The sequence below is a fragment of the Leiobunum rupestre genome, chromosome 1 (genome assembly GCF_980474605.1).
Source record: "Leiobunum rupestre chromosome 1, qqLeiRupe1.1.hap1, whole genome shotgun sequence".
Lineage (NCBI taxonomy): Eukaryota > Metazoa > Arthropoda > Arachnida > Opiliones > Sclerosomatidae > Leiobunum > Leiobunum rupestre.
The window spans coordinates 90,934,234-91,006,322 of NC_143384.1; the positions used below are offsets into that span (position 1 = coordinate 90,934,234).

General features: G+C 35.0%; 3 protein-coding genes and 1 long non-coding RNA gene across 8 annotated transcripts in view; 1 reads left to right on the forward strand and 3 right to left on the reverse strand.

Annotated features, from left to right (window-relative positions):
- Positions 1-24,226: 24,226 nt before the first annotated feature.
- On the reverse strand, positions 24,227-24,862 carry LOC149968887 (uncharacterized). The gene is made up of 2 exons (XR_016480677.1): positions 24,570-24,862; positions 24,227-24,474 (listed from the first exon to the last, which is right to left on the reverse strand). It is a non-coding gene; the product is annotated as an uncharacterized LOC149968887 (long non-coding RNA).
- Positions 24,863-38,739: 13,877 nt separating this feature from the next.
- LOC149968888 (uncharacterized) lies at positions 38,740-52,680 on the forward strand. The gene is made up of 10 exons (XM_090169268.1): positions 38,740-38,789; positions 38,836-38,944; positions 39,639-39,743; positions 40,986-41,315; positions 43,270-43,396; positions 43,463-43,613; positions 44,002-44,248; positions 44,304-44,422; positions 51,259-51,385; positions 51,781-52,680. Exons 1-10 carry the CDS (start codon positions 38,740-38,742, stop codon positions 51,970-51,972), a joined length of 1,557 nt encoding a protein of 518 aa, XP_090025394.1. The 3' UTR covers positions 51,973-52,680.
- Positions 52,681-57,182: 4,502 nt separating this feature from the next.
- LOC149968889 (uncharacterized) lies at positions 57,183-58,647 on the reverse strand. Of its 5 annotated transcripts, none has more exons than XM_090173731.1 (2): positions 58,503-58,647; positions 57,183-57,827 (listed from the first exon to the last, which is right to left on the reverse strand). In XM_090173731.1, the coding sequence occupies exon 2, from the start codon at positions 57,820-57,822 to the stop codon at positions 57,226-57,228; it is 597 nt and encodes a 198-aa protein (XP_090029857.1). In that variant the 5' UTR covers positions 57,823-57,827; positions 58,503-58,647; the 3' UTR covers positions 57,183-57,225. The 5 variants fall into 5 exon arrangements, with proteins under 5 accessions (XP_090029857.1, XP_090029866.1, XP_090029830.1 ...); XM_090173740.1 differs by having other exon boundaries at positions 58,470-58,647; XM_090173704.1 differs by having other exon boundaries at positions 58,447-58,647.
- Positions 58,648-67,377: 8,730 nt separating this feature from the next.
- The window catches only part of LOC149968890 (uncharacterized), a 7,882-nt gene continuing 3,170 nt past the window's right edge, over positions 67,378-72,089 (reverse strand). The window contains exons 2-3 of the mRNA XM_090173753.1: positions 68,009-68,341; positions 67,378-67,453 (exon numbers count right to left, since the gene is read on the reverse strand). Of these exons, the coding sequence (XP_090029879.1) occupies positions 68,024-68,341 (318 nt within the window). The 3' untranslated portion in view covers positions 67,378-67,453; positions 68,009-68,023. The remainder of the gene's footprint in view (positions 67,454-68,008; positions 68,342-72,089) is intronic.

The window sequence follows — 72,089 nt, forward strand, 5'->3', positions numbered from 1 at the left end:
ACTTCATATTGACATTCGGTAAAATAAAAACATACAAACTGGTACTATAAATACTTTTGAATTCGATCAAATAGTATTCGATCATTTGAAGGTTCGATCTTATGAAACAAATGACAAATGGGATTCGATCAAATGGAATTTCGATCAATTGCAACGTATAATGATCGACTGTCGATCACATATTTTTCGATCAAATGAACCAACACCGATTATTTACGCGAGGGCGAGTATATATACAACTGTTAAAAAATTAGATATTTATATCTCCACAACCATTAATTTGTATATATAATAGCAGAAGTTTATAACAAACCCCTTCGGAGGAAGTAATCCACTTCTCATGAAGACCATGTTATTTTATGATATATCATTCTGCGACAAATCAAAAACCATGTTTGCTTCTCATTGGCTTTTACTATTATGAAGTGTTTAAAAAAATTAGTCTTTATAAGTAAAATAGCTTAATGCCACATTAATGACTTGAATAACTGTTTTTATTTATAAATACAATCTTTAAATGGACTTTATAATTTTTCGCTAACAATTGTTTAACTAATTCGTGTTAAACCATAAAAACCATTCAGCCAGAAAAGGAATAATTCAAGTGTGTCTGTTGCCAAGAAAGTATGTAGCTTTTAAAGTTTAAACTTGCTAAAGAATTTGAATTGGTTTCCATTTAAATATGTACTAGGAATTATATGATAAGGCTGAAGAGTGTCTCGAATAATTACCATCTGAATCGACAATTTGAAGAAAAGAAATTGACCATATTTTGCTACCTCATCTGAAGTCTTAAAGTCCTATTTGAGATAACTCAGATTTCTGTTTGATATCCACAATAAATACAGTAATAATCTAGTAATAGATATAGATTTAAAATAAAATATTATAAAGATAAACTATTGACTTGAAACTCGAGTCTTCTTGCTGTTAGATGGCAAGTACACTCTTAAAAACGTGCGGTTAAATGATTTTGGTTATTTCAATTTTAACTACTTTTTGAGTCAAAAATAACCCAAATGTAGTTGAAAACCTTGAAACGCAAAATTTGGGTTAAACAAAATTAGGTTGTTTTTAAGGTAATATAATAGCAACCCAAATTTGGGTCATACTATCGAACTTAAAGTTCCCACGCGCCAAAGACGATATGAGCATCGAAAATGTGTCCTTCGAACTTGTAGTCTTGGGAAGACTGGAAATTAAAAATTAGTGCTTGAAAGGATTCTTAATTTTTGATTCTAAAGCTATAGAATATTTTTAATTTAATTTACTATTTATAATTTAAATTCTTCCAATATTTAATTTTTTTATGTTGTGTTGATATTTCAGCGGAAGAACGTAATGAGCTCCCTTGTTTAAATTTATTGCAAATTGCCAAGGTCCTACGATTGAACTGTCTTTGATGATGTCGATGTTCCGACTAAGGTAAGTACAGGCTGCCGCAGAGACGTTTTCAAACTCTTTGGTGAATTGCGTAGAAAGTCATCAACGTCATCGGCAGTAGTTCCAGCTAGAAGTCCATCGTCGACGTAGAGTTGAAGAGCAAGTTACACATTCCCCTCGAGTAAGCCATTTCCGTAGTGCTGACCGTCGACTCGTTTGAAACCATACTATCGTTGTGCTTGGTCAATTCGTTCATTTCATTAGTGCCGTGACTTCATCGAACCCTACAAGGTTTTCCCATATTTGGGTAACTTGTAAATTAAACCCAAAATATCGTTATTAAAATAACCCATTTTGGGTGAAAACGAAAACCACCCAATATTTTGTTTGGTTAAATACTGACCCAACAATGGGTAAAAAAACCACCCATTTAATTGTTAAATTATAACCCAAAATTTAGTCATATATTAACCATATTTTGGGCTAATGTTCAACCCATATTTGGGTAACTTATAAATTTAACCCAAAATAGCGTTAGGAAAATAACCCTTTTCGTGTGAAAACTAACACAACCCAATATTTTGTTTGGTTAAATACTGACCCAACAAAGGGTAAAAAAACAACCCAATTTGGGTCCAAACAACTCAATATTTTTAAGAGTGTAGGGGACACGTTGGAAAAAATGAAACGGTATAAGACAGTTCCAAATTTCATAATATACAGTTTTTCTATTCATTTTTAACTTAACTCATGATTTGGAAGCTTTGAAACTTTTAGTCAAAAAGGACATTTATTATTTTATTTTATGAGCATGCTCAGGTTTGAGCCAAAAAAATTGTATTTCATATGTAATGGAATTCTGTTAGTTTAGTTTTAATACAATTATTATTTTTAAAATGTATTATTTTGTCTCAATTTAAAAAAAAATATTAAAAAAAGTCAAATCTAATTACACAATAACGTAAACACATTTATAAACGAAAAAATAGGAAAGCCTGCATTTACAGCATACTGGTCCTAGTTACGACACCGCAAAAATAACACGGAATAGTACAAACCTGCCACGAAATAAAAGCCGATTAAAGCAAGTTATACAATTTAAGCTCTTCATTTTATGTAACCGTTTACTGTATATTTGGTTTGTTCTCGCTTATCTGGGTACTAATGAGTCCAGCATCTTTGACTAGATCATAAAAAAGAGAAGAACAATCTTGAAGGAGAACCTCAGGTTTGTCAAATTCAGAAACTGATCCTTGGTCCAACACTAGAACTCTAAACAATGAAAAAAAATATTGTTAAACAGGAGGTGGAAGATATAAAGAACGATATAAATATTTCATATTTTGGTCTTCAATTATCTGTGAGGTTAAATGCAAAATAAAATTTTATTGAAGTGTCCAAGTTTGTCGAGTGGATAGTAGCTTCAAACCACAAGTCATTAAATGAATCAAATCAGTTTTCATGCATGGTTTTCACGCAACGTTTTTAACGGTAAAGAAAAAGATTCCCGCCTTTGAAGAAGTTGGTTGAAATTCCTACTGAACTTGTTTGACACGTCTAAGCAATTAATTTATATGAATGGCTAATGCTCAAATAACAATTATGTACAAATACAAAGAGTTCGTGGCTTAGATCAGAAATTTAGTTCGCATGTGTTTTAAATCCGTAACCGACAATTATCTCAATAAAAAGCTTATTGTTTTCATATATAATCAAATTATTGCCGCGAAGAATATCAATAAATAAACAGTTAACCGAAATTTTTATAAATAATCTAAATTTTGGCGGTCAATTTGTCTGTTCCCCCGAGTAAAATAAAATTTCATTTTAATAATAAATAATAAGAGTAATGTAACATTAATGTATAAAGTACCGCTCTTTCCCCAATATTTGAGAAATATCAACCAAACGTGAACTGTTTCTAAATACAAAAAAGCCTAGAATAAGTTAAACAACATTTAGTTTTTTTTTGTAAACACGTCCTCTATTAACGAAATATTTTATCTTCAAAATACCATAAATGATCTAACCATTTTTATGAACTTAAATATATACCTATCTTTTATTTGCCTTAAAATTTATTTACTATTGTTAGCATAGATTTAATTCTATTAAAATCCCCACCCCAACAAAAAAAAGAAAGACATCTAATATTGGAAGTAAGATTTTAACCCTAACGAAACTTTAATTATGTAAGAGCCCTTTTACCGGTCATAATCCATAATGGTATTAATGCGGTGGGCAATTGTCAGGATGGTACAAGAAGCGAATTCTCTCCTGATCGTGGTTTGAATGAGTTCATCTGTTTCTAGATCCACAGACGCTGTAGCCTCGTCCAGAACTAAGATTTTCGTTTTCCTCAGAAGAGCTCTGGCCAAGCAAACCAATTGTCGCTGACCAACACTATAAAGATTTTTTAAATAACGTTATATGTTGTTAGTATTGTTAAGTCAACAGAGAAAAGGCCAGATCAAAACCATTGTTGATATAAAATTAAGGAAATGTGGATAAAAATCGATTACATTTTTTCATAATATTTGTCACAAAGAAGGCATATTAGCAAAATTAAAACCAGAGTAAAATTAACGGGAATGATTATTTTAAAACTGGAATCATTAAAAAGGTTGATCGCAACTATATATTTATTAAAACTTAAAATCTATTAAATGGCTTTTTTGAGGGCAGCTACAACTGCTGAAAGTACAAGGTTTACTACTTTAAGGTAGATACAATTAGGCGCTAACAGAGAAATTATCACAAAATGTCACTTCAGCTTCTGAAATATGATTGAAACCTGATGCAAAAAGGTATAGTTGAATAACCGAATTGTAAATTGATTTTCACAGCTAATTGATCTTAAAACGAGCAGGGAAATCGCCACTGCGTCTTTAAATGATATAGCTTAAACGTTTTCCATAGACTTAACAGAAATGGTGTAACAGATTTTAGGTATATCATAAAATTCGAAATTCAGCTTCATTTAGTTGACCTCTGATAGAAATATTAGGTTTTTAGAAAATTTAAAGCATTTTTTGTCAAATCCCTTTTTGCTTGCGGTTTAAACTTTTTATCTTTTGTTAACGGATATGGATCCTATTGTTTGAAATTCTTTACTGTCTTTTTGAAATCGGAATACTTTTTAATTTTTGAATTTAGGCTTTTCTTACCATTTTATTATTTGCTTCACTTTCAAATATCTACAAAGCTAATTGCCATATGTTAAAAATTGAATCATAGAATCTTTTAAACACAATTGTCTTATGAACTGGGAAAATGAAAATTTCTTTATACAAACCTCATATTTTTTCCACCTTCCTCGCAAGCGTTGACAAAATTCTTCAAGTGGGATTGTTCTAGGGCTTTCCAAACTTCTTCGTCGCTGTGTTTCTCGAAAGGGTCCAAGTTCAGTCGCAGAGTGCCGCAGAAGAGAACTGGGTCCTGAGGGATGATGCTGATCCTGGAGCGAAGGTCGTGAAGACCCAGCTTCAGGACATTCCTTCCGTCGATGAGTATTTCTCCACTCGAGGGTTCAATAATCCGAAACAGGGCTAAGGTTAGAGAAGATTTTCCGGCTCCAGTACGACCAACAACTCCAACCTAAAAGTGCGTCAAGATTTAACCTTAATTACCTTTTCCGTCACTGTTTTTAGAAGTCAAACAATTTATCATAGAATTTAATTTCGGATTTTAAACATGGAAAAGGTTTATATTAGATACTAATTTAATTCGATGTTCCGCTTCTGTTCTCTTTCAAAATAATATTGAGAAAACATGTGAATATTTAGCGAAAACCGTTAAGTTTATTTTCATAACTACACTGACAGTTGCTCCGTTTGATATTGAATTATATTAAATCGATTTGTGTCGAGTTTAAATTTTCAACGCCATTAGTAAAAAGTTAGTTTAGGAAACAGTCATACTGTCAGACCAAAGTAAGAGGCGGAACAGGCATTGACGTTACAAACAAAAACAACGTAATGCCACAACAAAAATATGTGTGTATCACCTTCTCCCTGGGATAAACAACGAACGAAACGTTGTTTAACACAACATCCAGCTCATCTCGGTAGCGAGTAGAATAGTTCCAAAAGACGATTTTTCCTTGTTGTGGCCAAGATTCTGGTAAACATGTTTCCTGTTTATTCCACTCTGCCTATTTTTACCAAAAATAATAAAAACGAATGACAATGTTTTCACAGTGACGCGAAATTATTTCGAAATAGCACCATCTCATAGCGCCTACGTGAACTCTTGACCAGTGGTCTGTTAGCTTACAGACAAATAACCAATTAGCTAAGGATGAAATCGCTGTATACATATTGGCTATTTTAAATTAGTTTTCAGTGTATTTTTTATTAAAAACCCTTTGAAAGTTGAAATCGCTATGTGATAAACAACGATCAATTAAGCATCCCGGATTTAAAGATTAGATTAAAAAGCTTTAATTTTTCCTAGAAAATAAATACATCCCAGTTTTACTACAAAAAATTTAACTAACAGTATTTTAAGCTTTGCTGTATGTAAAAAAGAGTATAATTCCGGCGTATATGAATTAAAATGCTTTCAAAATGAGAAATAACAAAATTTAAATAGGAATTATTGATCCGTTATATAATTTAGCTATTAATCCGGTTATGAAGGTTGCTTCAGACAAACCTTATATGTTTTCCGATTAATTAAATACCTGTTTAAGGATTTAATAATTTTTCTCCCTTAGCAACGTAATGGGTTAAATTTCCGTCAAAAACTTTTTGGTTCAAAATTGGGTGTATTAAAATTCATATGTGTATTAATTTTTTAAACCACTATTAAAATCCTACCAGAATAACTTAGAACTGGTTTTTATTTGCACGTTACTCTATGAAATGTATTATTAAATCAGATTCAGAAGCCGCCATCTATTGAGCAAAATCGAAGGTATTATTGATGGCTAGAGGTCGGCGTTTGAATAAGAAATTATACGATTGTTTATATTTATCCATAACCGAGAATTATTCAGAAATATTCGAACAAAATTATTAATTTTGCATGTTAAATCGTTGTTTAATCGTATAATTTATTCGTATAAAACAAATAATACTAATTTTAATGATTATTTGAAATTTTTGCGGTTAATTTATTTGTTCCGCCGACCTCTATTGATGGCTCTCCTGACAAATACTTATTTTTCTAAATTTCTAACTTATTCTGAATATTCTGGGAAATACTGTAACGAGAATTTTTCATATGAAATTAGTTTTTTTAATTAAATTATATATTTTTTATCACTAAATTTACATTATATATAAAAAAATACCAAATAATATGAATTAAACGTAACTGATATGTAAAAACCAATATTATGAAATATAATGTATTTAAAAAAATTATAAATTGATTGTAATTCATTATCCTTATAATAACTATTCATAATGTTTCGTATTCCGTTAAAAAAATGGCGCTCCCGATCTAAAACCAACATGTAGGATAAAAGGACTGAAGTGTCAGTAAAACAGCAAAACGCTTCAGTCCCAGATTCTCCCTTACATAATTATATACTTGTTTTTTATATAGGTTTAGATTTGTTAGGCCACTCTAATTCGCAAAAAGCCCGCAGTGGCCATGTTCTTAGTGCCTTTCTCGAAATCAAAATAAAAGAAATATGAAAACTAGTTTACTTCTGATTTCAACTTGGAATACTCAAATATTCTTTCCAGTGAAACAAATGAAGAATCCAATACAGGCAGAATTAATACCACAAGAGGAATATTGAAAACTAGCTGAAATAAAAAACAAAGAATGAATTACTGAAAAACACATAATAATAATTTGTGGGCTTTGTGACGAGAAGGCTTGTTTTAACAATTCACTTTACGCGTTATAAAATAACATGTTTCTTCTTTTTAATCTCAAATTAAAACCTCAGAAGCACACCACTTGCTATGGTTTGATATTGCACAAACTACAGGGTTCCCCAATTTGCTCTGACCAGGCACTTTTCTCAACAACTATTTGAAAATTGAAATATAATCTTGAATGTTTCAGGGTATGAGAATTGCGTTGGGAAAGTTTCAAATTGTAAATTTGAAGACAATCGAATAACTTTTCCCTTTTTTTCAAAATTTATTTTTTGACCGATAGGTGGTAGGAAAAACATTTCAATGAGAAAGTTGAAGAGCCTACCTGAAAACCTACAAAAGCGTTGGTTTGATCGAAATCGATCTAGATAATGAGGTCAGAAAAAAAAGCAGGCGGCCATAGCAGGCCAAAGGGTTGTTTAACAAATGAGAGAACGATAAACTGGTCTAATTCGACCTAGTAAATCAACAAAACATGTTTTTTCAAAGTTGATTTTTACAAAGTTTTATTTAGTATTTAAACCAAAATAACCCGCAATAACTATGAGTCTGAGCGTTGCGTGTTCGAGATGTCTGTGTATTCTGCTGAACAGTGCGCTTTCATGGTCGAATTATTTTATGGAGAAGCCCTCTGATGTCCCCTGATATGTCAACTTTTCAGAATGTGGTTTCCAGACAGATTTCCCAGTCACAACACTATTCAGGGGGTTGTTCGGGATTTCCGGAACCAGGGTGATGTCTATCCAAGTTACCGAGGAGCTGGTCGTCAAAACATCGACGACGAAGAGCTAGTTTTAGCGTTCTTCTCGGCATATCCTCATACAAGCATTCAAGGTGCAAACGTAGAGTTTGGTGTGCCCAGAGCCCGCATTTGGAGAATCCTTCACGAGCACAATTTCCATCCTTATCGGGCAACACTTAATCGAGGTTTGAATTTTGTAACTGGTTGTGCAATATGGAGCGCGAATTGCCGGAATTTTTAAACTTACTTTTGGTGTCCGATGAATGTTAGTTCGGGAGAGAACACATCACGTGGAGTGATGTGAATCCACGATGGGGATTTCCTAACCACCACCAGCAACAATTTCGGTTAAACGGATGGGTGGGTCTGGTCGGAGATCGAGTCATCGGTCCTTATTTTTTGCCACACCGTTTAAATGGGCAGAGCTACTTAGCTTTGTTACAGAATGACGTCGCGGGCGCATTAGAAGACATTCCTTTAGCCAACTACAGACGACGCTGGTTCCAGCATGACGGTGCGCCTCCACATCAACCTAGAGCAGTGCTGACTTCGAACATCGATGGATAGGCCGCAACGGACCCGTCCAATGGCCTCCGAGGTCACCTGACCTCACACCGATGAACTTCTTCCTGTGGGGTTTCATTAAAGCTCATGTCTATATATGTTACGAGCGTTGTCGAACTACGTCAGCGTATCCTCGATGCCTTTCAGTTGATCACTCCCGACCTGATCCATCGTGCATTCCGAAGTATGCTTCATCACACTGAAACATGTATCGCGGCAGACGGAGGAACCATTTTTGTAATGTCCCAACCTTTTCTTCGTTAGAAGTGATCAAAATGCTTTTGTTTGATTGGATATAACTTATTTATCGCTTGAAAAAAAGGGAAAAGTTATTCGATTGTTTTCAAATTTACAATTAGAAACGTTCCCAACGCAATACTCATACCATGAAAGTTTCAAGATTATATCTCAAATAGTTCTTGAGAAAAATACCTGGTCAGAGCAAATTGGGCCACCCTGTATTTATAGGTGTGAATAATAAATCCAGACCTTTTTCTGAAAGGTGATAAATAATGATACCTCAGACGGCGGCTATTTGCCACTGAAATTAGGAACCAAGAAATTTGGTGGTAAATTCCATAGGTTCCAAATTTATGGTAAGCCGAAGTAAAATACTTAATAGAACGACGATGCATATCGTAAATTTTTCAAATCTTAGTTTTTTTGAATAACGAATAAAAGGTTCCAATATAAATAGATTATTTAAAATTACAAACTATACAAATTATACGGGATGTTTGAAATTAATCGATACAAGCGTTATTCGCCAAAACTATGTATTGTAGAAGAACGAAATTTTCAAGAGGAGTTCGATAACTAGAAATCTTTTAATTTTTTTTTTAAATATCGGGGTATTTTTCATGGTTTTGAAAAAAATAATTTAACCGGTAGGTTGCAGAATAAAATTCTTCAATGAGAAAGTGAAAGTGCAGACCCTAAAACTACACTGTTAAAAATTGCTGTTAAAATTTACAGGAATTTATTCCTGTAACCGTAGCAAGTAAAAACCTGTTCTAGACACGAGAAATATTAAGTACCATTAACAGTAAATTTTAAATTGCTGTTGTTCCAACATGAAATTTCCCATTACGTTTACGGTAATTTAACAATAGAACTTTATTATCCTGTTGTCGCAAAAATTATGCTGGGGCTATAGGCCTACCCAAAATTAATTCCAAATATTAATTACTACATAATAATTGTACATGAATGGCAATTTTAAATTTAAATAGATAAAACTAAATTATTGATGAACTTTTTTATTTGAAAAACATGATACAGCAATTGAATCAAATCAGGTTATGTGAACAAAATTTTTAAAACATCAAAAAGTGCATAAACCTCACCAAGATTGTTTTTACTAAAAATACTTATCCAATTTATAAAATTTAAAGTTCAAATTTTCAAATAAATTAATAAAATAAAATCTGTCAACGTTCGTTAACACTTGTATTTCGGTGAAATTAAATTATAAACGTGAATTTTCTGCTATTTAATACTCTAAGGGTTAGGTTTTCTTCTTCCTGTCACCCTTTAAATTTACTTTCCTGCCACACAAATATACTGGTGGTAGGCCAACTGCAGAAAACGTTGGCCTACCACCAGGGTATTTGTGCGGCAGGTAAGTAAATTTAAAGGGTAACAGGCAAAAAAAAAGACCTTTAATTAATTTAACAATTGATGTTTTTTGAAATTATCAGCTTCAGCTTTCTTGTTTGATTGCCATTGATGGAGATACTCGAAATGAAACTTTAGTCAAATCCTGGAATCCAGCTGTTTCCATTTCTCAATCTTGATTTTAATAAATTCAGCCAAAATATTTTTCCATTTGAATTTAACTCTTCATCAGTGTTCAATGTCTTCTATGAGTGTACTGCATACAAAATCACAATTATTGAACCAAAAACATATGCACATTAAGCATAGTCATTAAGATTTTAGGCAGGTTCTTTCAGCGGTAGTGATTATAATACAATTACAATTATTTTTAGTAAAAAAGTTTTAATAGATGACCAAATTTCAAACTCAATTTTAAAAAGGGAGCTAAATGTATTTTTTTTTTCACCTAGCTTACTCAATGGGTGACCACAGACTAAGATAGATAATTTTTGAAGATATTTAAAGGCAACTTCTCTTACATTTCACCCAGAATAACATTTATTGAATAAAGAAAATGTAATCCCCTACTTCAAGACTTGGGCAAGGTGGTTTTTTAGAGGTGTTAAAACAATAACTTAAATTTTAAAATAAGTGAAATTTTGGTGGTATACACGCTAGAGCTTTTTTTTTCAATTTGATACCATCACTTTAAAACAACTTTGCCAAAGTCTGAATAACTATGTAAAGTAATAAAAGGGTGGTTAAATATTTTTGGATTCAATAATTGTGATTTAGGGCAAAACAAATTGAATATATTAAAGTTATCGTAGTGAAATAAAATAGTTTCCTTTAAATGCAGCTGAAAAGAAACATCATTAGTTTGTGTTCACCCATTGAATACGGTAGCAGGTGTAAAATTTTCACTTCGCCAACTTTTTAAAATAAAAAAGTGGTTAAATATCTTTTGGTCCAATAATTGTGGTTCTGGGTTAAAAAAAATCTTAGATAACAGTATTAAGTTGGTTAAATAAAATTTGTCATCTGCTACCATACCCAATGGTCACACATAGACTAATAAAGATAATTTTTAAATATATTTACATTTCACTGTAAAAACATTGAAACTTCCTTCACTGCCATAACTTTATTATATGCAGTTTTATTTTCCAGAATCACAATTATTGAAGAGAAAAAAATACGTAACCACCTTAAAATTACACAACACAGGTAATCAGACTTTGGCAAGGTTGTTTTTAAGTGATGGTGTTCAATTTAAAAAAAATTACTTCAGCTTTTAAATAAGATTTTATTTTGTATCCACCCTATATCATTTACATATCATTTTCTTTATTCTAATTTAACCATCACTTTAAAAACTGTGCAAGTCTGAATAGCTGTGTAGAGTACTATTAACAGAGATAACTATTTCTTGGTTCAGTTAATGTGATGATTCGAGTGAAAAATGTGCATATGTTAAAGTTATTGGATTGAAGGAAACTTCAATGTTTCCAGGGTGATAATTAAGGGAAGTTGCCTTTCAATATAGTTGAAAATTATCTTTTTCAGTCTGTGGTCACCCATTGAATATGTTAGGAAGTGAAAAACTTTCATTTAGCAAGCTTTTCTTAAATTTTGGTATCCACCCTGTATCATTTAAAAGCTCGAGCATTTTTTTTTTCAAATTAATTTTAACCATATATTAAAACAAGCTTCCCTAAGTCTGACTATCTTTGTAAGGTAATAATAAAATAGCGAAATATTTTTTGGGTTTAATAATTGTGATTCTTATTGAAAATTTTGCATATATTACAGAATTAGGCTGGCTAATTTTATTTTCACCTGCTACCATTCTCAATGGGTGAACATAGAATAACAAAGGTAATTTTCCACTATATGTAAAGCCAACTTTCCTTACATTTCACTATGAAAACACTGAAGCTTCTTTCAATGAGATAACTATATTACAAGCATTTTTTTTCCCCAGAATTACAATTATTGAATCGAAAAAAATATGTAACCACCTTTGAATTACCCAACACAGGTATTCAGACTTGGGCATGGTTGTTTTTTAAGTGATGGTGTTCAATTTAAAAAAATAACTTCAGCTTTATATAAGATTTTTTTTGGATCCACCCTATATCATTTATATAAAACCTGAAATAATTTTTTTTTATTCTAATTTAACCATCACTTTAAAAACCTTGTGCAAGTCAGCGTAGTTGTGTAGAGTACTAATAACGTAGATAAATATTTCTTGGTTCAGTTATGTGTAGGGAAGCTTGTTTTAAGATTTGGTTAATATGAATTTGGAAAAAAAAATGCTTGAGCATATGATAAAGGGTGGATACCAAAATTTCAAAATAAAATTTAATAAAAGCTTGCTATATGAAATTTTTTCACTTCCTAACATATTAATTGGGTGAACACAGACTTAAAAAGATAATTTTCAACTATATTTAACGGCAACTTCCCTTAAATTTCACCCTGAAAACACTAGTTTCCTGCAATCCAATAACTATGACTTATGCAAATTTTTCACTCAGAATCATCACATTAAATGTGATCCAATCTGTATCGTAAATTTAAAAGCTCAAGCAATTTTTTTTCCAAATTCATTTTTAACTTATCTTAAAACAAGCTTCCCTAAGTCTGACTAGCTCTGTAGGGTAATAATAAAATAGCTAATATTTTTTGGATTCATGAGTGAAAACTTTGCATATATTACAGTATTAGTTTGGCTAATTAATTTTGTTTCATCTGCTACCATACTCAATGGGTGAACATAGAATAACAAAGGTAATTTTCCACTATATTTAAAGCCAACTTCCCTTACATTTCACTATGAAAACACTGAAGCTTCTTTCAATGTGATAACTTAATTGCATGCAATTTTTTTCCCAGAATTACAATTATTGAATCGAAAAATTACCCAACGCAGCTTATCAGACTTGGGCAAGGTTGTTTTTAAGTGATGGTGTTAAATAAAAAAATATACTTCAGCTTTTGAATAAGATTTTTTTTCTATCCTACCTATATAATTTATATAAAAGCTGAAGTAATCTATCCATTCAATCCAACAAGCATTAGAAAACCAGGTTCAAGTCAGAATAGCTGTGCAAAGTACTAATAACGTAGAAAATGTTTTTGGTTCAATTGACCTGATGAAATCATAAATGCAAAATTTAACCATGGTTAGTTTAAACTAGTAAATAGTAAGTAATATACTATAGAGACAGATACTTCATGGTTTAAAATAAACCTGATGAAAAATTTTCATATGGTTAAGTTACTGGACTGATGGAAGCTTCAGTGTTTTCAGAGCGAAGTCTTCTGTTCACCCACTGAATATGTTAACGAGTGAAAAAATTTAATTTAGCCAGCTTTTACTAAATTTAAGTTTAAAATTTTGGTGTAAAATATACTTAAAAGCTATAGCAAATTTTTTCCAAATTCATTTGAATCATAACTTAAAACAACCTTCCCTAAGTCTGACTAGGGTAATAATATAATATAATAGCTTTGCTAAATATTTTTAGTTTCAATAATTGAAATTCTGGGTGAAATATTTGTATATATTACAGTATTAAGTTGGCTAAGTGTTTTTTTAACTGCTATTTTGCTTCAAAGTGATAACTATAATATATACAAATTTATCACTCAGAATCATAATTAAAGCTTTAATTATGGGGGAGTGGTTAGCACTTTCGCCTCGCAGCAAGAGGAGCCGGGTTCGATCCCAGCTTGTGGCACTGGATGAAAACTCGGAACAACTCCTTCTGCGTTGAGTTTGCAAGTTCTCTCCCCACTGGTTTAAGGGGTTTTCCCCCGAGTTCTTCGGTTTCCCCTTCCATAAAAACTTGTCTAGGTTAACGGTAATAGTTAGTGTAGGGAGCTGTTGGCTCGATCTCGTGGCATGCAGGGCTTGCCACCACCCTCCTACGCATTGTAACCCGGCCACCTGAATTAAGGGCTTCAAAAGTCGCATGATGACTTAGGCCTAAGGTGGTGCCTTGGGTATTAGCCTAGCTGATTATTATTATTATTATTATTAAATTATAGCGTTAAACGGGATAATTTAAAAATTGACGCGTTTTTGAGTTAAGCCTAGGCGATTTGTTTATACCAATCAAGCATAAATAAATACATTTTTGACCAAATACACAATACAAATATCTACTTAACTAAAATGGCCCCATTATTAACTTAATTATTACTTTAAAATAATGAAATTTAAAATTCTACTCACTATTTTGTATTTGATGATAATTTGTGTTCCGTGATACGATCGTCTTCAATTGCACCACAGCAAAGCCGTTACACTTTGAAACTAGTGAAAACTGCTGCAACCTCCACAAGATGGCGGGCTCAAGCCGTCGGTTACACCATGGAGGAAGCACGTGACTGATACTGCGTTCAGTCAATAGGAGCGGACATCTCCATAGAAGAGGAGGGGTTCAAAAATCAAGTGGCTCTGCCGAACGGCGGAGACACGAACTGAGTCTAAGCGGACGAATTTTCGTGAAAATTGTTTTTTCTCCCTAATGCTTTTCCTACGGGAATTTGTTTTCCTAACTGTGTTGCAATTCGGAGACTTTTTAATAATTTTAGTGTTTGTACTCAACTTTGAATTTTTCATATGATTTTTAGTAAGTTTCCAGGTTTTATTTAAGACTACTTTCATAATTTTCCCTTAATTATTTCGCTCGTAATCTACTTTTAAAATCGACGAAAATTTTAAGGCGAGGAAATGAATTCCCCGCCTTTGGGACCTGTATTTGTGCTAGGCCTCGGTTTTAATGTTAGGAATTGAAAAATCATTGCCCATTCCTTTCCATCCATCGATTTGCGAATTCATTGTTGAGTTACTCCATGACATCACGGTGCTGGTGAGCCGGCGCCCGTCATGCTGAATACAAGGGCACTTATCGGACATTAACAAAAGACACCGAAAATCCCGGTTTTCGTCAGCCATGAAGTTAAACCAGTTGCAGAATTCGTATCGGTGCGGCATGTCTCCATTGGGTAATTCCACGACAGATTTTACAACTTTGGGCACACTATATTTTATGATAACCTTGAATACTTCTCCCTGGGATTATTTTAGTCAAAAAACAAGATTCTTACGTTTTCGAGAAAATCCGTCTGATAGTTTGCTAGTTACGCCATGTTCATTTTTGGTGAAATTACCATGACCCCTAATATTGAAGGAGCGATTTCTTAGCCAAATTTTATTTTAAAGTAGCGTGCGGAGCATCATTTTAAAGATAAACAAGTTGGCAAGCCAAAATATATATACCTCTCCTGGGAAGAGTTGGTCCTGGGTGGTATTAACTTCTGGAAAAGGCCCTGAACGATATAGCTCCGCAATTCAGAGTTTTTACTAAAAACGTAATCTCAGTTCAATACCGCCCGGTTTAAAATTTTTAGTATAATTAAATTAATTGAGACGAAACAACTGAGTTTCATTTATTCAGAATATTATAAATTAAGTAGTTAAAAGTCAGATAGACGTAGTTAAATAATGCGCAATCGAATTTAAATCTATTTACAGCAAACGTTTATCAGTTAAATATAATACGAATCCAATTCATTAAAATAAATATCTACAGAGGGTATTTGGTTTTTTGATTTTTTCTCGCTTACGAAATAATTGCAGCATCTTTATCGTTCATTTTACTTCAACACTCGCCCTTGATGAAGATACCGTAGAATAGCTATATTCGACATCCGGTAGTTGACGACTCGTAGACTTCCTGTTGACATTGTTACACATACCGCATGTAAAAGAACGATCCCGTCCAAATTTCAATATCATATATGACTCGCAAAACTAAATAAATCCATGTCTGCATTAGGAACCATAGATATGGACCATGATACAAGGAACCAAGATACTGATCCAGAAATGCAAGATAATACAATGTTGGTTGATAGTCGACCTCTTTTCCATCCTGCTCGCCTCTTCGATCCAACCACAGGAGAGGAACAGATCCGAGGTGATCGTCCAAGCACAAGAACCGGTCAAAGATCCCTTCCGAGCTCACACAATCAACATTTCTGGCTGTTACCATAAGTGCATTGTTTTAGTACGTCTAACTCACTGTTGTTACTAATTAATTTATAATATTCTGAATAAATTAAACTCTGTTGTTTCGTCTCAATAGGCCTTTCTATAAAGTAACATTGGCCTTCTTGTTTAGATGTATCGGGCGAGTCACCCGTGACGTAGAAGTGACGTTTCACTATGAAAGCCAATAGACGCTAGCATAAACTCTGTCATATTCAACTTGTTAAAAAGTTCCACGCGCGCGTTTTGATAAACGGGCTCGAGCGATTTCGCGCGTGCTCCCTGAAATTAAAAAATTAATACCACAAATGACGATTCTTCCGAGGAGAGGTATATTTTGGCTTGCCAACTTGTTAAGAATAAAATTTAACTAAGAAATCATTCCCTCAATATTAGGGGTCATGTTTATTTCACCAATTGTTACCATGGCGTAACTAGCAAACTACCAAAGGGATCTTCACGAAAATTTAAGAATCGTGTTTTGTGAAAAAAATAACCCTAGGGAGAATTATTCAGGGTTATCTAAAAATATAGGGTGGCAAAATCTGTCGTGGCATTACCCCATTGTGAAGTGCTTAATAGAGAGTCACTCAGTAAGGATGATGATGGTGAATGTTTCGAACGCTCCAGACGAAGCTATTTGCCACACCCAGGTCATTGCTCGCCACTCTGACGTTCGATCGAGGATATGCAACGAAGTAGGTAAGGTTAACGTCTTCCAAGTCAAAGTTGTTTCGAATTGTTGTTGACAAAATTGTATAAGTCCCTTATGTCACGGAGATTAGTTGTGTGACTAGGGCTAGAATTGGGAAAACGATTTATAAATAACTGGCTTACTGTACGGCCGTTCCGATTACCTACACCGAGAAATAGCTCAAGCATTAGGGTGCACTGATCCATATTATATATCGAGGAATGCTTAACTTGAATTGATAATTTCAAATTATGATTTTATTTCGTAAAATTACACCTATAAATTCTAAATGACAATTTTTTTAAGAGTAAAAAAGATGACTTTAGGTCTACGCTAATTCTTCATATAATTTTAAAATGTTAAATATTTTTTTTGGAAATTCCAAGTGGCTAATTCCAACATTAAAACATTTTTGCCAATTTTCGATTAAAATAAATTAAACAAAAGCTATTGGCTCCCACGACCAGCTCGTATTTTTATGACCTCATATTTCGTTGAAAAATAAGGCGAATTTTAACCAAACCAAGTTTATTCAAACCTTTTATAGTCTGTTCTTTCACTTTCTTATCTAATTTTGGTCTGTAACCTACCAATGAAATATACATTTTTCGAAAACCATGAAAAATGGCTTGATTTTAGAGACATGTAAAATATTTAAACGATTATTAGTCATCGAATAACCTTTGAAAATTTCGTAGTTCTTCAATACACAGTTTTGGCGAGAAACGCTTGTATCTGTCAATTTCCAACACCTTCAATTTTATTCTTAGTTTCCAGTTAAAAAATAATATTTTGTGACGTTAACGAATAACAGAAGCAATAAGCTTTGAGAATTTATCGCATTAGTAACTGTCAATTTTCATTAATATTTGTAGTAAGGAAACAATATTATGTTTTCACCCATTAACCTTTAGACTGTGTAGTTAAGTGATATCTAATAAATACGAGTATAAAGCTCTTAAGAGTTAGTTCGAGATCATTGTTTGGCAAGTAAGATCATATACGTCAAATTCCTTTTACATGTATAATTATAATAATAAAAATAATAATTATAATAATAATCATCATGGTTTGAAAGCATTGTGCCTCCTAAAATCTTGTATTATAGATGTACTCTACAGTAACGCCAATTAAACAAACAGTTAGTCCATTTAACTCTTATCCATTCTAAAAACATTATAACGACGAAGCATGGAACATCATCTTAACTAGTCAGTTTACCAGCTATAGCAATATTCTCAAATATTATGAAATATTATTTAAATTTCGGTAAAACTACATATATGGTTTTTTTATCAAATTCGAATACCTAAATAATGATTCAGTTCCTTACTATAGTGGTAGTGTACAAAATGTATCCAACGGTGCCTGGAGAAAGAGAATCCTTGCCGAACACTGTACAAAGCGAAGCGATGAAAACAATGACACTTCCAAGTAATTGAACTCTCATCGACAGCCATCTGGAAATTAGTGTAAAACAAAAATGAAAAATAACTAGATAAATATTTCCATATTTTATGATATGATGTATATGTTTATTTTGGACATACGCTAAGTAGGAACTTAATGCTTTCAATAAATAAAACTTGCACAAAACTACATTCTTACAAATGGGGACGATTCTTCAAAACTTCATATTTGTGTTAAAATACAAACTTTTGAAATCGTCCATGTTGAAGATTTATAAAACGTTTTATTTATAGATTTGCAGCTTAAACTTAAGGTTTATTTAGCTATGGTTTGACAAAATAATTAGTGAACCTTAGTGAAATTCTAAATTATTTTTATTTGGCTATTTTAAAGATTTTTGAGGGTTTGTTATCTTGAAAATCCTTCAAATTCTTCAAAATATTTATTTAAATTTTCCATTTTTAGCACTCAAGAGTTGAAATTTTTATAAAAGCCCTTATAAAAAAGTGATATTTAAAATGAAATATGTGACACGAGGTTTGAGCCCTGTTTGGTACACTGCATTCGTTAAATAAAATTATCAAGTTATATAAAGAAATAAGAGTATAATAATTATATTTAAATCAAAAACATGGTAAAAAAAATGGTTTTTTTACTAGTAGGTTGTGAAGCCTGGAAATTGACGGCTTATGTTTAAACCATGTACGAGAGTCAAACTGTTAATACTCTTTTATTTATAATAAAATATATATATATATATATATATATATATATATATATCGCTCTCCGGAACCAAATAGAGCCCTTTATGTAGTGGGCACCTCGGATGACGCTACCGGTCTCTAAGCTAATAGGCTGGAGAAAATAGCCCGCCAAGAAAGCTAAGCGGACTCACTGCGGTGCAATAGGAAGTGTCACTTTACCCCGCTCTTAACCCATCGGGTCAGAAGCCGCCACTTTCGGAGAATTCCGAAGTTGGACGACCCGAGCCAGGATGAGATATCCCTACCTTCCCCAGCAGCATGAATTTAATCATATTCTTCCATGAATATCGAAAAGCACGTTAAATACCTGGTACCATCATCGTTAAAAAAGGCCAATTTACGTCATAGCGACTATTTAACGAGCCGATCGGATGTGAAAGGAAATGGCGCGAAAAATCCCGCTTGTGCTCTGGAGTTAGTGAGGCAATATTGCGTCATTGTTTGCGTTTCGTTTTTAGACTCCCTTAGTTTTTCATTAATTGCGTTTTTATAAGTGCTTTTAAAATGTCCGTGTCTATCAATATGACTACTTTGTAGTTCAAAAGTGAATCTCTTGAAAGCCATACTTTCCACCTCTTGTGATAGTTTTAAGAATTTATCATATGTTTGTTTAAGTAATTTTTTGGACCTAGGCTTAGCATCATTTGAAGTCGGTTGTATACCATTGAACCGAATCCCGTTCGACCGAATCCCATTGAACCGAAAAGTATTTTCGTTTATAGCCCAACATGGTGGGATTCAGTTGAATGGGAAATTTAAATCTGGTTCGTTTTAACTTCGGGTAGGTTAGTTCAGGTTGGGTTAGTTTAGGTTAGGTTAGTTCAGGTTGGGTTAGGTTGGGTTGGGTTAGGTTAGGTTAGGTTAGGTTGGGTTGGGTTAGGTTAGGTTAGGTGAGGTTAGATATGGTAGGCAACTATTTCACGTTGGGTCTTATCAAGGTTTTTTTCCAAAATTAAACCCGGAAAATATCAAATTTCAAGGGAAGGGAAAAAGGTCCAAAAATACACGTTGGTACGAAATAATAAATATTTAGGACATAGTTTAGTCCAAATTAGATATACTATCGTAACCTACGATATATCAATATGTATCACTAACGGTATATTGAATGAAAATCGCGCAAAACGCGGTTTTCGATAGATTGGAATTCGGTCGAATGGGATTTCGGTCCAATGGTCTACAATCTTTGAAGTCAGGTTCAATATTTTTTTTATATCTTTCACTAAAGCTAGGAATTCTGTTTGAATTATTATTTTCAATTCAGTCAAAATACTTGATTGATAAGAATCGCAGTTATGACTTGCTTTCTCATTCAGTTCTGTTAACTAACGTAAACCAAAATGGTCTGGATGTTTGAGTCTTTCTGGTTTTAAAATTCGTTCCTCCTTATCAAGGGCTAACCTAACAACAACCTTTTGGGTTAATTTTTCACTAGCTTAATTTATTTTAGATAAACTAAAACTAATTTCACGCGCAACTTTCCAGTTTTTCTTACCCCTAATTGCTCTTATAAAACAAACTCAAAATATGTATGGACGCAAAATATTTGGCAGACGACTGTATCCGAAGACGCCACTGTCGGCGGGGCTTAGAAGCTCATTCTTTTTTGAACGTGATGGCGCCACTATCATAGGAGATCTATATTCATGGTTGAAAATGAATAAATGAATGGCAGCAGCGATGGCCAAAAACAACGAGAGAACTCTCGGAAGTCAAGGGAAAGGCTGTTAGAGACAAAGCCTCTTCACGAATCACTTCATGCACAAAAGCTATATACAAGTTGGAAGCAGCTAAATACCAATAGCAATTATTGCATTAGCATTTGTTGTATCCTGTTTTATTTTCTGTCGATAAGTTTTTTGATTGCCGAAAATGGGGAGATTAAAATTTCTTATTAGTGAATAGTTTATGGGCTATGTACATCCCAGATTATAGTAATACACTTTTCAAATGATGGAGATAAAATTTGTTTGTTGGTTATAAAAATAATTAAATATATTAGTACAACTAACCGTGAAGCAATTTGCAAGTGGTAGTTAACAGATTCACTCTTGTCGATCAACGCAAACGCTTGACGCGTAAAAATATCAGTCGCTCCTAAGGAACGAATGACGGTTGATCCACTCAAAGAGTCGGAGAAATGGGTAAACAAAGGAGATATAGTTGTTGCGGCCAGACTTTTCAGTTGACGATTAGTTCGCAAATAAATATTCTGAAACAAATTATTATTTTAAATAAAGCCCAAGACAATTTTAATATAAGAGTGAATTGTTTAAGCTTTGTTAACACGTTATTAGACTTTATCAACTGTATCTGATGAACCTTTTTTGAAATACCTGCCAATAACCATAATCCTAATAAAAAAGATATCAAATTGAATTAACGGCTTTAAAAGTCACTTGATGACTTAGGCCCAAGGTGGTTTCTTGGGTATTAGCTCAGCTGATTATTAGTATTATATTCTATTTTATATTTTATTTAACCGAATTTATGACAATATAAACAATTATTAACCGATTCGTGAAGCAGATTAGTGATTATCTTTACCTGATTATGCACCTGACAGATTTGTTCTGTTAAGATAAGATAACTGGGGGTGAATATGTTTTATCTGCTCTGTTTAATGAAAAAAAAAACAAGAAAGATAAACAAATATATCTTAAGAAATAAAATGGGATGCACTGGCAAAATAATAATTAATTTATTCATTGATTAGTTGTTCTCGAAATTATCACCGGGGTGCTTAATTGTTACTTTTGAACTTCAGCCCCTCCCAAAAAGGCCCAAAAAATTATTTTAGTAAAATCATTTAAACATTGTTCTTAATTTCATAAAATATTCTTTGAAAAATTAAATTGATAAAATAACCGCCATTGCCAAAAGAAATAATGGTACTTCCCAAATTATCGCAATTGTATAGTAGCGATCATTCTTGTGATGGAGTGCAGGAATTTCATAAGGTTAAAAGGAATAATTTGATCCGCTTCTTGCGTGTCTTTTGAGAATCGATTGATAATCCGTCCAACAGGTGTCGTGTCGAAAAATAATAAAGGAGATCGAAGCACGTTGAGCAACATATTCGAGTGAATTTTAATAGAAGCTCTCAAACTAGCACTCCAAACGCAGAGAACATTAGTTCTGATTGCAGAACGGTGAAGCCTCCCAACTCTAAAACTCTCATATTTGTTGACTGGACATTGGTAGTATTGCTCGACGGGTTAGCTGCCTCGTCACTCCAAAGTACCAGCCAATTATTTGAAAGAACAAAAACGACTGGATAGAGAGCGTAGTTGGTTATTATTATAAAACACCAATTATATCCGACCACTTTGGCGCACTTCCGAAAAACTGGAAGAAAAACCTGTAAAATTATCCACAAATTAAATTCTTTATGCTTGCACAATATGTCTTTTCAATTTACATTAAGTGCTGTATTCAGACAAGTATCAAATTAGTGAGGTAAAGTAAACTGATGTTTTATAATTAAAAATAAAATTACAGAGGAAGATGTTTTTCGTTGAAAGGTTGGAAAAAATGAAAATGTGGGTTACTTCTGGTTATTTAAAAGGTTTATTATTTATCTCAAAATTAGGTACGATAATTCCAATTTTCAAGCCGATGTTCGAAAATTTCAGAGAGCTTAATCACAATGTTTAATTATTTCAAAATTAAATCAAAGAAGGAAAGGCATAATATTTTTTAAAAAAACGTGACTTAAAGAGGGAATAATTTTCTAAATAATAAAATAAATATTTATTATTTGCTTAAACATAAGAGATTATTTTTGGTAATTATGCCTATTGGGTTGCTATCTATAGGCGCTTTGGAAAATTTAAATATAACGAGATTGTGCAATCATAAAAGGGAAACAGTTCATCTTTCAAACACAAAATATAATTTTTTAAGTTTAGACTCAAAGATTTTTTCGAAAACGGTTTACCGATTTGTGGGTATTTTTCTCTTTCTGAATTATGGTCTTTCCTTTTACTTTTTTGAGCTCTTTATCTGTGGTTGATTCCAAAACGGCTTCTGTTGCCTCGTTTCGAGGGATTTCCTTCCTGCGTAAAAAGAGCGTACCGTTATTACGCTCAATGAAATATTTTTTCTATATACAATCTTGGTTAAAGGGAATATAACCTCAGGTTTTTTGGTGTAGAATACCAACACTTCGTTCATTTCCCGCTCCCTCCTATGGCTTTAGATATTTTTGTCACTGGTTAGTGATTTCCCGCCAAAATTGTTAACATATAAAACATAAAAAACCTTAAAAAAGACTTGAGGTTATATTCCCTTTAATAAATATATATTGAAAAAATATATTGAATTGGTATATAAGCAAAAGATTTACTTTTCAAACTTCAACTCTAGTGACCAAGAAGCAATGTGATTAAAGAAAACCCTCAAATTCACTTTCAAATATTCCGCCTGGTTAAATTTTATGTTTTCTGACTAAGGGCCCGGTGCAGAGACGATTTAAAAATTATCGTTAACTTTACGAGGATTGTAAAGTTACGAGAGCGGATTTACGATGTCGTAAAGTTACGATTTTGTAAATCGAAATCGCGGTGCAGAGACAATTTTTCGGGCTCTCGTAAATGACGAGTCTGGTATTTGGGAATCGGTTTTTGTTTAGGCTCCGCCCACTTATTGACCAATGAGAAAGCGTTATTTTGACGCAAAAATTTAAACATTTGTTTGAAGGCTCAACTCTATTTTAAAAGTTACTTATTTTTTTGTGATTTTACACATTTTAAGAAAACAAGTTAGCTGAAAGTCTTTTTTTGAGAAAGAATATGGGGAAAATTAAACCAGGTGAAGAGAGACAACCAAACTTTAGTACAAGAGAACTTCAAGCAACTATTAATTGTTTGGAAGCTAGGCCTGATTTATTGAAAACCTACAAAAGTAGTGAAGATGTGGAGAAGGCCTGGGCAGAAATTGCCCACGAAATTGCCTGTATATATGGGTATGTGCCTCATAAGAGCGACAGTAAAAATAAGAGCTAAGTGGACTGATTACAAAAGCACCGTTAAAAAAAGGAGGTGTCCGTTTGCCGTTTAATAAGTGAAGCTGCGTTGCACGGGATTAGAGGAGTTGATAGTTCACAAGTCACGCACCAGGTTGGTTGTTTGTGCAAAGCTAGTGTTTTGAAATGAAACCACAATAGTCTAATTAAATTTTAATGAAAAGCTAGAAAATCCTCCATTGTAACAAGTGAAAATATTTCAGTGTAGCACGACTCATTGGCACTCCTAACTCTGGACTATTTCGGGTTACTCCCCTCAATATGCCAGCAAGTGTGGGTGGTGACGCTATAGATTTTTCACTGAAGAGACATGGTAAAATGGGCTTAGAAGTAGAATCACAGTTTCATTGGTTAAACATAATCTTGTTTAGCTTCCCAAATTGATGAGCTTGCATGAGAAAAGAAGTTTAGAAATATGGAAGAGTTGGTCGCGGATATTGGTACATTTCAATAAGGTCACGTAAAAACTATCAAGTCCTTTACCTTATTTGTACTCTCATAAACAGATGCAAGAGCAATGGGTAGTGAAAACCCATTTCCTCCACCTAGGCCTACAATGAAACCTATAGGGCTCAGTTTCTTGTTTCAAAGGCAGATCTGATACTGATATCGTTGTTCACATTTTGCCAGAACAATCTGAGTACATGATTTTCACAGGTTTAAAGCTTGGTTCACATACGTTAGCAGCTTTTCCATTTTCTCTGTGTTCTTGCGTTCCACAGCACTACAGAAGGCCGAGTGGGAAATGAGAAAATACAGAAAATTTATCCCAGTGAACCCAGTTTAACAATTTGAAAATTTACTACCAGACACCCAGCACCTAAGCCTTCTTTAACAGCTGCTAACACCTTAGAAAAAACAGCTCAGTCAGTTGTGAATTATCAAGAAAGGTTAAATGCAATTTTGGGTTCAATACTTTCCGAAATGGTAGCCAAACGGTCACAAGATGCCTAACTTGGCATTGCATTTTCCAATCATTTAGAAAATGCAAATAGAATTCTTATTGGCATTCACAACACTCAAGTACCTGTTGAAAATCTTTACCTTGGTGTTACATCAATTCCACTTCCTAACCCTAAAACAAAAAATCATTGATATGTCTAATCTTTCAAAATAAAACTGGTGCAAATTATTAATTACTTATCTTTAGCACTAAGATTGATGTTTTCAAATATATTATCATCCTTTCATATGCATTATTTCCATCTATTTATATTTTGTAAACCACTCTATAAACTCATTGTTCATTATGTACCTCTTTCATTTTTCACAGCTGTTATTTTTTTTACTCTGATCAGCTGGTTTTTTTCTAATAAGAAGCCTCCATCTACCCACCAGATTTTTTTCGCAAAATAAAAGGCGCCCTTTTTGAATTTTTAATTATTCAAATAAATTACCATGTTTTCTTTTAATATATTTTTTTATTGGCGAAGAGCAATTAATTTACATTGAAAAAAATATTTGAAAGTAATCGACGAATAACATATTATTGAACCAGTAATAAATAACAAAGAATAATATCACAAGAGAACAAAATCATTGGAGTTATTAGAGAAACTAGAGTTTTTAGTTCCAAAATTAGAATCCTTGACCACGTGATTTCATTATAAGAAAATTTGTTCTACAAGTATGTCCCCAAATTAAATTTAATAATGGGAGAGGGCGGTTTTAATTTTAAAAATCAAATCATATCGTAGAAAACTGAAATTATTCTTGATGTAAATTTCTTTGTCCATTCAAGTTTTCCACCAATTGATTTAAAATTTGATTAGCCCGAGCATGTAATTGAGCATTAGTGAGTTGACATGGGGGATCCTGTTCGCTTGTGCCATCTCGTTCTTCTACCATTGCCTCGGGCATTTCCACACCCTTGTCAAGGTAGAAATTGTACAAGATGACACAAGCGAATACAAATTTTCAAACCTTAAATCTGGGGCATACAGCAAATTGCCTCCTTAATCACTCCATGATCCTTGATACTGTGTATCTCTCGCCCATGTGGCCGTCACCCATTGTATACTTCCAGTCACGTAAAAATTCAAGCAAATAAGTATCTATAGAAAATAACAATGATTAGAAGTGGCAACATATGAGCATTAAAGAGCAACAAAAGGTAGGAAAATGTTAAAAGACCAAATTATTTTACAATGTTTTACACTCGGTTATTTTCCCTATGCAAATTTTTTATCCTCCGATGGTACATCTCCTAAAAACTGACCCTATACCACAAATATTCTCTGGTTTTGTTTTGCACCCCTAGCTCACGAAAGGGGTGAGGTATCTTCCTTCCCAGATATTTTCTTCAAACTTTGCCCAATCGCTTTTCTTACTCATTTACTACTCAAAATCTAAGCCTAGATAAATATCAGTTTTGAGTATGAAAGAGTAGGATTAAAATATGTATTCCAAAAGGTTGTATAAAGAGTTAACAGAAGTGTTTGTCATATAACCGGTGTTAAAGCACATAATAGTAGTAAAAAAAATTACATAGTAATAAAAAATATATTCCTACCTGGGAAGCTGCAGATAGTGGTCTCAATGCTTCATGGTCAAGGTCGGGCCTTGGCTCTTTCAAAAGTTTAATGAATACCCTTTTTGGAAGTCGATAATTTGCTAAAAACTCTGTCTGACCAAAGGGTCTGGTCTCTCGTGATAAATACACTCATTTCCAACTGGTTCAACAATGTTTATTCCTCGATTAATTTCCTCAGCTCTTCGCATCGCGAGCAGAGTGACAAACCCCGCCATTTTTGTTATCAATATTTCGCGTCGTTTACGTCTTTACGACACCTCCAGAGCACTCGTAACTTTACGAGCGAAAGTCACTCGTAAAGTTACGAGCCTATTGTCTCTGCACACCATTTTCGCGAAAAAAATCGTAAGTTCTTTGGCCACGCCCACTTCCTCGTAAATTTACGAGGATTGTAAAGTTACGAGAGTGAAAAAACGTCTCTGCACCGGGCCCTTAATCATCAAATTGTCCGTTTCGTTTTAAAGGCAACGCATGATATAAAAGTATAATAAATAAATAATTATAAATCCCCTAAAACGAGTTAGTGGCGACTGTAAAGACCTTTTAGCTATAAAATTGAAGTAAAGAAAATGATAAAACCTCTTTTTAGCAATAAATGCATTACTTAAGTCTACTTGGGCATAAAAAAACAAATAAAAGTTTAAAAATCAAAGGACTTTATTAATAATAACAAATGTAACATAATTAATCATAAGTATACCACTGTACCTTTATTCCATTCAACAACCTTCACTAACGGTTTGTTTCACCACGAACCAGTAAAAAGATGGACTACGTTAGATTTTAACCTTTTTATTCATCCTAGTAATTTTGGAAGTCACACTATTGGCTACTATTTAAGCCAATGGAAAACCTCTAAATTGAGAAGGCATTTTCGGTGTCGGAATTTTAGTCAGCCCAATGAAGCTTTCTTGAAATTTATAAACTCGCTCGTTTTGTGCGAATGAAGTTAAATAATGAGTAATTTAGAAAAATAAAGGTTGGGGAAAATGACCAATATGTGATCGCTTTCCGAAAATGGAACAAGTCGTCGAAGTGGGATATTCCACCAGCTTTATTAAAACCCATATCAAGCCTAGAAGAGTTAGGCCTAGGCTCAAAAGAATCTGCAAAGACTCCAACCCTGTAGATGCGCCGGAAAAGCTCAACCTGAATTTCAACTATTTTTTCCAATAAACCTGCTTCTTTTATTTGGCAATGCAAATTTATTTTAGAACGTGAGTTTCCGAGAACTTCATTAATTTGCAAATTAATTACATTAAGGGGGAAGAATACAGTAAAAGCCTCTTTTTCGTTCAAGCTGAACGTTTCTGTTTTAACAATTACACAATTGAATTATATTTTTCTTATTAGGCTGAACTTTCCTCTAGTGCTTAAAATAATTTTTATAATTCTAATATTAATAGTTAACGAGATATAAGGTCCTAACTAAAGGTTAGTTTGGGCGCTTGCCTAACTTGTTTAGCTCCGGGGGTCCGAATTAAAACGTAATAACTTAATTACAAGCACTAAACCAGAGGCTGTTCTACACTTAAATATTAATTTTATAAGCTAAAATACAAAATTAAAAGAGTTCATCTTGAAATAGCGCGAAAGTAAACAATGGCCACTGTAGTCTTCCACCTTAACAGATTTTGACACTATATCGTAGTTCATTTTAGCTCCTAAACCTTGGTTGTTCAAATCGGTTTGTTTACTTAAATAATGGCCGTCGGTTTATCAGACGGCATTTGAGATTCGATGACGTCAAATTTGACTTCAAATATGACGTCAAATATTACGTAGGGTACGGATGACGCAATATCTGTGAAACAAACCGTTAGTGAAGAAATAGAGCTAGTAGCAAACTTATGAGTAATTATGTTACATACGATAATAATAATCAGCTAAGCTAATACCCAAGGCACCACCTTAGGCCTAAGTTATCAAGCGACTTTAAAGCCATTAATTCAGGTGGCCGGGTTACAATGTGTCAGTGGCGTAGCCAGAAATTCGTCAAGGGGGGGTCGAGAAGGGGGTGGAAATTTGGTACAGTCAAAGGTAGACACAAGGGGGGGGGTTGGACACGGAAACCCCCCTTGTCTACGACACTGCAATGCGTAGGAGGGTGGTGGCAAGCTCTTCATGCCACGCGAACCAACAGCTCCCTACACTATAGCTATTACCGTTAACTTCTACAAGTTTTTATGGACCCCTTTATTGCTCAATATCAAAAAAAAATCGTACTATAGTTTCGGCTTATTTAGGCCATCCTCATTTTGTTCCTTTGATGATGGCCCAAAATATAAATTAATTAAAGTAAATCTATGACAACAGCTGCATTTTGTGGTTTCATCGTTTTTCGAATTGGTCGGATTTCATTTCAGCTTTCTTTCCAACTATTTTTTCAGTTTACAAACAAATTTTAGCCAATACTGTTAGTACATAACGCTTGCATCAGTGGGGTTTCATTTAGGTCGGTATTTGGCCAAAAAATTTCAAATTAGTCAAACGCCACTGGAAACGTTCTTTTACCCAGAATTCGGACACTCCGCCAGGTGTCGCATGCTTTTTAAAACATCATCGACGTGCGTCTAGAAGGCGTGGATTTAGTAAAACAATGAGAAACGAGACGATTTGATTTTTGGTGTGGGAGGAGCTTAATGATCAAGCGTGAGGGGTTAAGCCACGTATCCGCTACACATCTTGAATTTTCTTTTGGCTTTGAATGTAAATTGTAAGTTTTCTATAATTAAATTAAAACTTAAAATAACTAATTTTCAAAGGGTCAATGATTTCTAACTAAGACTAAAAACAAAACACTAACAGCGCTAGGCCTAATAGTATTTTAGTAGGGAAATATGTTTCATTGAATGCTAAAGATAATTTATTGAAATATTAATAAAGAACTTAAGGATATAAATTTTCAGAAAATGCCTGGTGCCAAATATTCTATATATGGTTGTGAAAACAAAAGGAAAAGTAAACTAAAAAACTAGTCAAATGAATTTTAAATACATTCCTAGGCAAATAAAGTACAACACGTGCCTTATTTTGAAATAAATCAAAATGTCTCTATTTTTTGTTTCGAGAACTTGTTTTTATTGTATTTATTTATATCTGATATCAACAACGAAGACCACGAAACCGCAGCAGGCTCATGTGCAGTCCGAAAATGCTAATTAACAATTTTATAAAAGATAGATAAAAGTGAATATACTCTGAAAAATGTAATATGAATAATAATAACAATTTACTAAAAATTTTGAGGATTAAGGGGAGGGGGTGCGACTATTTCGGAAATAATAGACGAATCTGGATTGGAGAGTCACATTGTGATGGCCATTCGGAAAGCAATTTTGGAAGACGATTGTATAATGTCCGACGGTATCGCATTCCAATCATTTATGACACGGCTTGATAATTGACGATAGCGTGCGGAGCTTTTTACTAAAGGTTTACTTAATTTGGCCTGATGACCCCTTGTACTCGCATTAGTAGATAAAACAAATAGGTCAAGGAAGGTAGCGCTATCCGGAGTCTTAGGTAACGCTGGTACACTGTTAAAAATTGCTGTTAATTTTACAGGAATTTACCTGCAAGAAAATTACCAGGAAAGTTTCTGTAAAATTATAGGTTATTTTTCCTGTAAAACTAAGCAAGTATAAAGCTGTTCTAGGTACGATAAATATAAAGTACAATTAACATTATTTGAAGTTACTGTTTTTCCAACATGAAACGTCTAATTGCTTCCCATAATTTGAAATATAACAGCAGGTAGTTGATTGAATCGTGTAGTTGAGCAAAACGCTCAAGAGAATATGTTTGAAAAATGGGTTTTAATATTAAACATTCAGAGTGCCCTATATGTGAGCAGTCCATTGCAACTTATAGTGAAATTCTTCACCATTTATTGCATGGCGGTCGCAATTCAGCAGACATCTTCTACGCTCGGGCTTCCGTTGAATTCCAACTTTAAGATATTTATATCAAAAGTCAATATTGCAGCTAGAGATTCCAACAGTAACCCGGTTTCGCCCTGTTGAGGCTCATCAGTTCTGTGTAGGAACTCTGACTATCTTCGGAAATCTGCCGATATCAGTAAAACTAATAGACATTTAGAGTGCCCTATATGTGATCAGTCCATTGCAACTTATAGTGAAATTCTTCGCCAATTATTGCATGGCGGTCACTATTCAGCAGACATCTTTTACGCTCGGGGTTCCATTGAATGCCAACGTTGAGATATTCATATCAAAAGTCAAAATTTATGTAGATTTCCGAGGATAGCCAGAGTTCCTACACAGTACTGATGAACCCCAAAAGGGCGAAACCGGTCTACTGTTGGATTCTTTGGCCTAAATTTTGATTTTTGATATAAATATCTGATTTACAGTAAATCAGGGTTCTTGTTTAAGCATTTCTTAGAGTCATACATGAGGCGCGGTTTAGTATTAGTTAAACACATTTTTATTTTCGTCATGTACCGGGGCTTAAGCAAAAATTTCCATTGTGTTAAAATTCTCTTGGGACCGTATTCTTTTACTTTAGCAGCTCAACTGAAAGCACACTTAAACCATTTTAAACAATTTAGTTTCACTGATTTTTGGCCTTTCTTTAAAATTTCTAGAGCTATTCGCTTAATATCTCATCGACCGCCATTTTGAATAGCTGCGCTAATGGAAGGGCCTTCACACGGAAACTAACCACCCATTTCTCTGAAAATTACATTTTATCATTGTCTCTAAAGTTCGCACTTGAATGTGCTATTTTGGACTCCTAACTAACTACCTAATATATATATAACTACTGCTTCGGCATAACTGATAAAACGGATCATTTAGCATCACTTATGTTTTGGTTTTCGTTTTAAAATAAATTATTTAGATTTAAATTTTAGTAAACAAGAAATGAAATTAATTTAACTATACCACTTCGGTGTGTAGAAAGGACGAGCTACTAGCAGATCTTCCTTTTCTGTTTGGTTGGTATTTAAGTTTTCATCGTTGGCAAATTCGGTGAGGAAATCCTTGAAAGCGCTTTCTTTGGACCAAATCTCTCTGTACGTTCCACTTTCAGAGATCATTCCGTCTTTGATGACGTATATCATGTCCACCTCACGGAGAACCGCTACATTGTGCGTCACTAACACTCTGGCTTTGAGAAGTAAACGTGAGGTTCTAGAATATTGTAAAGCGAACAACCTAAAAATAGATCCAGAGTCAATAGACTATTCATCAAAGAACACATATTCAGGAATTTGCAACTTGCAAACAAGTACGGAAACGGAAACGGAACAAAGAGAAGATGATCCCTTCTCCAATCTCGAAGTATGTTTCACAAATATCGATGATCCGAAAACGTACGAAGAAGCAATCCAAACAAAAGATGTTGTAAAATGGAATGAAGCCATGGATGAAGAGATCGCCACATTACGAGATAGAAATGTATACACACAAGTACCCAGACCAGATAAAATAAAAGTACTTGGAAATAGATGGGTATATGTCCGGAAGAGGGACGAAATAGGACATATTGTTCGTTACCGGGCCAGATTGGTTGCACAGGGTTATGCCCAACAACAAGGAAAAGACTACGAGGAGAGCTACTCACCAGTAGTAGACCCTGTATTAGTTCGTTTCTTCCTTTACATGTTTTTTGCCTTTTGAAATGGATGTGTAAACATATAGATATCAAATGCGCCTACCTATATGGCGACCTAGACCAGACCACGTATATGGAAGTACCGAAAGGATATCGAAAGGATCCAAATGTAGTGTGGAAATTAAACAAAAGCCTGTATGGTTTACACCAATCTGGACGTTGCTGGTTCAATAAATTACACGCTGAATTGAAGTTAAGTGGTTTTCAAGAATTTTTATCATGCCACTGCGTCTATCGTTACAAATGGGACTGTATTATCCTTATTTGTGTTTATGACATCCTTGTCTTCACCAAAAACGCTGCAGTAATGAACTACGTGATGACCCTCATGAGAAGCAGATTTGATATTCAAGATCTAGGACAAATTAAAACTTTTCTTGGCATTGATGTGGCAATAACGCCAAATGGAATCGTATTATCACAAAGACGATATATTGAACAATTAAGTCGACAATATGACATGATACCTTGGAAACGAGTTTATGAACCCCTGAAGTTTGGAACGAACATCATAAAACCAAACCAAGATAAGCAAGACCTAAAGGTACCATACAGAAACATGATTGGTGGACTGTTATTTATCGCAAGACATACACGCCCGGACATATTATATACCGTCAATGTCCTTGCTAAATATAACAACGATTTCAACCTAGACATCTGGAACCATTTAGTTCACCTATGGAACTACGTGGTTACCACCAAAAACAAGGTCTTAGTCATGGAATACACAGAACAGCCAGAAATCATCGCATATTGTGACGCATCATGGGCATCAGATCCAGAAACCAGGAAATCCACCTCAGGTTATCCAATCATGTGTGGCGACGCACCTCTCGCTTTTAAATCAAAGAAACAAACATTAACCGCGTTATCAACAATGGAAGCGGAATTAATTGCCGCAGTGGAAGTGACCAAAGACCTTATATATCTCCACCACGTCCTAAAAGAATGTTCACCTATATTACCGTCATCCTTCCCTGATCAAATTCAACTATGGATAGACAATCAAGCAGCCATACAATATATGAAGAACACAGTTGACAACTCGCGAACAAAATACATGGATTTAAGAGTAAAATTCCTGCGGGAAAAAGTAATTGAAAAACTTGTTGTTGGTATGTTTGTGCATTCAAAATTTAATCGGGCTGATGTATTCACAAAAGCATTACCAAAAGAAAAACTCAATGTGTTAACTGATTATGTAAAAGAAATTGATTAGTGATAATAAGTGAAGCAGGGGGAGTATGATAGTCAAAATAACAAGCACCAACGAAAATGCTTCACGTATTATCACGTGTGTAGTCTATTGACCCTTACAAGGGAAGGGTCGTCTGCTAAAACGGCTTCGTTATGTTTTTTATATTTTTGAGACAATAAATTTTATTGTATCACGTTGTTCTACAAAAGATGCCTCATTGTCATTGATTGCATTTTAAACCTAAATGGATACTTAACATATATCATCATTATATTTAAATAGACTTAATTTTTTTAATTTGTTAGGTATCCAAAAGTCAGATATTACTAACGTTATTAAGATTGCAAAGAAATACTTTTTAATAAAATGTTACTGGCTTGGTTGGTGCGTCCACACGCGCATTAAAAATGACGGAAAGCGCGCCGAATACGGTTAAACCTCATGAGGTAGTCTCAGCCCGGGTCGATGCCGCGCCAAATTTTGTCGTGTTAACACGGTTGTGCCAGGCTCGGCCCACTTCTAAACCGCTCCAAAGTGTCCGTGTGGAAAGGGCTTAAGAGTATTGTTGAAACAATTTTGAGTGGCTACATTCCCAATTAGCAGACCTCCACCAACCATTATGTTGGCACCCATATTTACAACCTCCTCTGTATAAAGATGGAGCGGTAGAATATTCCGGAGCAACTCCAGAGAAGTGCCCTGGGCAGTTCTCATAGCTTGATCTGTAATGCTGACACAGGCCAGCCTTTGCACAGTTCATAATTCTGTCTATACGAACTTAAACACCACCCTCGACCACCAAACCACTGCTAAGACCCCAAGATTTGTTGATGGTACCCCTAACTCTCCAGAATAACATTGTTGTCTTACTGATACTAAGATCTAGATGAAGCTTCCATGTTAGTGAAGGAGGGGTAAGTTTGAACACTTAAAGAATGAATGAATACTTCATAGTTAACAGTAAAACAATTTATTAGCAAGCTATTCTATTTAACATTATTTACAACTGAAGTGGTTAGCTGGAGAGGCAGGGAGAGACTGACTAGTATACTGCTTCTCTTAAGATCACCGGGTTGCCATGTGACCATTACGCTGACGTCATGGAGAAATTGGCGGGAATAGGGCAAAGCTCAATGTTTTTTACATGACTATTTACACTCCCCCACTTTGGCGTATACATATATTTTTCTGACATTAAGTTAAATTATTAATTCATTAACTTTATCTTTGTTAAACTTCTAATCTTAACATTGTTATATATTTCATAAAGTTGGTTTTGTTCACAATCTTCGTTAGTACATCTGCGATGTTATCATTCGATTTCACTTAACTTAAATCAAAAGTATTTTTATCCAAATTATCCCAAACAAAATGATACTTCAAGTCAATATGTTTGGTACGTTGATTCTCAACATTGTTTTTAGATAATGCTATGGCAGCTTGGTTATCGCACAAGATCAGGGGCTTTTCTACACAAACACAAAATGATTTTAATTCAGTAATTATTGGTTGTAACCATAGCAGTTCTTTGATGGCTTCAGTTAGCGCAATATATTCTGCTTCAGCCGTTGACAAGGCCACAGACTTTTGTTGTACGGAACGCCATGATATAAGATGTCTGTTGTATTTTCAAACTCCCATCCGGTCGAAAATCAAAGACGACTCCTAAAAGCTTCTGTACGGGACCAAGATGCTTCATTTGGTATTTTGTAGAGAGTATCTTGAACGTGTCTTGTATCGCTTCGTTATTCTTGGCCAATACCACTAGGTCATCGACGTAAACCAGAACAATAACCGTGAAAGGTTTATAATAAACGCAGTTTGTTCCGAATAATTTGGTAAAGCCCAGTTCTGTGAAACTCTTGTCAAGTTCTAGGTACCACTGCCGCCCACTCTGGGGTAAACCGTATAGTGATTTATGTAAGCTCAGGCAGAATTTGTTAGGATCCGCCTTCATAAAACCCGGGACTTGTTTCATCAGTACTTCTTGATCCAATTTTCCATATAGGTAAGCATTGGTGACGTCAAAGTGACCATGCGTCCATCTCAGACACATGACGAAGAAAGAAAGAAATATTCTTATAAGGGTGAAATTGACTACGGGTGAAAAAGACTCTTCATAGTCTATGCCTTCTGTTTGTCCAAAGCCTTGGGCCACGATCCTTGCTTTGTATCGGATAATCTTGCCACTTGAATCTTTCTTTAAGGCGTAGACCCATTTACATCCCATGATCTTTCCGCTTGGTTTTTCAACAACCTTTGCCACTTGTCTCTCTTCTAATACTTCCATTTCGCGGTTCATTGCTTGCTGCCATTCGTCTCTTTGTGGTGAATGTATAGCCTCATCATAATTGATGGGTATTTGTACTTCGGCGCAATGAGCTTCGTGACTTTCTTCGGCGACACAGCTGGCCATTCCAGCCTTCTTTGTGAAATCAAACAAACTCAAGTCCAAATCCAAACTATTCTCTTGTCCGTATCGTTTCACATCAGGTAATGATCTCAATGTAAAGTTGTCAGGACTGCGATAATATATATCTCTTTGACCCGCAGTGGCCCCAGATTGGCGTATCTTCACCTCTCGTGTCCAACCAGGTAGGCCAATTGCCGCTTCTCGTCCCACAGGGTGTACTCTTGCGACCTCCAGGTTTTCGGCGGGTTCTGCTATGTTGACTGGTTCTAGCTCTGGCTCTGGTGATGCGTCGATTGAGTAGAACACTATATCAGATGTTTGTGGTATATTCCCAATGTGTTCCACTCCAATCCTTTCCTCAACAAATGTGACGTGCTTGGACTCAATTACTTTTTTCTGTTCTGGGATCCATACTCGATAACCCATGGTATCAATGGCATATCCTACCAGCACACCAGGCACGGCCCTTCTGTGAAACTTGCTCTGACGTTTTTGAGGAGGAATGTGAACAAAGGCTTGACAACCGATTCTACGTAAGAATCTACCACTCGGTCTCTTCTGTATCCAAAGCTCGAGGGGGACCTTATCACCCAACTTGGAATGCCTTGTACGATTTCGCAATTTCGCTGCTGTTAGAACCAGCTCTGCCCATAGTATGTGAGGTAAATTACCATCTTCAATTAGTGCCCGTACCGTATTCAACAAGGTTCGGTTTGCACGCTCCGCAACCCCATTCATCTGTAGTGAGTATACGTTAGTGCGCTCATGCACTATTCCTGCGTCTTTACAGTAGTTCTTGAATCGATCGGCCAAATACTCAAGCTTTGATTTTCGTATTAGTTTGATTTTCCGCTTCCGCCTTGTAATCTAGGAAGCATCGAAAAGCGTCACTTTTTCGCTTCATTATGTATAGTGACATATATCGACTACGATCATCAATAAACGATATAAAATAATACGCTCCGCCAAGTGATGGAATACGGGCTGGGCCCCAGACATCGGAGTGCATGAGCTGTAGTACTTCTTGACTTCTGATAGTCCTGAGCGGTGGATGGGTGCTGCGTGTACTTTTTGCAAGACGACATGGTGCACAGACCTCAAGATGCCCTCTTGGAAAGTCGAGCCCATCTAGCAATTGATGGTTTGCCATATATCGGAGATCATCTTCATTCAAATGCCCAAGGCGTTTGTGCCACAAATCAATCCCTTTAAGCTTTTCTTGACTCTGGTTTGTCGCTGTTGAGTGGGTTTCAACAATATTCTGAGGATCCTGCTCGTCGAGTGGTCCATCCAACAAAACTTCAGCTTGAATGGCGTAAAAGTTCTCTTCGGACAAATGGGCCTTAAATCTGAAATCCCCATTTGGAAAATATGTTGTAAAACAGGAATGTTCAATTACCGACTTGAAACCGGCTCGGTCCATCAGGCGGCCGGACAGTAAATTCCTATGCATACCTGGCGTATGCATAACTCCACGAAGCTTGAACATGTTTTCATCTATTTTCAGCCAGATATCACCACGCCCAATAACCTTGGATTTGCCTTCACCAATAATGGCTTCCGAGTCATATTGTGTGTAAGTGAAGAACCATTCCCGACAATTGCAAAAATGATGCGTCGCCGCAGAATCCACAATCCAAGTACATGATCCGGTAGCGCTAGTCATCATCGCTGAAGCATTAAATGCACCTCTCATGACTTTCTTTTTCTTAGGTATCTCTGGCTTCTTATCTTTATCTTTAGTTAAAGCGGACTTATTCCTGCAATCTGCAGCTTTATGACCCCAAATATTACATAGATTGCATCTACCTTGATATCGTTTGCTTTGTCCTTTCGAACCATGACTCTTTTGAACTTGAGCTGTGTAAGCCGTAGATGCGTGTCCGGATGCTTCTTTCAACGCTTGACGTCCGTACTCCGCTATGAGTTGATTCTTTATAACTCCAGGCACGAAGTTTTCTGGAGATGCATCATAAATAACAGAAACCAGACTTTGATACGATTCAGGTAACGATCCTATTAACTGGTACGATATCTCTTTGTCAGATACAGTCTCACCGGCCTCCACAAGTTGTCTTTTGGCATAGTAGACTCGCCCGATAAAAACTGGCATCGCCTCTCCTTCCTGATATTCAATGTTATAGAATTGGTTTCTTAACATTCCAATCCTAGCTCTTGATTGTGGTTCAAAAGCTGCATGTAAAGCTTCCCAGATCCCAGTGGTGGTTGTTTCCCCTTCTATTAGACTCCTGATGTCTTCAGACAGTCCAAAAGCAATCGTGGAATAAGCCTTTGACTTTCTCTCTTTGTACTTCTGTATTACTGCATACCCTGCTGTGTCTAGAGGGGCAGACTCACTTTCTTCCACTATCTCCCACAAGCCTTGACTTCTTAACAACATCTCCATATCGAAACGCCAGCTGCGATAGTTATCTGAGGTCAATCTTGCCATTTGTCCCATCATTGAAACACCTGAACCGGCGTCCGCCATTTTCACGATGTTCGTAACTGCGTAGTTCCGCCGGAATACTGTTTCAACTTAAGCCTTGTACAGTCGCTTGTTACGATTTGCATTCACTCTCCCCAGCAGAGATGCCAATGGAAGTTTGAACACTTAAAGAATGAATGAATACTTCATAGTTAACAATAAAACAATTTATTAGCAAGCTATTCTATTTAACATTATTTACAACTGAAGTGGTTAGCTGGAGAGGCAGGGAGAGACTGACTAGTATACTGCTTTTCTTAAGATCACCGGGTTGCCATGTGACCATTACGCTGACGTCATGGAGAAATTGGCGGGAATAGGGCAAAGCTCAAAATGTTTTTTACATGACTATTTACAGTTAGCTTACTGTCGAGAATGACATTGAGGTATTTTACCTTAGTAGATTTGACCAATATGGTCGCAAAGTAAGAAACATCATTAAACAAGTCGTGTCCCCTCCTCCATGTGAAGGGAACCAGGCTCGTCAGGATTGACGGTGAGGTCAACCTCCCTACACCAGCATTCCACTGAGATGAGAGCTTTTCTCATCATGGCTGAAATGGTTCCTGGGAACTTCCCAGTAATAATAAAATAATAATCATTGCAACAGTCTATAACCAGACACTACAGCAGGGGGGAAAGAAAACCCCTTGAGATTCGAGTAGCAGAGAGGCCAACATGACCCGATCAGTCAACAGAGAATCGATCCATAGACACGTGTCATTGATACAAAACGCTTAGCAGCGCCTTAAGATTGACCGCTTTTCAAATTTGTTAACTTTACTATGCCTATAGTGGTAACTAAAGAATTAATATTTTGCTATTTGAGTTGGTGATGTGGAAGCTTTGCTTCAATAAAGGTCCATCATTGCCCCCTTATTTGTTTCTCTGTCTTCTTTTATCTCTTGAATCAAGGCAGCCTATGACTTGTGGATGCATGTGTTGGAAAAGATAAAAATCTGATAAAAAGTTTGTTAATAAATGGGCATTTTCTGTTTTCTTTCAGTGAGCTTAACCCTGTGCATGGTGTCTAGATTAATTCTATTTTCATATGTCTATAGTCTCGTGTAGCACTAAGATAAATTATCTGTATGTCATTTTGCTTTTCCATGTTTAGTGAGTTTGTCGACGGAATAGTTTCTAGACAGGAAAGTTTCAAAGTTCAAAACAGATTTTGTCTATTAACCAATGTTTTTTTAATTAATTAAGGGTTAATTTGTAAAAGAATTAAGTTAAATTTATAATTGAATTATTTTATTTAAAATATATTTTAGATTCCGCTTTTGATATTAAGGATTGAAGAGTTTAAAGCAGCTGTTGATGAAAAACTATGTTGGAAAGAATGGAAAGGTCTCTTTAAACTTTGTACGTATAAAGTGGTAAGTTGAATATCACGCAAATTTCAGTTGACAATTACATCTTTTTAATTACTAAATAGGCCACAGCCTAATTGTAAACTATTATGAGTAGTATCTTGTTAAGGTTTTATATAAAGGATTCCACAAGCCCAATAAAAGGAGAGCCATGCATCCAATGTTTTTCAGCGTCATTTTCTGATATTGACACATATTAAAACTAATATCCCAACTGGAAATGGGCTGCGTGTTTCTCCCCTTATGGGTGCATCCTTTTAAGATTCTTAATAGCATGCTCATTATAAAATAATCACCCACTTTATTAAAATTTATGCAGCCATTTTTATTAAAATAATTTTAAAAGTCATATTCATAATACGTTTTGGCTGACAAGATCCGCTGTCTTCAGTTGTTAACACTACTATAAATCTCGCACACCAGAACAATTCCGATGTCATATAAAAATTGTTTCAAAAGACACAAAGGGAATTTTTTGTATAGTTAGATGTTTATAGATAAAGGAAGTATTTTGAAATAGCTATTTATATTAATAAAAACTAACCTGAAATGAACCTAAACTCAGGATCGAATCTTACTAAAAAATAATTGTAACAATCTAATTTAATAATTCATTATACGCGTATAAGATCTATAAAGATATTATATAATAAATTCCCTTTTTTGTCTTTTGCGAGTTTCATTCTAGTGTTAACAACTGAAGACGGCGGCTCTTGTCCGCTGAAAGTACTGTGAATATGACTTAAAATTATTTTAGTAAAAATGGTTGCATAATTTTTATTATAGTGGGTGATTAATTTTTTTATTTTTAATATGCATGCAAGCAATGTTTGAAACGTTTGTCACTTCGGTCAATGCTTATAAGAAATTCTTAGGAAACAAACTTAACCGCAATCTATTTTAGTTTATTATAGCTTTCAGAGGTGACAGAAAGATTGATCTTATAGGTCTTAGTGCAGTGCTTTTCAATCTTCTTAAACCACTACTCCATCAACATAAATAGATAAATTTATTGCTCTCAAACCCCTCTTTAAATAAGTAATTAACTATGATTTGTAGAAAGATAAAAGTAAACGTTCTTATAAGCGATAGTAGATGATGTTATGCAATTAGGAATATAGAGGGTTTATGTTTGAGAGAGGAGCTTAAATTGATTATTCTGTTTATGTTATCTATAAACTAAATACGTTCTTGTTTTTACCTTAATTTTTTTTACTATAATACTGAATTAGTTCATTGTTTTAACAGGCACGGGTTCTAAGCAAATTAGTTCACCATCGATCTATTCTTCAAAGCATCATAAACAATGTCTGTGAATTTGTGAACAGAGAACAATTTACGAACAGCTTGGTGCAGTTAGGCCTCTTAGACCCTCCTCCAACTCCGCCGCCTCTCGCCACACCGGGATCTGATGCCACTGGATCGCTACCTAACCACAAATCTACAAATTCCTCCCCTAATCGAACGAGTAATAAAATGTGTGCTAATGGAACTGAATCTGAAATCTCCGGAACATCTCCTTTTTCTGGCATAAATGATTTACTAAAATCACCAGCTAAATCCGACATTACACCGCCTGTAAGTAGCTTGTTTCTGTTTCATGCAATATTTAAGTTCTTTACTAAAAAAATATATTTTTAAAAAACCTGAAGCATATTATAAAAAGAAAGTTGATGCTCAAGATTTTATTTATCTGTAGGATATTTTTTTTTAAATATTTGGTTTTGCCATAATTGAGAATCTACCAATTTTCTGTTATTTTTGATTGAATTCTGCCAGGAATTCATACCTCGAACTTGGAATGGTTATCTCGGCCGATTTCCATCTATCTATTGGACCGTTTTTTTTCATCATTTTGACGTCAGAGCATACGAGTTTTCTCTTACGATTTTCATTGGCTTAAAAATCTCCTACCAAAATATCCTGGACCCCTACGGTACGTTCAGCAGCAGTCAACGGAAAAAAACCTGATGGATTTGATATTTTCCACCGATGAGGTTTTTCGTCATAATAACGTCGTAAGTTGCTGGGCGATTTTTTTTTCATACACGCCACCGAAAACGGTCCCCGAGATCTTACCATAGGGAATACGGCCGGATAACCATTCCAAGTTCGAGGTTTGAATTCCTGATTCTGCTTTAAAGTTTCAAAAACTAAATTAAAGTTAAATTAAAATTTTCTGTAACAAATTATACAATTTTTTCAAAAAGAACTCATGCTACGACTGATACTAGATGGTGCTATACAATTAGGAAAAAAATAGTTTATTTTTGAGAGAGGAGGAGAGGTCATACGTTCTTGCTCTCATTTCTTAATTGAAGTTATGAGAGACATTTCTAATAAAATAAAATTAGGAAAATGTTATTTTGAGATATTGGGGTTTGAAAAAACCAAAACCGATACCTGTTTTTATTTCCAAGAAATAATCGAAACAGCTGGTATCGCTCGTTACATATTTACGGCTCTAATATTTGATTAGATATAATTGACGAGTTACAATAAATAAATCTTTTATTTATAATATCAATTTATTAGTTAACATTCATACTCACAACGTAGTCCAGTCCATCTATTTCTAATTTGTCATAAAGAAATTGACAGTACATGTCTTAATTATGAAAAATAGTTCTAATTTAATAGTTTTCGTTGCTATTTCCTATCTCAGTCCTTTCTCCGCACTCTCTCTCTTCCACATGGGGAATGAACCTTTATATCCCGTCCGCGTTCTGTGTGACGTCATAAAAAATAAAAACTCGGGGCAAGGAGTCTGCAGCGGAGCAGGCGACATCTGATTAGGTAATACAGGCAATCGCCTTTTGAGGGGCTGGAGATTTTAAAGATTGGCTTCCTTACAGTTATTTTAGGAAAAAAATTTCTATCTTCCTTTCAAAAACGAAAGAAACAATGTATGAAGCCATGCTTACATTTGTTTAAATTGTTTGAAGGGCAAGGGAAAATCATCGTCTCTACTCAGTTAATGTAGATTTTAGTTTCTATTATTCGGTATTGAATAATGATGCTCTTTTATCATCAAGAGGCACATGTTTCTTCCCTTACAAAGCTGTTGGAAGTATTTCACCAAAAAAATGACTAGCGTTAAGGTAAACGTGTGAAACCTTAGAGTATTATAATGTACTTAAATGTAAATCTGGGCTGTATGAAAAACTTTAAAACTGAGAAAACTCTTTTAAATAATGCATCTAGGTGGAAGCACCTTTCAGCAACTCTAAGCTAAAACCGACTTATCCGGATTTTGCCTTTCGTATACAGAATATCAAAGGTGCTAGAAATAATTCTATAAAATTCACTTAATGGATGTTAACTTACACTATATTTTATATTTCCTATATAAAAACATGAGAGTTTGTGATTTATTATAACACGATGTTTACAAAGAGACCATCAACTTGGAACGCAGCTGTTACTTGCTGAATAATATATTGCTAGGTCAAAATCCGTCACATCTAAAAGTTATTTTTCTTTGGAATCAGGTCTGAAATATGTGTTTCTTATACTGTCTTTTCTTTCTTAGCTGGCAACGTTTGAATCTCTTTGTCGTTCTCCTTTGTCTCGAGATAGTCTTTTAGCCAAAAATTCAGTCAATTTACTTAGAAGTGGTATAGGAACCGATGTTAGCTTCGAAATTCATACCATAAATGGTAACTAAGCTTACCAATTCATTTTGTTGATAGAAGAAAGTTACGTCATCTTATTATTAAATTTAGCTGACACAGTGATAGACCATACACAAGGCATTCCAATGGCTGAGGAAGAAATTGAATCTTACGTTGTCCGAGCTCATTGTGTGGTAATTGCAGCTAGGTGTGATTGGTTCAGGAGGGCTTTGCTTAGTGGCATGAAGGAATCAATAGACAAGTAATTTTTTTAAATTAAAATTTTCCTGATATTACTTAGTCTAAGGTGCTTCTAAAAATTAGTCACATTTGGTGTAATTTAAAAAATTCCCTGACCTACCTCTGAAACTGTAGTGTAGCCAGGCAAAGTAAGTTTTAGTGGTCATTTCATGACTCTTAAATTTCGTTAAGCCTTTTCAACAAAAGAGCGGAGTAGATTATGTTCCTTAAAGATTTTTTTGGAAAGCAAACCAATGTAGTTAGTCATAGACAACATTATTTTAAGTACACTTTACAAAGTCGCTCCAGGGTATTTTGATATTTTTTGACATCACTAAAAACATATTTATGGTTATTATTTTTTAACAGTATAACCTTTTTACCACATAAAAAAAACATTGTTTTTTTAGGAGGATAGTGGTTCATGACACAACACCAACTTTATTCAGGATTTTTCTTGAATATCTTTATGGAGGTCATTTAGATTCTAGTCAACTAAGCACTGAACAGCTAGCAGATTTAATGCAACTTAGTGATCGCTATGAAGTTGACAACTTAAAAGTAATTTCTGAAGATGCTTTAAAGAATCATATTGATGACGATACTGCGTTGTTTCTTTTGAGCATTGCTGATCAGTTCAATGCTAGGAATCTAAGAGTAAATGTTTTTTATTTTAACTATTTTTAAAATGTTAAATGAATTTTTTATTTAGAACGCAACATTAGAATTTATAGCTGTGAACAAAGAAATTATTCGCAGTGAAGTTTTTTATGAGCTACCAGAAGATTTGCAATCTGAAGTTGAAGAAATGATAACATGGGCCGAAATAAGGTGAAGTAAAACATTACGAGCTTGATTACAGTTGGATAATTATATCAAAAGTTTATTATAAACCCTCCTGAAAATACAATTATCCTACCAAGGCCAGATAATTATACACTTAAATTGTCGGTAAATTTGAATTTTGTAGCAATGTTGATGTTAAATCAAATTTTTAATTAACGTTTAAATAAAGTTGGGGCTATTGAAATTTTAAAAATAATATTAATGGTTACAATTTTTACTGGCTAAATTTGAAATTTGTTGTGCATTGTTGTATGTTCAGGCTGAGTTATTGAAATTATCGTACAGCTTTAAAATTGGCTTAAAATTACTGACACGTTTGATAATTATTGTACGTCTGGCAACGCTGCTTGTAACACTTTAAAAGCTATGACATTTAAGACAACAATTAGAGAACAAAATTTTAAAATTAAGATAACGTAACTGGCTACCACGCAGTTGCAGGAGTTTCCAAGGCCTACAAAGACTATTACGCCTGTATTGTCCATTTGTTCATGGGCTAAGGCAAGGCTCGGCATAGCTAATTACCCCCAAGCATCAAACGTCCTTTTGGTTTTACAAAAATAGTAGAATATAGTTGTAAAAACCATGCAACTACTACGCTAAGCTAGTATTCTTTTGTACTTGCTCACATTGCACCATGTACTGAGAGTGATATAGTTGTGAATTCCCATTGAACTGGTTCCTGCCACAATTTCCGTGGTCTATTTTTTGTCAAATTTAATGTAAGGAAATGGGGCAAGGACATATCACTTTCATTATTTTAAACTTACAAGGAGACGACCCGAGGTGTAACACACCGATTTGGTTCAAACTCGGGGGTTTGGTAGACCTTCATGTAACTTGAAAAACTCCAAAGGGAAATTTTTCCATAGCCAACCGTTTTGCCATGGCAACCAAAAATGTTTTTGACAACACAAAATGGAAATTTTCCCATTGAAAATGACATGTGAATTTGACCAATTTTGAGGATACCCCCTGTCACAATTTTGATAAATTTCGAACTTTTCATTATTTTTCGTAGAAGGAAAGTAAGGGCGAGACGCCACTCCCGGGTTCGGGTTTGGGTTCGGGATCGAGGATCCAGGATTTAAGGGGTGAAATGGGGGTAAAATCATCGAAAAGTCAATATATTTCGGGTATTTCTCGCGACGATTTGTTCTCTCATATATCAACATATTATGTCCAGGCCAACTTGTTCATTTATCTACGCTTATCTCGAAAGATACTTGAACGTATATATTATCAAGTTTTATCGTACGGAATAAGTTGAAATGATGTAAAAATTGATAACCTAGGCGATGTGTGCGCAGATTACCCGGGGGACGCGGTTAATTTGAATTTAAGAGTGTTTTGACGTAATGGAATATTCGTTGTTAAAGTAGAATGGAAATATTTTTAAACTTCATTTTAATATCATTGTAGTACGCTTGACACTTGAACCAATCTCACGAGTATTTCTTAAAACGAATATCTCGATCGCGTTTTATCGTACGAAATAAGTGGAAATTATGTAAGTTGTATGATTAATAACCTAGGCAGGAAGATAGCGCGCGCGCGTGTGTGGATTACCTGGGAGGCGCGGATTGCCCGGGCGCGCGGTTAATTTGAATTTAAAACATGGATTCCCTCTCCGAAATAATTCATGTACCCAAAATTGGACCGCAAGTTTTTTTCTTTTAGGGGAATCTCTATGGGAGTTTAACATTACAATAAAGCTAATAGGTCCAGTTTGGGGTACAAAGGGCCGAAAATGGTGACTTTGGTCGTTTTAAGGGTACTTTTGGTCTATTTTGGTCCATTTTTGGGTACATCAGAAAAGCAGTTGGAAAAACGAAGAGCCTTATTTTTTTTTTCCACCCATCTCCAAACTCCAAAAATTTTTTGCTATAATTTATTTATCCCTTCCGTAGGTATAAAATAAGATAAAAACCACTTACCTATATTTTAATTACGGTAAATTAAAAATACTTAATTAGTGTACTAAGTTACGTTTAAAAGAACCTTTTGTAACAATTCCAATATGTAAATATAGGTATAAGGATTGAAAAAATACTTAAAGTGGTTTTACTGATAAACTCTAAAGGAATTTAACTTTAAAGGGTATCTTAGATTATTGTTTTTAATTTTATTCAAGTTGAAAACGTATTAAGAGTCCTTCAAAGTACTATAAAAGGATTTTATTTACGAACTTAATTCATATTTTCTTCAAACTTTCAATTCGCTTTTATTACTATTTAAATACGGTAAAATATAATTCTTATACACAAATATAGTCAGAAAGATACTATAAAACACTAAAATTAAAATTAAATTAAATTTGTGTGGATAAGATTTGTAAATATCATTTTGAAACTAATAACTTTCACGCTTTATTTAAGTCAAGCCAATAAAAACAATTACCTATATTTTAAATACGGTAAAATATAAATACATTTCCGATATGTAAATAGGTAGAATAACACTATGAAAAGTTCCTTTTTCTTCTTTTAATACGACAACACACAACTCTGATACGCAAATATATAAAGAAAATATAAAAAAAAAATTTACTCTACGTTCGATACGTTAAAATACATTTCCGATACACAAATATAGATAAAGAAATACTATAAAATGTAAAAAGGTAGAAAAATACTACACATTAACCATTATGAATTTAAGCTTACAACATCCTTCACGTATAGAGCATAACATATATGTTCAGAGTTAACTTGTTTCCTCGTTATCTTTATCGCATGTGTTTTAAATAGCGTATGCATTTCAGAAATCTTTTTTAACATATTGAACGCCAAGAAAAGAGGCTTTTGTAGTATTTTTCCTCCTATATTTACATATTGGAATGTAATTTAACGTATTGAAGGTAAAGTATAGAGATTTTGTAGTATTTTACTACCTATATTGGCATTTTGGAAGTATATTTTAACGTGTTGAATGTAGAGTATAGAGAGTGTTGTAGTATTTTTCTTCCTACGTGACTACACCGGAAACGTCTCTGTGTTATTCGCTTTAGTAATCAAGCCGACTCTTAACATATGTTTTACTCTTTATTCTACGAGGTTTAAACATACACCATTTCAGTACATTCTTAACTTATTCCATACGCTATTTAAAACACATGCGATAAAGATAACGAGGAAACAAGTTAACTCTGAACATATATGTTATGCTCTATACGTGAAGGATGTTGTAAGCTTAAATTCATAATGGTTAATGTGTAGTATTTTTCTACCTTTTTACATTTTATAGTATTTCTTTATCTATATTTGTGTATCGGAAATGTATTTTAACGTATCGAACGTAGAGTAAATTTTTTTTTATATTTTCTTTATATATTTGCGTATCAGAGTTGTGTGTTGTCGTATTAAAAGAAGAAAAAGGAACTTTTCATAGTGTTATTCTACCTATTTACATATCGGAAATGTATTTATATTTTACCGTATTTAAAATATAGGTAATTGTTTTTATTGGCTTGACTTAAATAAAGCGTGAAAGTTATTAGTTTCAAAATGATATTTACAAATCTTATCCACACAAATTTAATTTAATTTTAATTTTAGTGTTTTATAGTATCTTTCTGACTATATTTGTGTATAAGAATTATATTTTACCGTATTTAATTAGTAATAAAAGCGAATTGAAAGTTTGAAGAAAATATGAATTAAGTTCGTAAATAAAATCCTTTTATTGAAGGACTCTTAATACGTTTTCAACTTGAATAAAATTAAAAACAATAATCTAAGATACCCTTTAAAGTTAAATTCCTTTAGAGTTCATCAGTAAAACCACTTTAAGTATTTTTTCAATCCTTATACCTATATTTACATATTGGAATTGTTACAAAAGGTTCTTTTAAACGTAACTTAGTACACTAATTAAGTATTTTTAATTTACCGTAATTAAAATATAGGTAAGTGGTTTTTATCTTATTTTATACCTACGGAAGGGATAAATAAATTATAGCAATAAATTTTTGGAGTTTGGAGATGGGTGGAAAAAAAAAATAAGGCTCTTCGTTTTTCCAACTGCTTTTCTGATGTACCCAAAAATGGACCAAAATAGACCAAAAGTACCCTTAAAACGACCAAAGTCACCATTTTCGGCCCTTTGTACCCCATTTCGGACCAAAAGTACCCCAAACTGGACCTATTAGCTTTATTGTAATGTTAAACTCCCATAGAGATTCCCCTAAAAGAAAAAAACTTGCTTTCCAATTTTGGGTACATGAATTATTTCGGAGAGGGAATCCATGTTTTAAATTCAAATTAACCGCGCGCACGGGCAATCCGCGCCTCCCAGGTAATCCGCGCACGCGCGCGCTATGTTCCTGCCTAGGTTATCAAGTATCATACAACTTACATAATTTCCACTTATTTCGTACGATAAAACGCGATCGAGATATTCGTTTTAAGAAATACTCGTGAGATTGGTTCAAGTGTCAAGCATATTTAAGTACTACAATGATATTAAAATGAAGTTTAAAAATATTTCCATTCTACTTTAACAACGAATATTCCATTACGTCAAAACACTCTTAAATTCAAATTAACCGCGTCCCCCGGGTAATCTGCGCACGCGTCGCCTAGGTTATCAATTTTTACATAATTTCAACTTATTCCGTACGATAAAACTTGATAAGATATACGTTCAAGTATCTTTCGAGATAAGCGTAGATAAATGAACAAGTTGGCCTGGACATAATATGTTGATATATGAGAAAACAAATCGTCGCGAGAAATACCCTAAATATATTGACTTTTCGATGATTTTACCCCCATTTCACCCCTTAAATCCTGGATCCTCGATCCTCGATCCTGGGATCGGAGTGTCGACCTTACTTTCCTTCTACTATTTTTTATTTATATTTTTTATTTTTTAGTATTTTCAATTTTTTTTTTTCAAAATTGTGACATAAGTATATGTATTTGTACCCCGCTGCTCCGCCTTAAGCACTACAGCGGCCACCTTAAACAACCAGCCCTGGACAAAAGTGCGCTTTGCGAAACAACGTTCGGCCAGTGAGACAGCCATTTTGACCGCCTCACATATAGCAAACAAACGCCCTCATCACGGCCCAACAAAAGGCGACACCATGGGCTGCCCGAGACCCACCCTCGCACAGCTGAGGACTAGAGTGGCTTCCTCTTTCACTGCAAACTACCCTCCTTAGTAGGTCACAGAATGACGAATGTGGAACACCCATGAGGTTCCAGTGACCCAGCGCCCCGATCACATGACCTTGAGAGCCGGGTATGGAGCCCCCCACAGGCTCCAGTGACCCCATCACACCACTAGATAGGGACATAAGTATATGTATTTGTACCCCGCTGCTCCGCCTTAAGCACTACAGCGGCCACCTTAAACAACCAGCCCTGGACAAAAGTGCGCTTTGCGAAACAACGTTCGGCCAGTGAGACAGCCATTTTGACCGCCTCACATATAGCAAACAAACGCCCTCATCACGGCCCAACAAAAGGCGACACCATGGGCTGCCCGAGACCCACCCTCGCACAGCTGAGGACTAGAATGGCTTCCTCTTCCACTGCAAACTACCCTCCTTAGTAGGTCACAGAATGACGAGTGTGGAACACCCATGAGGTTCCAGTGACCCAGCGCCCCGATCACATGACCTTGAGAGCCGGGTATGGAGCCCCCCACAGGCTCCAGTGACCCCATCACACCACTAGATAGGGACAGTGGGAACACCACTAGATAGGGACAGTGGGAACTAGATAGGGACAGGGGGTACCCTTAAAATTGGTCAGATTCCCATGTTATTTTCAATGGGAAAATTTCCATTTTGTGTTGTCAAAAACATTTCTGGTTGCCATGGCGAAACGGTTGCCTATGGAGAGATTTCCCTTTAGGGTTTTTCAAGTTACATGAAGGTCTACCAAACTCCTGAGTTTGAACGAAATCGGTGTGTTACACCTCGGGTCGTCTCCTTGTTAGTGGCAAGAGTAAAGTTAGTCATCATGCATTCATACACAAAGCATGCATTCTGAAATGAAAGATTATGCTAATTACAATCTGCCATGTTGGTATAGTCTTAACTTATGGGGTAATTCACAAATTTAGTGGTGATATTATCATGTGTAACATGTCATAAGTATGCCCTAAAGGCATTTTCCTTAATGCAGGGGCGTAGGAACGTTCTAGAAGTTGGAGGGGGCAAAGATAAAGAATGGTTTTTAATTTTTAATGGAGTGTAGCTTCTCCGAATGCTTGTGTACTTGTTACTACTACCTAAATTGGCGGGAAAAGACTGAAATTTAAACACAGTTGAGGTTGTATAAACTGTATATGCTTTTAAAATGAAAATTTTAGCCTTTTAAAGATTTAAACTGACCAAAGGTTGGAGGGGGCAATAACATTAGTTGCCCCTCCCAGAAAAATTCTAGGGAGTGGCATTGCCCCCCCCCCTGCCCCTCCCGGTTCCTACGCCCCTGCCTTAATGAAGCTAGCTTTGGTCAAGAGCTGTTCAGTTAATTACATAACTTCCAACATGTTACGAAATATGCATCATCAACCTTTTAGGGGAGTTAGGGAGGAGCCACACCGTAGTTGCATCTGAAAGCATGATTAATTTCGTGCCTCAGCATTCTGAGAGCCCCTCTTAACCTTAAAAATTTGCTTTTAAAATGGTATAGAAGAAATATGTATGTTCTCAAAATTATAAGGAATTAACTTTTCAGCTCACTTATTCATGTTCTCTGGAAACGTTATATAGAGGCATATTTATCTGTGTTAAATGTGATATTATAATTTTTTTGATAGAACTTTTAATAGCTTTTCATTTAATCAAATGATTAATTTTTTGACAGAAGTTCCACGCGCAGTGACTTCTGCTCACTTCCCCAATTTCTAGGTCCAGATAGCCCCAGTTCCATGTCATCTAGTCTATTAGATATCGAAGAACTAACATCAGCAATGAACGTATCTGGAAAAGAGGTGAAAGATTTTCTTTGATATTTAGTTCAAATTTCAGTTGAATTATTTAGATTTTTTAGTTAAAACTTGTGGTACAAGATTTTTGTTTTTCAGTTCAAATTTGTAATTTTTTTATTGCAATTTTAGTATTTAACCAATATTGTGAGGTATATTCAGGAAATTTGTTATGATTCTGGGTGCTTCATTGGGCTAATGTACAAAGCTTTCTGCTACTTTTGATGCCGATATGAAAAAATTAGTATTAAAACTTCATTGGAATGGGAATAGTAATTTACTTCTAATGTTAAAGGATTATGTTACATGGACGAGTTATTAAGATAACTTTTTGTTATATTTTGTAAAAATAACATTTTTCATGAAGTATATTGTGGTTGTTTCTATTTTGATAATTAAAGGGTGAAGTTGCATCAGATTCAAGTTCTCTAGAGGACCTTCCTCTAACTCAAGATTCTACGCAGCTAGAAGCTTGTGTTGCACAGTTACGGGACATAGTGGGAGAAGCAGTTCCGAGGGAGGAACTAGTTCAAGTTTCATTAGCTGCAGATTATGATGTTAATCGTGCTCTGAATTTCTTCTTCTCATCCTGATTAGCCTTTATTTAATTCAATGAACTTGGTAAATAATTCCTTTTTACTACATTCCCACCCTTTTTTCACTTTCAACATAAATTTCGAGTTTTAAATAAAATTCAGTGCTCGTTGTACTTAAATTGTCAAAAATTTATCCCACTACCGTGCAGTTTTTTTTCCAGTAAACTAAAAATTTACAATGCAAATTGAATGTTTTGTACAGTCCGTTTGAAAATAACCATATATAAACTGACAATTTTGATTCTATAAAAAACTTCTTACATGAAAGTTAACTTATGTCTGTAAAGGCTGACATTTAGTGGCATTACAATTGATACGTACAAACTATTGTTCTGATAATAGAATGGTACATTTTGTAAAAATATTTTGTTGTGAGCTTTCCGAACTAGCCTTATTGCTCACATGGTCTTGCGGTTAAGTTTTGTTATACTTCAAATTGAGGTTTAAAATTTGTTCGTTGCTGAGTTTCACAAATCAATCTTAAAATCGTTATTTTAGTTTGTGTTCAAACATATTGGAAATGTTTATACTTGAATCTTAGCAATGAGAAATATTTTGTTTTATATTTAGAAATATATAAATTATTTCTCTATACATATTCCATCAGGAATGCTTCGTAATTATACATTGTGTAAATGTAATTTAAGAATTTGAATACCAGAATTTCAACAAATAAACTAAAAGCATTAAACTTAATTATAAATTAAGTACTTTGTAGGCATTGATTGTTAGATCTTACAATATGTATAGTACACTTGCTGCCCAATTTATGCACATTTATTTAGTTTTTATTACAAAACTTTCTTGAAATTCAAAGTAATTACATTTTAAAGGTGCAATTGTGTATCTCCATTTGAGCTAGACATATAGCTAAGCGCTCTTTGTGAATTGCCTAGAAACTAGTTGGGTTTCAAGGAAGTTTTGGAAAATGGTATATTGGACCAATTTCAATTATATCCAAAATTATACCCAAAAACTGAAAATATTTGGAGTTTGGCATTGACAAGGAAATGTCAGAGCTGTGTTCTAATACCTCCAAAGTTGTGTAAATAAATAGTTTGAGTGTATCAATCATAGAGATAGAAAACAGGTAGAGGGAAGATTACCACATAAAGGCGCCCTTGTTTTTGACCGGGAAATTTCATCGCCCCTCTGGCGCATGTATGAGAAGCGGAGGTGGGCAGGATTTTCTTGGTGTTGCTCCGCGCCACCTATCGATTGGCAGAGTAACTAGTACTAGGCTGACATTTCAAATTACAAATAAAGGCTTAATGTAGTTCATTTTACCTTTCGTTGATGGCGCCACATAATCTGTCCAGCTAATGATCTCATACATTGGCAAAAAGGGGTGGTCGCCATTTGCAGTCACCTTCGCCAGATTCAATTAAGCCTCCACCTGTTTCCTACCTCTATGGTATCAATACTTATTCTTATTTTATATCGAAAATTATATTAATATAATTATAATACACATACTGATTCTAAGAGAAACAGGTGGAGCTTAAATTACGTTTAATGTAAGATGTAGCACAAATTTTATAATTAATTAACTGGCTGCTGTCCGTAGAAAGATAGAGCCATTAATAAATGTAAAAATTTAAAATAAAGCAAAGTTAGTCAATCCCTCTACAATCTTATATATACTCTTTTGAGACTTTTCCTACAGAGCTTTAAGGGTAAAATTCTCGATTTGGAATTATGATTAGTCTTTCCCACAAAATTTTAAGTTACTTATTTAAAATTCTGGTAGTTCTATCTTATTTTAATGTACTGGAAGACTGACTAAAAATCTCAGGAAATAAGCTGATTTCATTTCATTTTGGACAAACATCTTAGCAAAAAATTGTCACTACATCCGAGGGTAGAAGTGGGTTTGTTGCGCACTAAAACTAGAACCCGATAATGTGTTGATGAGAGTCAACACCTGTACTATGTTACCGCAATTCCAGTGGATCAAAGGATAATTTTCCCTTTCTGGTGGCAATTTAAATTTCTTTTCTCATGCCAGTGAACCTTCTAATTATTTCTTAGTCGCATATGCAATTGTGATTTTACTTGATTTAGTTTTGAGATCAGCTTTATATATATTATCAAAGATTTACTTAAGTTGTTTCAGTGAATTCAGCTTGCACGAAATGAATGATATAAATTAATTCCACAAAGATTCAAGAAAGTTATTTAAAAAAAAATCACATGTATTTGAAGAATTATGTGAAATTGATAATTCTTTAAAGCTTTAAAGATAAATTTTTAGAACGATTTATTGAATGTTTTATATATAATTTCACTTATTGCTAAAGGTTGATAAATTTAGTTGTCTTCAGAGTATGAATGAATAAATCTACGAAGTAATGATGGAAAATGTTTGTAAAAGTAGCCTAGAAAAGACCAGCTTTCATGAGCCACCATTTTAGCCCAAGAAAAATTTCCAGTTGTACTCAAAAATACCTTTGTAAGGCCATTCTTAAATATCATAGTTTTTATGACCAAGGTTTAGTGAAAATTTGTCAGTAAATTGATTAACAATAATGTAGATAGAAACACTTTTTGTTTAGGATGCGATACAAGAAATCTGTACGGTCTGTAATATGTATAGTTGGCTCATGCGAGTCTTAAATCACTCTCCTAGTAGTAGCCTTATTTATCCCTAAATAAAGTTTAGTTACCTCTTTATGAATTGTAATAATAATAATTTAAGAAGATTTTTTAATTAAAAGCTGAAACTTTGTGCCAGCATTTAAATGACTAAATTTTAACAATTTTTTTTAATTAATAATCTAACACTCTCTTGATTAGTAAGATATAGACCACTCATATTCACCATTTTCAATGTATTATTTTTAAAACATGATTTAAAAATGGAGCTTTTTGGGCATGGATAAAATATGTGAATCAATTAGTTACTGCAGCTATGGCCCCATCACTTGGACCCACCCCTAACTTGGTGCGATTGTCTTTGTAGTATTGTCTTTCGGGGGAAGGGGCATGGATTAATTAACTAAAGAAGGTACCTCAAAGCAAGAAAATCTGCCAGCATTGTGTTACCAACGCCACCTAGCTGAATAGGTTGTTTTATGGACCCAAAAAAACCAACCAAAATACCATTTCCTTGGTCTAGCATTGACATGGGGATGGAAGGGGAAAAGTGTAACATAACACCAATAGGAATGGGATTTAGAGATCTACAGTCTGAGGTACATCCTTTACTGAGGATAGTTAATTAATCCATATTAGTATGATGGCACATTCTTTTATAGTTTGAAAATAATTAAGTTGAAACATTTTACTAAAGCATAGTGTAAAAACAAAGATCTTCATAATTTTTTTTTCATGCTCAAATAGTGGTTCAATATACAATTATAAATGGTATGATTTCTCTACTAAAATCTTTCCCATCAATATTCCTACAAATACTTTAATTTTTATAGAATTGTAAGGCAGTAAGTCGTATGTGTATTATTTAAGAATCAGTTTGCCTAATGAAATGTAACAAAATTACTACTGAAAATAACTAATCAATTTTGTCTAGTTAAACGGAGCTGCTTATAGTTTAATATTGTGTGTCTAACTATAATAATTATAAATTAGACACGCTAATTTGTGGTGTTTTTGATTGATGATAGATTTCATTTAAATGGTAACTGAAAAATGTCACAATGAAATATAATTATGAAAATAACTTGTTTTTATAGAAATGTTATTGCAACTAACAAAAAATGCTGTTGTGGATAGTTTGTCTTGGAAAATTTTAACTTTGTTTTTAATTGTATTGAAACTTTTTGTTAACGTTTAGGTGTAATATAAGAAGACAAAAAAATCTTGGCTATTAATATTTATATACTAAAAATTCAACTAGCTCCACATGTTTACTCATTAAAGTTTTAGGCGTTTTAATACAGTAGTTTTATTATTTTTATAATAGAAAAGTAGTTTGTAAGAATTTTTTTCAGAGTTAGTCATTCACCATATTATATGCTAATTACTAATCATTGCCTACCTTATCGTAAACAGAGTTGCCACAATTTTCAGATTCAGATTCTCTGACCTTTTTAAGAGATTTTCCCTGACTATTTCCTTACTTTTTTAAGGCCAAATTTTTATTTTATATTTTACTTTTATTAAAAGTTAATAAATTTAAATGGACTTGTATTTCAGTAAAAAAGATATTGCAATGTTGAAAAATTTAGCAAAACTTTCAATTAAATAAATGATAATCATAGAATTGGTCATAGATCTAGAGTAAAATTACCTTAAAAAAGTACCAAAAGAAAATTGAATTCCATGACTTTTTCCTGACGTTTTACAAATTCTTAAAATTCCCAGACATCTCCCTGACTTTTTAGGCCCATTTTTAAATTCCCTGTTTTCTCTGATAAAGGATAATGCACTGAAAATTTCTTCAATTAGATAATGGCATTTTAGTTCAACATAATTATGGCCACTAGATTATCTGTGATCCTGTTCTAAGAACAATGTTTTAACTTTTTCAAGAAAAATGTGGTGTTCCATTAATTTGTGATGCAATTTACTTTGTTTAAGTTTCTTCAAAGAAGTTTAATCTCCAGAATTTAAGAAAAATATTTCTTACTTGTGTTCTAAAATCATAATAATAGTATCAGCCAAGAAGGTATAGCTAGTTTATATATTACTGAACAGGTCAACTGAAATCATATCAATTTGCACTGCAGCACTACCAAGACTCGGTTTAATCACCTATTGCCTAAATAGTCCACGACAGATAGGTAAAAACTGGTTTTGAATTCTGACATTAGACCATAAAGATTATGATTTTATAGCTCAGGTAGTTTTGAGCTAAGAGTCCCCACCTAGTGCAAGATTCCAACGCCATCTTGGAAAATGGCTGCCATGAGTAGTTGTAGTATTGGTACAACCCTATATTAAAATCTTTTAGGTCTCATTCGTATTACCCTCAATCATATAAAAAATTAACAAAATTAGTATTTAATAGGTTTACAACTTTAAAGTTGTAAGCACTTAACTGAAATATTTCATTATTTGGCCACCGTCTTGGAAAATATTCGCATTCATGACCATGCAATATATATTTGCTATACCCTAAATGATTTGTTGAGTTTGGTAGTCCTTCTGGACATAAAGCATTTCATTTATATTTAACTCCGAAGCAAGAGTTAAACAGGGCAGTTCAGTTTGAGCATGGAAAAAATTAAATTGAAACAAATAATGAATGCAAGTCAAAAATCTTTATTATTACACCGTGGTATGATTAAATTACATTGTTACATCTGGTGGATCATCATTGTCAAAGTTTATTTTTACGACTTTTAGCAATCTTCTAGAAGGATCACTCTCAAAAACCTTGAATCCTTGATTCTCCAACTTTGTTTGCATTTTTAAAGTATCATGCAGGTTTTTGAAATCCATATAGTTTATTCGTTTCCTACGCTCGTGAGTTAACACAGTAGTTAAAGTTCTCCGGCATTTATCAATAGGTATAGTATTTAAAGTTTTTTCATCATTAAAATTTATTTGCGATTTGAAGGCACGAATATGTTTAACATTTTGGAAATTCTTAGAGTTGGATATTTTTTTTTTACGCTGAGGCATTAGCATTGTCTTTGATTTGGAACTACTGGCATTAGGAGATTCAATGTCTTTAATAGCTAATTTATGTACCACTACCAGTCCTTCGTTTATGGAACAGCAGTTTAATTCACTCTCTTTTGATGTAGTTTCTGTGGTATTATCATCGACATTTTCCACGTTCGTTTTCGCACCTTGTATATTAATCCCACCACTGTCAAATTGTTCGTTAAAATCAGAAACTTGTAAATTCCCATTAGAGATGGAAACCGTGAATGATTCCATTGTTTCTATTATTATAAACATTAAAGGGTTTAAGGTGTAAGCAAAAAAGAAAGAAGTTACTTAAAAACATGGGAAGGCAGATAATTTAAACCACAGCCACCTAAATAGTCAAATGTCTGTGTGCCTGATATTCATTGCATGTGCAGGGATGGACTGGGTACCTTAACGCGAAATGGGCTTGCCTGAAGGGTACATAGTGCTAGAATACAGAACTATATTTTAATAAACCTAACTACCTTGCGCCTTCTACTGGAACCAGCTTAGTGTCTGTGGAGCCATGCGCAACATACCACCTTAATAGAGGATATCCAAACTCCTACCACTAAAATCCTGTCAGTTTAGTTGATAAGACTCAGGGCCGTTTTAACCTTTCCGTAGGCCTTAGGCAAAAATCTTTAATTACCGGCTTTTCGGACCTTCGTAGGCCCTATTATATGGAATCGTAGGCCCTTATTCTCCTAAAATTTTCGTAGGCACTAAGCACTTTCCTTAATCTGCCTTATGGATAAGGCTGCCCTGATTAGACTCTTTGCCATTAAAGACCCATTGTCTACTTGGATTAAATTCTACTCTAAAACTGCTACATAAGTAACATAACCCAGCAAATACTAAAAGGAGTCTTACTTCTCCTACTTTGCAGTCTTTACCTACTCGTGGTAATAGCGAATAACTTCATCTACCTCATTCCAAGCATGATTCTCAAAGATTTTCCCTTACAATAATTATATCATAGAAACCTCTCCCAAATGAAATAGAAAATGAGGCACTTTTCAAGCAAAAATTTATCAGAAACTTAAATTGAACTCTTTAGGCGGTCATCAGAATTTTCATTATAACTAAGTACTTCTACGATCAAAGTTGGCCGTGGTACTTCCAACTACTCGGTGCCAGGGTTGAATATAAGCAAAGATAATTTAAACTCGTACCCTAGATTAGAATATTGAGAGCTTTCCCATTGACGGTTTTGTTACGAAGCGTTTTACCTTTTCCGACACGTGACCTCAGAAAAATCGGGCTTCATCAGTTGCGGTAACGCGCAAACCATGGAGCGAATTTTTTCTAGTTCCAGCGGGAAGTGGGTTAACGCTATCGGCAACGCGCGAGAGAGTGATTTCGAATCTAGGGTACGAGTTTAAATTATCTTTGATCAAAGATAATTTAAACTCGTACCAAAGATTCGAAATCAATCTTTCGTGCGTTGCCGATAGCGTTTACCCCTTCCCGCCGGAACTCAGAAAAAAATTCGCTCCATGGTTTGCGCCTTACCACAACCACGGCCAACTTCGATCACGCCCTATATAGCCCGGCAGCGCGTGATCGAAGTTGGCCGTGCCGCAACCGATGGACCCCGATTTTTCTGAGGTCACGTGCCGGAAAAGGGTAAACGCTTCGTAACAAAACCGTCAATGGGAAAGCTCTCAGTATTCGAATCTAGGGTACGAGTTTAAATTATCTTTGCTTTGATATACGGCACTAGTCACGACATTTGACTACTAAGATAATTGTGGGGGGGGGGGAATTTACCTAAATTTTCATAAATAATGGCGAATATGGCGTATCATAAATTCATCATTCATCAATCCCATTTTATTTAAAAAAAATTGTGATCGATAAAGGCACGTTATAATAAACTCCTATTTTAATTCTGACGTGTAAAGCAAAATGTTGGATGTCCTTATTGTGTTTACTCCCCCCCCTACCCAGTGACTACTAAAATAAATTATGATAAGAGGCTCACTAGTCAGGCTGACTACTTAAAAAAAATGTCCTTGTGTCCAACCCTGCTCGGTTCCTCCGAAATAGATTAAGGCCGACGCCATAGATATAAGAAATGTATATAAAGGTCTAGATAAATTTCGTAGCGTCTAAGCCTAACATAAAATACGGAATTGACACATAGCAGACACTGAGGAAGGCACGTGACCAAGAGCGCGAACTCTCTTAGCATTTTAGTACTAAGTGCTTGACCTTTCCGCAGGCCGTAGGCTTTAGACACCATCTGTTGGTGATCTTTAGTATTATTTTTAAGCAGGAGACAATGGCTCTCGCGACGATAGCACGAGCTTTCTTACCGATAGATAGCGCCTTATAAGGATAGCCTGCAGAAATTACGTGTTTCTGCTAGCTGTCACCTCCGTATTCACTCCCTTTGAAATATTTTATCTAGACCTTTATATACGTTTCCTATATCTATGGCCGGCGCACGCTATATTAACAGAGATAGACAGAACCATAAGTCTATAATATTGTTTCATAAGTTTTAACTTTGGGGAATATTTTACTGAGAGCTACTAATGGAGTGACGTCATCACATGAAGAAAATCTCCCCCTAGCGAGGCGGTATCAAAGGCTACGTGTGATGCGTTAGCAAGCGGACGCAAAACTGTGACGAAGCCCGTTATGCAGTCCTTGAATTATTCCAAGTGCAGTCTGTCTTGTGAATAGCTCTCGGTAAAACCTTTGCATGTAGAGAATAGGAAGTGTCACACTTATGTAAAAATAGACCTATTAAAGAAATAGACACCTTACGCGGAGTTAGATTTACCAAAAATATATGGGAGTGATAACTAGCAGACAGCCCACAGTTCCTAGAAATTTCACAGACAACAGGCAGTCGTTCCGTATTCCTGGGGTACCCCGTGTAAAGCGCCACCTAACGCTTAAGAATATTTATCGGGTTTAAAATTAGACGCAAAAACTTAAGCGGTGAATTTGAAAAACGGGTAGTACGTTTATGACTTAGGTAACATCATAGAAATCTCAGGTAACTAGAATGCTGCCGTGTAATTGGCCAATGGACCAAACGCCGTGGCAGACGATAGCCAGATCTCAGCCAATCAGAGCTCAAAGAGTGGTTCTGCGGTTTCTGCCAAGAGTTTAGCGTCACCTAGCGCATTATTATTTTTTCATTACGTTACCATAGAAACAGCATTTGATCATTCTTTATATACAATCTTCAAATACGGCACTCTCGCGCTCTCGGCGAATGACAAGTTTTTTTAATAACTTTTTTAAATGTTTTTAATAGTATTTTATTTACAAAAATGCCTTCCCGGTGTTTTGTTCTTCCGTGTACAAAGCGTCGGTATTCCAGTCGCGAAAATGTGTCATTTTTCAGGTATTAAACTTTAAGACGAGGCTTATAAACGGCGGGAAATTCAAATGATTTGTGAGTTTTATCCAAACGGCGGGTTATTGAAACGGAATTCAATTTGATTTCAAAAGTCGGAAGACTATTTAATAAATATTCTTTCACTTGAGTAAAGGGATATTATTGTTTATTGTAAATATTGTTGGTGATAGTAAAAACAAATCAATTTCAGAATGATTTCGGAATTTAATATAAATGATGTTAGAAACAACAATATTTAAAGTGCAGAGGATAAAATAAAATGATGGGTTTTCGTCAGCTAAGCTGATAATAAATCACAAGGATGATAAAATACGCGAAAAAGTAGATAAGTCCATAATTAAAAGGGATAATATAGCTAAATCCTAAACAAATTTGAAGAAAATTAAAAACTTACTAATAACTCGTACCGATAGGTCTTCGAGCAACGCGAAACTCGGATCAAATAGATCTTCGAGTAATAAACTAAATTAAAAATAAATAAAATAGCCAGAAATTATTTCTGGCTATTTCGCGTTGCTCGAAGACCTATCGGTACGAGTTATTAGTAAGTTTTTAATTTTCTTCAAATTTGTTTAGGATTTAGCTATATTATCCCTTTTAATTATGGACTTATCTACTTTTTCGCGTATTTTATCATCCTTCTCATAGTCCATAGGTGGTTTCTTCTAACTTAATAAATCACAAAGCGTCTGATTACCAGATAAAAATCCAGCAGTTTATGACCTTCTACCGTTGATCACTACATGGCTCTATGTAAAATAACAAGTTCGCCAAGAAGGCGATAATATTATTTCCTGCCCGTATTCCATTTAAGAAGGTAGCAGAAAATCATGAATTGGTAATAAACCTTAAATTTGAGTGACATATTACTTCTGGCCATACACGGCTTAGATAAGGAAGTTCCACACCAGGCCTTTAAACACGCTATCGCAGTGTCTTAAGTTCAGCTCAGATCCAATAAAGAAAGTGGCCGTACTAGCGACATCATCCGGCTAGTATGATACAGATACATAATCTAGTCAGAAGCAAAACTGTGATATCATGTATTGGATTAAACGAGATCATACTTTTTCGAAGGAAGATTTGGAGATTTCAATAGGTAAGAAATATCAAGGAAGATTAAAGAATCTGTAATTAATCTCCTTTAATCTTCCTTGGGAATATTTAACTGCTTTGAGGCAAAGCTTATTAGCTTAGGCTTTAGTTACTTTTCAATTTTAGGGCCGCTATACAATTCGGAATTTTTAAATGAAATTGCGGAGCTATATTTAAGAAAGCTCTTCAGAATTCTTCTAACATAAACACACAAACTTTACCCATTATTTAAGATTAAGATGAAACATACTTTGTGGAAATCTATCGCTTCTACGCGCCAAAATTGCGAGAAAGGTTAGATGTACCAAATAATATAGCAAAATTTACACCGTATGGTTCATGACAAAAGTAGATGGCGTTAGCTACTTATTATCGTAGATCGTTTCCCCCTTTTTAGCCCCGACTAGTTCGAAATTTCCTTGAAAGGTTAGGCTGCAAAATTCCGCCAGACTGGCATTCCATTCTTTAATCTTCCTTGGAGACAGCTAGCAAAAGACCAATATTTTCGGATACGCTATCTATCTGTGACAAAAATTAGTATTTTCTTAAAAGAACGCGGTAGAATCAGGCTTGGAAATAAGCGGTGGTCACTGGGTCAAAGACCAGTTTATTAATTGATCGGACCAGTTTTTTTATTCAAAAGCTGGGGGTTCAACCGTTCACTGGTCCAGTGTCCAGTTTATTAATTCAAAATTATCTACCGTATTATTAACCAACTGGTCTAAGTGACCACTTAAATAATTCAAGAGTTGGGAGTCACTGGCAAATAGACCAGTGTAAAAATAAACCTTGTTTCCAAGCCTGCGTAGAATAGGTCTAATTATGTGGAGTTGAAGTCACTTGTCTTTTTTTGTTGCTTTTGGGGGAAAGCAGTGGTGGCGCCAGGAATTTTCGCGAGGGTAGGCAAACCAAATAAATGGGCCCCCGACCCGGGACCCCCCTTTATCAACGAAATCCTTCAATAAAATAAAGAAGTGATGTACATGACGAACAAAAAAGTTCTAACAACAGTAAAACGAGTCCAAATATAACAGAACTGGTTTTATTTACTAGGAGATACCTCAAAAATGTCTAAATACATTATCGACATTTGTTTCATTGTTATTTATAAATGGGACCCTTTCTAGATAAATTTGGGGCCCCTTATAGGGTGATTTTGGGGCCCTTTCGAAATTTTAAGGTAGGCAGTGGCCTACCTGGCCTACCCCCTAGCGCCGCCACTGGGGGAAAGATAGCGCTACGTAGCGCATACAGAAAATACGCATTGTCTGCTATAGTTGTCTCTTCCGTATCAATCCCTCGTAACATTGTGGATCTATACTAATTCATATATCTATGCATCAGACATGCCAATAGCCCCCCTCGACCCAGGGCGTATAGCCATATACAGCTCCGATTAAAAGATATCGAGATATTTAGTGGCTAAAGTGGACGCTATTAGTTATTCGTTTAAGTGACTTTATAAATAATGATAATGCATTTTAATATAATTTTTGCTTCGTTTGCTTATATTTTGATAAGTGTATTTAAGAAAAACCGTTCTTATGACTTTTTAATTTGTCTGTAGCAGACGCCAGATCATAGGCGCTACCTCGGAGAAGCTAGAGCGAGTACCTGCAAGTTACTGTTTATTTGTTGCTTGTTGAAATAATGGAAACTTTTCACCTGCGCCGTGTTTTTGCTTGATATGTCAAAAAAAGCTACCCAGTTAAAAATAAATAAACATATACCGTACAGGTGAAAAGTTTCCTTTATTTTAACAAGCACTATATAAACAGTAACCTATAAGTCCTTGTTCTCGGAAACAATACTTCTGGTTTTATTGAAGGGCCTATTATCCTATAGAGCCATATGGTGGTCAACGCGAGAAGCTCATAAACAGCTTTATTTTCGTTTGCTAAACCAAGGATCCTATATGTTAGAAGGATAGGTAGCCCTCCGGCCAGCCCGTGTTTTCAAAACGCAGGCAGCGCCGTCGATATTAAGAGAGCCTCTAAACGTGGGACCTCTTGTTTTTATTCCCTCAAGGACCAATTTTGGCGGTGCTGCCTCCATGTTTTGTCCTTGACGGAATCTAAAGACGAATTCTCTATCGCGCATGACCCACCGACGGCGCTGCCATTTTTCGTCCCTCGCCTCATATCCTTCTAACATATAGGATCCTTGGATAAACAGACGCTTTTGGTTTTATATTTTACTATGGTTATTTCCATCCTTGGTTTTGCCACTATTTCTACTCTACCCCCCCTAGTTGTCAATAGCTGAGCAGCTATCTAGCCACTATTTCTACTCCCCCCCTAGATGTCAATAGCCGAGGAGCTATTTCCACCATCCTAATTTTCAAAGAAATAGAAATGGAAATGAGACTAGAGCCACTGCGCTATACGGTAATCTCAAGGGAAACGGGCAAGCTGCCATGATAATGGAATCGCTACTAATCCACTTGTAGTGGTTAACGGTAATAGTTAGTGTAGGGAGCTGTTGGCTCACATGGCATGAAGGGCTTGCCACCACCTGTTAGAATTATGACGTTGGCATAAATTCAGACACGAACTTAACTTGAAATAATGGCTTCAAAAGTCGCTTGATGACTTAGGCCTTAGGTGGTGCCTTGGGTATTAGCCTAGCCTAGCTGAAAGGTTTATTGAGAACTGATCGTGTTTACCATATTAGTTCTATATATTTATATACAAAGGAAAAAACATGTAAGTACTATTAAAAAAACGTTTCTTTTAGTCTATTAGTAGTGAATCCAACTTGTGTCATAAGATGGTCAAATTTGGTCTTTAGTAAGCAGGTCGGCAGCCATGTTCTCTGTAGGGCAATACTTCCCATTCAACGATGCCTTTCTCTTGCATATCACGATATGTTTCGTTCTTGCATTCGTACGTTCGGACAGGCTTAGCTTTATACATCCTTGATTGTCTTCGAAGAGGACTGTTGGTTTTGTTGACGGGAAACCAAATACTTGTAGTAGTTGTCACAACCAGATCACATATGACACGCTTTGCTGCAGTCCAGTCACGTTCTCTTGGGTTAGACACTCTTCTGCATAAGATACCAACAGCGATGGCAATGTCTGGTTTGGTTACAGTTGTGATATGAAGGAGGACTCCGATTGCTTTCCTATATAGCGTATTGTTTGGTAGGCGGTCTTCCTCGCCTTTTAACTTGGGGTATTCGAGATCCATGGCCGTTTTTGATGTTTTGGCATTTTTTATACCGAAGTCGTCCAACATTTGTTTGATCTTGCATGCCTGGTGAATTTTAAAACTTCCGTCGCTGGAGCTTTCAACTTCGATTCCAAGGTAGTAAGAGATTTCACCCGAGTCTTTGAATTCGAAGTGATGATTCAGCTTTCTTTGTAGGTCATTTATTGTATCTTCATTCTCATTAGCAACCAGAAGATCGTCGACGTTTAACAGTATGTAAACCCAGGTGTCATTCTTTTCTTCTTTGCAGTATAAACAAGGATCCCCTTTGCTCTTCGTGAAGCCATGGTCGAGAAGTACTTTGTTAGCTTTTTGATTCCACGCTCGCGCCGATTGTTTGAGACCATATATGCTTCGCTTGAGCTTGCCTACCAACTCTTCTTGTCCAATCTGTATGAAACCTGGCGGCTGTTCCATATACAAATCTTCTTCGCTGTCCCCGTGCAAGAAGGCTATTTTGACATCGAAATGACGTACGTGCATAGGTTTTGCGGCGGCGATTCGTAGAAGAATTCTGACGGTGTCGTATTTAACGACAGGTGCAAAGGTTGCTTCGTAGTCTTCACCAAATTTTTGCGAATACCCCTTCGCAACGAGACGTGCCTGGTATTTTTTAAGCTTCCCATGTTGGTCGTATTTCGTCTTAAAAACCCATTTGCCTTTTGTCCTTCAGGTAAGCGAGTTAATTTCCAGGTATCTCGTTCTTCAAGGGAGTTGATTTCTTCTTCAGCTGCCGCCATGCATTTGGATTTTTCGCTTTTGGGCATGGCCATGACCTCGTCCCAAGATGATGGTTCTCTCACGTGTTCTGTTGTTACTTTATACGTTAGCCTCCGTGGTAGAATTCCCTTGTTAGACCTTTTTGACAGTCTTAATTGAGTCTTTCCGGCATCTTCAGACCATGTATCCGTTGTGGTTTCTTCCGATTCCGAGGCGGTTTCGTACTCTCCTTCGGAAACCAGATCATCAAATTGATTGACCAGAGAATCGATTGATACGTAGGATAACTTAGGATCATCTCTGCTAACGCCCTCATCTGGATCTGTCGTGGTCGCCATTACGTTGTCGTATGAATTCTCATTGAATTTGACGCTTCTGCTCGTGAAGACCTTGCCAGTTTGTGGATTGAGAATACGGTAACCCTTCGAGGCCACGCCATAGCTTACTAGAATCCCTTCAACAGCTCGGTCTTCCCACTTAGTTCGCTTCGGCTTAGGAACTGATGCATAAACCTTGCTTCCAAAGATTCGAACGTTACCAATCTTGTTAGAATTATGATGTTGGCATAAATTAAGACACGAACTTAATAAAACAAAGGTTTATTGAGAACTGAACGTGTTTACCATATTACTTCTATATATTTATATACAAAGTAAAAACATGTAAATACTATAAAAAAACGTTTATTTTAGTCTATTAGTAGTGCGTAGGTCGCCGTCGTTATCTTGATCTATTCGAACTACGCATTGTAATCCGGCCACCAGAATTAATGGCTCTAAAAGTCGCATGATGACTTAGGCCTAAGGTGGTTCCTAGTTGATTATTGAAAAGAATATAAACTTTAAATATTTTAAAATAGATGGCGTGCTCTCACAAAGAATACTGGCGATTCCACTCTCATGGCAGCGTTCTAATTCGTACGTCTCTGCACAATCTAATCGTGTTTCTAGTCTCATTTCGATTTCTATGGTAGCGACCGGGTGGTGATTTTGGTTTCACTTATGCGTTTAGAGCCGCCGAAGCCCCGCATTCGGAATCAAAGTTATTTACACCTTGCGCCATCTATTTTGGAACTATACACGATTTCAACATTTTTATAATATAATAAAATAAACACCGATTCTGTGGGTGCCGGGCTTTCGGTGGCTCTTAACGAAAATCAACACCCAAATGATGATCGCTAGTTCCCCACAACTTTATTCCTACTAGGAATAACGTCAATTTATCTATATGAAGGAGCTCCCAATAAATCACTAGGCTTATTTACCGATAATAATTTATTTCAGTACATACATAATATATACCAGAAAGTCTGGAAATGATAAATTACTTTGGCACCGAACACAGAATACGCCATTTTTGTTTGTTCATTCTTCGAACTGAGGTTGATTCCATTTTGATGATGACGGTGGTGTACCAATGCTCGTTAACTGGTGCGCTTTGCGACGTAAATTTCTGTCGAATTGAAGGTCTGAAACGGATAGTGGAATCATAAAATTTAATTACAATTGTTTTCACTCTCCCAAAAGCAACTTAATTAACTTTGAATTGAAATAAAGACGGCACATCACTAATTTTTTGGGTATTTTAATAATCATGGTGAAATGTTTAAAAATTAGTTAATATTAAATGATTTCTATTTAAAATGAGTTTTAGTAACGCTGCTGATACATGGTTAAAATACTTGTATTACAAATTTTATCACTTAATGTTTTTTCCTTCGAAATCTGTTGCGTATTTTAAACAGACTTAATAATAAAGTATTTTAACCACGAAGTCACTAAAACCCATTTTAATTATTATATTTAACCATGGTCAATAAGAGCTAAATCATTTAAACCAGAATTTAATCATTTCAATAACAGTTTAATCATTTAAACCAGAATTTAATCATTTCAATAACACTTTAATCATTTATATCACAATTTAATCATTTCAATCACTATTCGAACAATTCATTTAATCACAATCTTTGGAGAGTACGTGTGGTAGTAATCCTACTAGTGAGCACATTAAAAGGCCTTACGCAGAAATCGGTGGATTATTTTCCAGCATATCCTGCTTCGTCGTCGAAGTCGATGCCATCGTAATCCTCTTGGTGTCCGTGCAACTCGTGGCCTCCGTATCCGAAGTCGTATTCTTTGTGGTGGTCGTCGTGATGATGGTCATGATGGTCGAAGTGGTGATGTTGATGATGACTAGGGTAGATGTAGCGATGATCGTAGCGGACGCTCTTGCCGCCGTAGCCGTATCCGTGATGGCTGGGATGGTGAATGACCAGGTTGTAGCCGAATTTTCCATACGATGGGATACCGGACAAGACCAGGGCCATCAGGGACAATGCCAGCAACGCTGCAAACTAACAGCGCATAAAATTAGAGCTGGATTTAGCTTTGCTTTCAAGCTTAACTTCCAAGTACTGCTTTCAATGCATTTAATTGTTGGCCCTTTAATCCTGTAAATACATTGAGTTGGGAATATAGTACTTCTAGAAACACAATTTATATCTGCTGTGGCTGGGTCTTGAGGAACACTTTCTTGAAATCCTGTACGAACCAAAACAGTTATTATTAGTCGGTGGCGTCACCTATCTTTCAAAGAAAATATATATTTTTTAAATGCCGTCTGCTTATACTCGTTTCACGTTAGTGGTAGATAGCGCCACTGGCCTAAATTATTCTCACTGCTACCTTGCGGTAGATGACGCCACCGACTAATAATAAATGTTTCGAATCGTGCATGGTTTCCAGAAAGTGCCTTCAGCCATCAAATACAAATTTTGTCTCTAAAGGTACTATATTCGCAACTCAATGTGTAAATATCGATGGGCATTTTGCTTAAAGAGTCGCTCAGCTCGCGCACCACTCGTACTCGCTAGCTGGATGTCAGTTCACCTTCGCGGCGTATTCTTCTCATACGCTCATTTGAGAGGCGGAATCAGTGCTCGTCTCACGCTTATTTGATTATTTGAGAGGTGATATCAGCGCTTTTCTCGCGATTATTTGAGAGGTGAAATCGGCGTTCCACTCTTACATTCTCGCTCTCAAATGAGTTGAGCTGTGCAAACTAATGTGCGAATATCACGAATTATGTATATTTTGGATCAATTTTCCTGGCATTTGGTTTTTGATAGAATAATAATTTTTTTTAGATAAAACTATGATATGTATTTTCGAATTGGTTCAGTGCAATATTTTAATTAATAATTTAGTTATTTTGAAACAAATCTTCAACTTGACTAACCGACTAAAAACAAAACATTTTCACAAATTTAAAAAAGATATATATATATCTATATTTTTTGAGAATGGCGTAAGATGGCTGGGGTTTGTTTTATAATATAAACTCTGTTTTAAGCACATATCCAATTTAGAGCCTTAGTTATTTTAAAAATATTATTAAATATTTTGAGTCATTTTAACCATTTTACTCGATACTTAAAGCGCCTTATTTTACTTTTTATATTATTCATTACAGTTTCAACACTTCTAGGCATTTAACAACTCTTTTTTTGTTTGCTTACTTTGAAGCTGAGATATTAATTAATTAAATGATGATGTTTCAAAGGATGCAGGCTCTTTCTCACCACTGGTTAGAGACTATTTAATTCGGCTTTACTCTAACAATACAGCACTACGTTGAGGGAGTTCTTATTCCGTCTGTTGGCAGAAAACGTGACTAAACATTAACAGGGGTTAATGAACGTCCCCTAATTTTATATTTTAATTCTCTCACCCGGCAACAAATTTCAACAATTTATCAGTTTAACCGGTGAGGATGTTGGTGTCTAAGGTCTTCGGCCGACACCGTTTGGGTTCTCTCAAGAAAAAAAAGGGGTTAAGTTTAATTCTCGTAACTCTTTAAAATATACTTATAATCTCTGATGAGAAACATGTGTGTACCGTTTTATATTTTAACTTATTTTCGTTCAATCTAAAAGTTATTTATTATAATCAAAGATAATATAAACCTCGTACATTCGAATTACTGTCTAGAGCGTTGTCAATAGCGTGTATTTCTAAATTCTTCTAAATCAGCTAGGCTAATACCCAAGGCACCACCTTAGGCCTAAGTCATCAAGCGACTTTTGAAGCCATTAATTCTGGTGGCCGGGTTACAATTTGTATTCGGGTGATTCCAAGCCCTGCATGCCACGCGATCGAGCCAACAGCTCCCTACACTAACTATTACCGTTAACCTCAAGAAGTTTTTATAGAAGGGGAAACCCCTTAAACCAGGGGGGAGAGAACTTGCAAACTCAACGCGGAACGAGTTGTTCCGAGTTTTCACCCAGTACCACAAGCTGGGACCGAACCCGGCTCCTCTTGCTGCGAGGCGAAAGGGCTAACAACTCCACCACCCACTTCCTACCGGAACTCCGAAAAAATTAACTACATAGTTACAATGGTAACCAACTATAGCTAAGAATACGGCCCACTTTGATGACGCGCGGTTGCGCGAACAGCCCGCCATTAAAGTTGGCCGTTATAGGATTATGGCAGCGACCGATGTAGGCTGATTTTTCGGAGGTTCGTGCCAAATGTGGGTGGAGTCCTTTGATAACGACATCTGTCGTACCATTCAAGTACTAAAATAGAGTTTGCCACTTGCTTCAAGGTGGAATTTAAATATGAATACTGATTAAAACTAAATATTATATTATATCATATTTTACAGTTATACTTATATTTTTGCGGGAAGCCTTGGGTGAACTCACTCGCCGACAACGCCATCTATTGAGCCATCGGGTACTAGAGCAGCGACTTGTTTTAATTATATCCTTCTTAATTGTAATAATGCCACGGTTGGTCAGAAACAGCCCAGTTAAAGGGGCTCCAAAGTTCGGTGGCAAAATGTGTGTAAAGTCAGTAAAGTGCGAAATTTACGGTTGACTCTGCCCGCCTCTGCCAAGGCCGAGTAAGGGGTTGGGGGGAAGGAAAAGCATGTTCAATTTTCTTTTTTTTGCCACCGAGCTTTGGAGCCCCTTTAATAAGCGCAATTCAATTTCACTTTTCCTAACGCCGTAAGAATACTTCCGGTAAAATTATCCATGCTTTATTAAATTGAAAAGAAATATTTTGCTCTAAGAGCGTTAATTGTTTCACGGATTTGAATATAAGTTCCTGATTTTGCACAAATGATTTTAAAATTGTCTCTTTTTCTTTATTTAACGGATAAAATCTCCAACTTTTAGTTTTTCGTATTTCCTCTTAAGCGCTAATTTATTTCGTTTCGCGTTCCCCACCAATTAACGAAACGTGATCTTCACGGACTGATGACCATTTTTACGTCATTTCCAAGTGCTTTTTTTCCCTAGTACAAATCTAACTAACTATTAATAAACTCTTCTTCTATTTGCGCGCACCACTGAGCCTTCAACGTCTTGATAATAATTTTTACTCTCCGTGGGTGCTAGTTTTACTCAAATACGATCATAAGTCTATATTCCATAAGTATGACGCTTGTTATTCTTCACACGAAAAACTTTAACTAAGAGCCGAAGTATATGACATGTCTCTTGCCCGATAAGTATTCTACTACCTATCTTGCTAATGTTATTTGCATGAAACAATAAGTAAAATATGCTTCCGTAATTAATCAAGGCCCGTGCATGCTCGAAAAATAAAATATTTTCACGTATAAAACTATTAACTACTTAAAATAACATTAAAAGTAAAGATTTTCTTAAGCATTGGCTAAAAATTTCGAAAAGTTTTACTTCTGAAAATTACCGAAATATTCAACTTTAAACTATAGGTTAAATAATATTTCGATTTTAAAATAATGTAATATAAATATTAAGATTTATAAGAAAATACTTAGAAATTAGTTTTATTCTTCAAACGCAGTCCTAGGAAGCTAGGCCTGAGCGGTAGATTCGACTTACACGCGCCGCGAATTTGAAGGACAGGAAAATATTTTATTTTTCGAGCATGCACGGGCCTTGATTAATTAAGTAGGTAGTGCTCAGTCACACTACGCACTTTGGAAACGTTTTAAAACGGTTTCGAAATATCAAATTGTAAAATTTGGGTGTCGTATGTATTTATCGTATGCCTATTAATACAGTTGATTCCGAAAATGTTGAATTTGATATTTCGAAACCG

Bases quoted from the DNA above. Each gene is read 5' to 3' on its own strand.
- LOC149968889 (XM_090173731.1), bottom strand. From the start codon at position 57,822: ATGGAATCATTCACGGTTTCCATCTCTAATGGGAATTTACAAGTTTCT.
- LOC149968888 (XM_090169268.1), top strand. From the start codon at position 38,740: ATGACATTGAGGTATTTTACCTTAGTAGATTTGACCAATATGGTCGCA. The intron at 43,397-43,462 runs GTAACTAAGCTT...TATTAAATTTAG, and splicing joins CGAAATTCATACCATAAATG to CTGACACAGTGATAGACCAT. The intron at 44,423-51,258 runs GTGAAGTAAAAC...ATTTTTTGACAG, and splicing joins ATAACATGGGCCGAAATAAG to AAGTTCCACGCGCAGTGACT.